Here is a 72089-nt window from a genome sequence, read left to right on the forward strand (position 1 = left end):
GGGAAGGTTTAATCTCGGGATTGGCCGGGCGTGCCAAAATGACTCGATATGGCAATCCCTGGATATAGCAATCCCATGAATCTTAGGGCCTGTTTGGCCAGGCAGATCCCATGGTATTAGGAGGGATGGGATCAATTTTAAGGTAATGATGGTGGTGTCAGAGGATTGTCTTAAGATCCATGGGATTGCTTATATCCCGGGACCTGTTCACTCAGTCTGATTGGCACTCCGTGCATATCCCGGGATTTTACTTTCCAATCCATCCAACCAAGGGATAGAATCAATTTTAAAGTAATGATGGTGATGTCAGTGGATTGCCTTAAGATCCATGGGATTGCTCATATGCCGGGACAAGTTCACCGGATCTGTTTGGCTCGCCATGCCTATCCCAGGATATTGCCGATCCCATCCCTCCTAATACCGTGGGATCTGCCTGGCCAACAGGTGGATTGGAAGGGATTGAATGGTATTAGGGTAGATGATATGGATTTCAAGGTAATGATGGTGTTGTCAGTGGATTGTCTTAAGATCTATGGGATTGCTTATATCCCGGGATTGCTATACCGGGTCTCTTTGGCATGCCCGGCCAATCCGGGATTAAACCTTCCCATCCCTTCCAATCCTTCAAACCAAACACGTCCCAGGCAAATATGAACGGATTAGGGTGGATTGGATGGGATTAAAAGGTAATGATGGTGTTGTCAATGGATTGTCTTAAGATCCACGGGATTGCTATCCCCGAGGTTCAGATCACCCAGTATGTTTGGCACGCCCGGTCAATCCCGGGATTTAACTTCCAACCCCACCAATACCATCCAATCCCTTCCAATCCGCCCGGCCAAACAGACAATCCACTGAAAAACCTTGAAATGCATGCCATCCACCCTAATACCATTCAATCCCTTCCAATAGGTGTTTGCTAAGAACAGACGCATTGACTGGCCTGCTCATCTACAACCCCTCTAAAGTGCCAATATAGCACATGCGTGCAAGATCCGAGCTTTCTATGAAGTTGGTCATGCTTTACACGCCACACATGTGCCAGCATGGCACAATAGGCCCGAGATATCATCAACCCATCAGAACTGCACCACTACACTGATGCCCTAGCCCAGGAATCAGGTTGATCCACTGTTCAGGTGGGCCACAGTTATCAACATAAATGTACGGCTATTTAAAAAAAAAAACGTGGCTGAAGTTTTCTAACCCATCCACCTATTTCCAGTATTGTGGCCCACATGATGAGTACTGGACCAGATTTATATTTTGGAAACCAAGGCCGGACCAACTTAGATGAATGGATTGGATCTCGCATCTATATGCCATGCTGGCACGTGTGGAATTTACATGAGCTTTGCAAAGCTCTGCGAAGTTCGAACAAATGCCCATTCTAAATCATCAGAGCCAGTATGGAGAGAAAACAAGGGAAATGATCATATAGGATTGGGACGTACTGTAATTTGCCATAAGCTTGATCCGGGTGGGTCCTCCGTAACATGTAAGTACCATCCAAACCGTCCAATAGATGTGTTCTGCCATGTTAGGCGTCAATCTCAAAATCCATCCTGATTCAGAACTCAGGTGGACCACACCAGAACAAGGATGAACTTAAAAAGATGGGCCACACCTTAAATCAGATGCATGAGTACATCTTCTTGGAAGATAATGTTTCAAACATCATTGTTGGATGAATGTATGACTAGATGTACAGGTATGACCAACCCAATGAGTGGATTAAAAGAAAAGATGAAAGATGGAAACTGATCAAGCAATACTCCATGTGAAAGCACTTGCATGGAAGAAAGCCTGTGCACCGTCGGTAGTCTGGGCCACGGTCTCTTCGATGATGTACGCTCGAACAAGACCCGTCGATGGCAAAGCACAACAAGCAACTGGGAGATTAATCACAACGTCGCATGAGGAAGGATTGAATAGAGGAAATCTCTCTGTGGTGAAGAAGAAATCGAAGTGGCCCATGTAGTCCGTTCTTGCTCGTGAGATCACCGTACCAGTAATGCCGCACTGTATCTCGACCGTCGCTTGATCGACACCGTACGATTGCATGGTAAGCTTCAAATTTTCGTTGTATGGGCAAGAGAGGGTCCCATTCAAGCTGACGGTTCTGATTTCGATGCCGTGTAGCGTCAGGCCGAGGATAGAAGGCACATGTGCGGCGAGGATGACGGCTAAGATGTAGAAGATCTTACAAAAATCCATGGCTAGCTCCTTTGTTGATCTCTCTCAGTAGGAAGATAGGAGCTCCAAGAGCTAGATATCTGTTACGCCCACATGTTTCTACACGTGTGCAACGTGTGGGATTAATATACAACCTCTTCAACAGATAGGGGCCCACCATATGGGTCTTAAACCAGTGGGTCAAATTAGCCGTGAGTGTGGCCCACTTGATGAATGGACCAATCTGATTTTCGGTCCAGTTCATCTACAGGAAGGGACCCATCTGTTGCACCGCTTGGATGATCAACACACATGTGAGATTGGCACGTGTGAACTCATTTGGATGCCTGTAGGCTAGTCAAACCTAATTATAATTTTCAAGGTTCAATGCATTAGCAGAATAAACTACAATTGGAGAATTGAATACAATAGACAGCTGTGGATCCTATAGATAGGTAGATGGAAAGATTCATCGCATGTTTGTGTAGTATTGTGACACCTGGATGATCCAATCGGTCAATCCAGACCGTTCATTAGGTACCAATGATATGTAATGGGCTATCATGAAAATATTACACCTATCAGACTATTCTAACCATCCAATCAATATCCAATAAAATGGAAGGTCAAGATCATTTGCATAATACTAGATCCAATCAACAATCCCAACCGTCTATTTGTTGGTCTCACATTGGATCTTATCGTTCTATTAAAAGAATGATGTGGACCGTCCAAATGTGCTGATTCTTTCTCATTAAAAAAATAAGGTTGAGTGATCATATTAATGAGATTGGAAAGCTGAAACTCATTGACTATTCTGATTAATTTGATAAATTAAGATTAAACTATCATTAACGAATTTTAGAGATTGCGTCTTCAGATATAAAAAATTGTTTTTTTCAAAAATGATTTTTTTTTTTTTTTTTTTAGTCGTTTGTACTGGGAGAGAAAACTTTTTATGCTCTCGCAGAGTGTGGTGGATGATACGCAGGCACTTAAACTATCGTGTAGATGTCTTATGAACGAAAATTTAAGCTTATTTGAATGTCTGATTATCTGATTCGTACAAATATATTGTACGGATAGAAACGCAATATATCTGACGGTCCTATTTCTGCAAACATGTGTCCACGAATCAGAGGTTAGGATTGTTCAATCAATCTGGTTTTGGGAATATGACTTAAAGACAGCAGTTTGTACAATCTAGTCGGTTTTTATTTTAGTTAGTATATGACAAGTGTACAATTTCTGAGCGCCTGTGTATCAGGCGTCATAAGCAGCTAGAGTATTGTATAACTCCTCATCTTAGAAATGAATATTTATTTAGTGATTTTGCAAGTCTAAACCAACGGGCCTTAAACACATCAGCTGATAAAACGCCTCTGGAGGCATGAGAGATGTCATGCCTCCAGATCATTTACTGTATACGTTGCATGTATTGATGTGATCTGGACCGTTCTTTCCTTGGCATCCTCTGTTGATTAGCCAATTACCAAAAACTGACTTTTAGGACTATCCTAGCCGTCTAAACGGTGGAACTTTTTCATGTTGAACGTGACCCATCGGGAGTAGTACTTATTTCTACACCATCTGATCTAATGGGTCATTGTCCTAACAGTATGATATTGTTTTTGGATTAATCACCGTAGATCCTATTCAATATGTGGTTCAGATGCACCCAATGCATGCCACGTGTATGAAAATTATGTTAAGTCACGGTGCATCCGTGTCTATAGAGGCATTGGATCAGATCTAATTTTTAAATGAGTTCATTGGAAATACATGCACGTGAGAGGAATAAAGATAAATGCTCCAGTGCTCTCAAAGCACCGTAAGTTCTGGTGCTCCTAGTGGCATCGGATCATATAGACGGTCAACTCAATTGATCTGAACCATTAAAAAAACCCGCCCGATCCATCCTTGATGTGGACTTCTTTTCTACAGCCATCCATTTTTCCAAGTCATGGATGGGATGGCTAAGATTGCCTAAAAATAAGTGACTCTTTAGAATCACGAGGAATCCACGATGGTCCCTAGCAAATGGATGGAAATAAAAGCTATTAATTGGACCTATTTCGGTGTAAAAAAAATAATAATAATCTTGACCGTCCATATGCAAGATCATTTGATCAAATGGTTTGATCAGATTGGTGGATGTTTGCTTGGTAGCCCATGAAATGTATGTTACACGTAACAAACAGCCTAGACCAATAGATTGGACGGTCTAAGCTTCCCAATGCAAGTAGGAGCACTGTACGCTATAGCTCTCTCAGAGCACTGTAGAATTTCTCGAGAATAAAATACCTCCATTAACTTATAAAATATATGCTCCGCACGAAGTTAGACTGCTCCAAGTTGCATCGGTTGACTTGGACAATTCATTCAATTGATCTGAACCGTCATTGAGTTCAAAACATATTCCACAGGCTACCGTGAAAAATAGCACTGATCGGATGATCTAATCCATCCTTAATTTGGCCTTTTGGTAGCCATCCTTTTTCCAAGTCATGGATTGGATGGTTAAGATTGCCTAAAAAATTGATTGTTTAGAATCATAACCATCCATGACGGCCCCTAACAAATATATGGATCAAATTGCTGAATGGGCCAATTTTTCTGCAAATTATTGTGACCGTAAATATTTAATGCCGTTGATCAAATGGTTAATATTTTTCAGACCAGTGTGATGTTTTCATGGTAACCCATGAATTATTCGTTGGACCTGATGGACAGTATAGATGAATTTCTCGGACTGTCTAAGTGTCCGGTTGCAACTAGGAGCACTATAACTTTAACGTGCTCCGAGAGCATCGGTGCATTTCTCGTAAAGCAAGGGCTCCAGCCCAATTCGTTGGACCACGATTTACGGTCCACACACTCAATAACTTCTAACCTGTTGACCACATGAAAAATCCAGACCATCCAATAGGTTGGCCCCAACATCGGGATCACTTAATTTTTTAAACCATTCCCATCTACAAATCAAGTGGACCACACCATTGAAAACTGTTTAGCCATCGATAAATAGCAAAATACAAGTTTGGTCCACACGATAAGTGGATGTGGCTGATTTTTGTACAAGGCAATCCTTCTGGGGGAGCCAAGCTATTGGATAGGTTGGATTTTGTGTTCACTTAACAATATCCTCATGGTGGGACCAAGTTATTGGATGGATTGGATGTTGCATGCACTTAACAGGTTTGGAACTTATCTAAGTAATGGTCCAATCGGTTGGACTTATACCTACTTAAACATAATTCTATACGTGCGGCACTCAATCGCAGTATTCTCATTCAAACGGCCTTGTGGGGCCCGCAAGCTTTCTTACCCTTTTGGGATTATTTGGATGTAAGTGAAGTTGTGTCCAAGACAAGCTGTATTTTAAAAGATGTGCATGATTTGAGCTTTCCATTAGGTGGGCCACACGTGCTATCTATGAATAGCACTAACTAGTCAACAAGTCTAGTGACTCGGTACTCTTGCAGAGTGCGGTAGTTCCTACTCGTGCCCTCAGAGATTGTACACGTCGCATACATGCAGCTCACTAGAGCCGATCAAATAGACCTTATCACGATATGGTTACCCAAACAAGCTTCTCATCTTTAGATTGTTGCAAGCAATGTTGTTGGGGAGAATTTAATTATTATTATTATATACTTTTTCTTTGGTTTTTTAAAAGATTCCTATCTACCTGTCCACCATAATTGTAAGTGGGCCCACAACTTAAATTTGCAACTTTAAAAAGTACAGAGAAAGCAATCAAACAACTAACCATGGAGTGTAAACTATCTCAAAGAAAGCAGTCTCATCTGTGCCTTGTCTTGGCAGAAAATCAAGCTCGACCTTGTTCTGCAGTGCGTTCCTTGCAACTCAGCAATGCAAGTGTAGTTGAGCCCTAGATCACTCACACACTACACTCTCTACCAGCTCATCTAACGAGAAGGAGAATGTTCTTCCATTTCCCAAATGCACTGTTCATAACAACATGCATTAAAAAATGATAACATCGGATGTCCCTATGGCGTGGGACCTATGTTCGGATAAGTGACCATCGCATATCGATAAATAGTATATCAAACCAATCACACTCATCTAATCGACAATTATCGTTTCGAATAATTTCCTTTCTTTTGCTTCTTTTTCCCATTTTTTTTACATAGTTATTTGAATCCAATCACTTGCATCTATCAATAACATGTTAAGTCTATGGAACAAAGAAAAGAGGGTGAGAATTCGCAAAGCTCACCTGCCTCCCATCAACACACCCCAAAAAACCTTGGCTTTGGTTTCTTCTTAAAATCCAACAAAAGAAATACCAAGCCAAGATTACAAGGCTTTACACTTTACTGCCTTTACTTTCCCACCCATCTTCTCAAAACATGGTTGCATTTTGTCACCATGATTCACTCGTAAGGGGCGAATAGGATGGACGAGTTGTGGCCACCGAATCCAAATGAATTAGACAGCGCCACCTTTATGTCCAGCCTCTCCTTCTTGGGGCCCACCAGAAGATTCACATCCTGGATCCACGTTGTCCACTTTAGAAGAATGTGGCATGGTATCGTATATAAAAGGGGGAGAAATCCAAAGGGTGGATGGAGGGGTAGTGTTTGGATTCCAATCCTACTCCTACCATTTGCCAATATGCAGGCCGGTCCAATCATCAGGTGGGCCACACGTGTAAAAAAAATGGATGGTTTGAGAAATGACAGTTCATGTCAACATACACGTCTATCACGCCACATGTACGGTTGAGGCCACCTCACAAATGGACCAATCTCACACACTTTGGCATGTGTGGCAAGAGTAGGACTAGGAATCCAACTCTTGTAAATAACATCAGCCAGGCTCTACAAAAGACAAGATGCAGTGGAGTGAGGGAAGAAAATAACACATACCACACTCTCCTCTGGGTCTTCCAGATTGATATTTGGATGAACCCAACCCGTACGGATCGCCTACATGCAACAGAAATTCTCTTGAGTAAAAATAAGAGAATTCAACATTCTATTTCATACACTGCCAGTTTGTCAACATAAAAATTCCAAAACAACCATCAGATACGTTACAATCATATCCACAGCAGTGATATAGCTGCAAAGTCATATTTATATTAGCGACCCACTTTAGTATGCATAAGGAATACATATAGGTACATAATGAGCATCCGTCCATGCATGCATGTAGATGTACCCAAAAAAAAAAAATTGATTGGGTTTTAAATAGCCTATTTGTGGAAAACAAAGGATGTGTTGGACAAACTATCAAATAGAATTACAATTGCTAGTCTAATAAAACAAAAGCAACCAAAATTCAATTTCTTTCCTCAGCATTCGTAGTGAAAAATCTGGATTCCAAACAATGTTGTCAAAATCATTATTGTATCACAAATCGTAATAAGGGTTGAATCATTTCGAATCGCAAATCGTACCGTAAATCGTAAGATTTTTTATGCTTTTCTTAAAATAAAATTGAAGAAAAACTGCAAAATATATAAAAATAATAATAATAAATCAGAAAAAATAAAAAACTTCACCAATTTCTCATGTATATGCACACCATTATACCTCCATATCATGATAGTGTTAGATGATTCTTGACTTTCCTTTTTTTTTTTCATTGAAGAAATTTACCTTAAAAAACATACAAGAATCCTTCAATATTTTATGTTTCTTTTACCATTCTTGAGTGTAGAAAAAGATTTCTTGATTTTTAACCATTGTTAACACAATATATATGGGTTAACATGATCACAACCTTGTATAAAAACATATCAGATGAGTCATACATCAATTTGGTGTTTCAACCAATTAAGAGGCAAGAAATTATAAGAAAATGTAAACCAATTTAACGTTGATAAGAATATCCCTCGTGCAATCTCTTATAAAGAAGATAACAAAATAATTGACCTCTACCAAATTTTATTAGTTGTCCTATATATTAGCTTGTTTGTTTAGATAACAAGATTTTATTGATTATATATGCAGTTATTTATCATAAAAAAGTTTATTTTTTCTAAACAAACAAGCTAATATATAGGACAACTACTCATTTAAAAGTCGTATTGTGTATCAAGCAATCTATTTGGGAGAGAGAAATCCGGCGTATCTTGTTAGCTTGAGTCATCGAAAATGACGTAGACCAATGAAACCCGACGGCATTGGAATTTCATGTGCTTTCAATATAGACGATCCACACTCAATTATAATAATTTACAAAAAACTTATATATTGATCGGGTTCGGGTTGGGTCGGGCAACCCGAGCCCCACCCAAGTTTTATCAGGTTGGTGTTTGTATGCCCAAGCCCGAGACCAAACCCGATACATCCTGCCTAAGCCCAACCCAATGTCGGGTCGGTTGGGTTGAACCCGCCCAACTTTCAGCCCTAACGTGCAGTCCCATGGTCCAGCATCCAGATTATTTGTGTAGGCCCAACTGTAGATGGGGATGGGGATTCCCCAAACATATCCAAGATTAGATGATCCTGACACTTCAATCAATTAGAGCCCATGAGGATCACGAAATCATGGGGTCCAATTTCAAGTGTGCCCATCACTTGCAGCTGGGGCCCTCCCTGTTGAAGTGATAAAAGTCCCTTGTTATACATTGATCCACCACACACTGACAGCTTAAGCTTTTGGAGTGAATGGTTGTTTGACATGGTATCAGAGCGGAAGGTCCTATGTTCGAATCTCGAGAGCAGCAAATATGCCTCGCTAATATATTATTCTCCCATGAGGGGTCAGGAAAATCAGGTCCGGCCCAGGGACCGGGAAATTAAGCCTGGCCTATTTATGGTGTGAGTGTCCCTCCACCTTCGTCAACATGGTTCTCTCATCAGGTGGGCCACTACATAAACACGGACAGTTAAAAAAGTTTGGCCGACGGTCCACATTCAGTGCACACGTGGCGCATTTCATTCATGGAATATTCTGGTTCTTGGGTCAGGGTGCTAGCACAAAAAGGCCCACCCACAACTAATCAGCAGCTTGGTTCTCACACGCATTTGCCATGTTGGCAATTGCACAGGCATGTAGGAAGTGTGGGATCTACAAGATTGTAGAATTAGCAAACTTCTATATTTAGGGAAAGCTAGAAACAAGTTACCTGTACAGTTGCAACAGCTTCAACGGCACCAGCCGCTCCTAATAGGTGACCGATCATCGATTTTGTGGAGTTTACTCTCAGCTGAAAAAGAAATTAGATATTTCGTTGATTTCTATCGAAGAGCACGGAATTCAATTGTAGCAAGATGAAAAGAAAGGATACAAGCAACATGATTTTCAAAGAGCAATGGAATTTACCTCCGGATTCTGGCCAAAACAACGACTGAGAGCTAGGTACTCTTTCAGGTCACCAGATGGGGTCGACGTTGCATGAGCATTCACGTAATTCACATCTTCTCTGGCTACCCCAGATTGAGATAAGGCCTTATTTATGCAAAGAACAACTCCAGTCCCTGATGTCCAAATGGGAGAAACAAATGGCCAAGCCGTGATTCACGGGCATGAACTTAAAATTTTGGAGAACTTACAAAATGGGGAACTATTTTCTAAAATGTTTACAAATAAGAGAATAAACGTACGAGGAAAAAGGTACTATGAGGTCCACCTCATGGGAGCCTCCCATAAGGTCGAACACTGGCCCCACTGTGCTTTGTGTCAGAATCCACCCCGTCCATCAGATGTTTCCCTCCCATGGTGAGCCATGGCCCCATAAATCAGGCCAATCCACCACTTGGGTGGACCATACCACAGGGAAGAGTTGAGAGTGGATGCCCACCCATTGAAACCTTATTGATTGTTTGTGGGGCCCACCAAGATGTGGTTTAGACATCCAACCCATCCATTGTGTCCCTCGCTTGGATGAGAGGTCACACCAAATTTCAAGCCATTCCAAAACTCAGGTGAGCCCCACCAAGTGATTTTTACATGTCTTAGGCATGATTTCACACAATTCCAAACTATGTGTCCCACCTGATTTCTGAAAATGGCTTATTTTTTGGAACATCCCATAAACTGCAGGGGACACCAAATGCACGGTTGACATGTCCAGCACACGTCACAGTGGTAAATGTTATAACTCCCATAGAAGTCAAAAAGGTAGGAGAAGAAGAAAAAGACATTGAAAATGCATATGAAGTATTATTTATTTTTTATTTTTTAAAAGCAAGAAAGAAAAAACTCCTAGAAACAAACATTTTCCTCCTATAGTTTCAAAAGAATATATGGTGAAAAAAAAAAAATAGAGAGCAGCCCCAGACTTATTTACTCTTGCTTATGCTTTTGTGTGAATTTTTTGAACCACTTTTTTTTGTCTTTTAAATTCCGGGCATGTATTCTATCAACAAATAAATAGGTTTAACTTTTATACCTCTGCCATACTTCCTAGAAAACCTTTGGCAAGTTAACTTTTTGATGAGAAATGCCCCAATGCCCTCATAGTACTACAAGTTATAGTGCTCCTAAATGCATTGGGACAGTTGGAATCCAATCCATTGATCGAGACCATTCAGTAGGTCCAATGTTCATTACATGTGCCACCAAGCAAACATCGCACCAATCTGACAAACATTAACCATCAGATCGATGGAGTTTAAAATGGACGGTCAAGATTGTTTACATAAAAATAGGTCTAGTCAACAATTTCATCCATCTATTTGTTAGGTACCATTATAGACTGCTTATGATTCTAAAGAATCACTTTTGTTAGGCAATCATAACCATCCCATCCATGGCTTGAAAATAGGATGGCTATAGAAAATAAGGCGATCAGGATGGATTGGATCATCCCATCAGTCGATTTTTGCATGGTTTCCCGAGAAATGTGTTTTTTTATTTAATGGACAGTGTGGACCAACCGATTAGACTCACCAAGTGGACTGATGCAACTAGTCCTCTAGAAGCACTGGAGCATTTCTCCTATTTAATATATTAAAAATCTAGGCACCAAAAATAAATCTAGTCATTATTTTTGTGCAGTTTCTTGCCAATAAACTAATGTATCCTTTCTTCTCTTTCTATAATTAATAAAAGAAAACGTCCTAAATGTTTTTGAGCTCTGTTAGAAGATTTTTTTTATTTTTTTTAACATTCTTCCCATACTTGAAAATATTTTTCACAAATCCCATGAATTTTACATTGAAAAGGTGAGCTTAGCTAAAGCACATAACCACCTCTACATACGGCTAATTGTGTAACCTGGCATGTATCAGACATCTGGGGTTGGCATCAAGTGGCTCTCCTGAGTGGACGAAGTGGCCCTTGAATCAGGAAAAATGAATCACAAGGTGGTCTAAGCATGTCAAGTTACCATGGGCTTCAAAAGAGTTGCCAACAACTGTCTACATTCAATGCGCACTTACAGCCCACGTTGAGTTCGGCCAGTCTGCTTTCTTGGGACATGTTTTCTATGTGATGGGCCCAACCTGATGCACAGCTAAGATGTTACACCCACTTGCCAGGTCCACATGAGTGGCTGCATGTAGAGGTGCGGATGGAGAAGTATCTGAGATAGCAGCAGCTACACATGGCGAGAACAAATAACTTGATTCTACTGGAATACCATCAGGATGAGGTTCTGTCATATGATAAGCATCACAACTGAAGCTTCCACCTAGAAATTCAGCATAGATATTTGCTCCCCGTTTCTGTAAATTCAAAATGACATATCAGAAAGAGCAGAACACAAGAACAACATGAGAAAGATTGTTCAAAAAACATTTGCTGTTATAGGGTCCTAATGCATCAGGAAATGAGTAATGTCCTGACATGCCAGTTCTTGCAAATGGGGGCCAATTTGGTGATCCGAGCTGCAAACGTGTATGCCCCAAAATTTTCCAAGGTCAGCAGATTCCTAACCCTTCGATCATAGGAATATAAGCAGATGGTAAATGAAAAAATACAACATCGGGACCATGGAAGAATTTTTCGGCAACCCCTCCATGTTGGGACCCATTATGTCAACGGTCTGGATCACTGAACCATGAGCCCCATTTTCAGAATTGATGCATTACGAAACTAGTCATGTCGATACATCAGCCCTATCATTTTCTTTTCATTATAGTAAACTAGGAGTATGGCATGTGCAACGCACGTGGAGGGGACAGAAAGGGAGAGATTCGGACGGCAGAGAGAGAAAAAAAAAAAACAGAGGCCAGGGACCAGAGTCCTCTACCACACTTGTTTTCCACAGTGTAAAACACCAAAGTCTGTGGGGCCTAGCTTGGTTTTAATGTAAAAGCCACTCTGTCCATCAGGTTCTATACTTGATGTGAGGTCCTAAGGGTCAAAATCAACTAGATCCAATGCTCAGATGGGCCAAATCACATGGAACAGTGGGAATGGGATACAACCATGGGTTTGTGTGTGGACCAACATGTGGTGTATCTTTCATCAAAGCCATTAATCAGGTCTAAAATGCACCAGGATAAAGAGAAGATACAAAAATCAGCTTGACAAAATAACACAAATGGGCCACACCATGTAAACTTAACAGTTTTGGGAGCAAATTTACATTGTTCCCATTGCTGTGGTCCATGTGAATTTTTAATTGGGGTTATCTTTTGCACAGTTCAAATAATGGTTCTCACCCACCGGCCGAAGTGGATTTTACATATACAACATGGGACCCCACAGAGCATCACACATGGTCTCCTCTTCATGCAGGCAAGATGCAAAGAAGAGTAGAAGTCTGTGCAGGGTGCATGCATTAAAGGGAGGAAGCAGGCTGAATCTAAGCCGTCCATTGTGCAGTAGAATCTCAAGTCTCAATCAGTCCTTGCTATGCAGAGACATTTTTATGACGAATTTACCCTCTTAACCAATGTTGTGAAGACTAATTGCAAGGGCAAAATGTTCAAAGATATTGGCATTGTGTATAGTAGAGATTATGAAACTGATGTGTATGGATGAACCTTAGCGTGATCTAGTTCTTCGAGAAGCAGGACACCAGCTCCTTCCCCCATGACGAATCCATCGCGATGCTATCAACCACAAAAACCCCAAATCATGTTAAGGGTAAACTACCATGCAAGCAGACAAAGCCACAAAATATCTAATGACAGCAGTTCTGATGGGTGTGAAATATGATCATGAAAACTTGTGTTTGGAAGAGAATTTATTTCTTAGAGAATGTAAAATTTGCCGAAGTGACATGTAGGTCCCATGGTTTGGTGACCCAATGCATTGATCATGTGAGTCCTGCTGTGGGTTTGAGACACCCCAAAAATCTCCAGATTGGAAGATGCTTAAGACTCCAACCATTGGCCTATTTCCATTGAATGAGGCCAGTTATTGTCTTTGTTTAGACCACACATCGAAGGGTTTGATCTTCTAAGAGTTTTGGGGTATTCCCCAGTCACTGTTGGGTTCAGATGTGTGGTCTGGATCCCTTCGCCACGAGTCCAAATTTGCAGAATAGTACAGCTCAGCATCCAATAATTCCAGGCTGCAGACTGCGAACTAATTCAATTTCTGAACAAGAGCTACTGAAATTGTTTTCGGTGGTCTAAAACAGATAGAGAGAGAGAGAGAGAGAGAGAGAGAGAGAGGTTAATCGATATATACAATATCCCATGGGCGGGAAGCTTTTGTCGGATCATTGTTCCTCTGTGAAAGTGCTCTGCATGCTACAAAACCGCCTAACCCTGCACCAACCATACCGAATAACCAAAATCATCAGACAAAAAAACGTAACCCCATCCTGTGGATAATGCCTTGAAACAAACAACAGATTCAGGAAGTTGAAAAGAGAAGGCGAAGCCTGATTTGGGGTGGGAAAAGGAAGGAACGGATACCGATAGGTATGATTGCTGCATCAGAGCCACCACAAAGCATCACATCCTGAAAGTGTTTCGCACATTACAAAGGGGGGAAATGTCAGGCAGTCCATGAGCTGCAGAAGTGAAACTGTAGACCACCAGTGGGGCCATGTTAACCAGTCCAAGGCACACTTCAACAGGTAGGCCCCATGCCAGCAGACCATGAAAGTTCCTTGTTCCTGTAGAAATGAACCTAGCCATTCGAAAACTAAAAATAGACTTGAACGTAAACTGTTGACCATTCCATGATTTTGAATGTCCATGAGTAGAGCTGCTAGGGTCGTCTGTAGCCGCACCCATATTTTGTTCAAACCTCTCCAATGGTTCTGATACCCACCCAAATGGCCCCAACCAGCAGACTATCAATTCACTTCAGTAGTTTATGACTACTAGACCAGGCCTTTTTCAAAAATAATAAATAATAACAACAAAATAAAAAGAGCTTTGCTAAGCGAACATGCACATGCAATAAAGCAAATGTACACGCCACACTTTCCAGCATGGCACATAGGTGCGAGATCCAATCCATCCATCATGTTGGTCTGACCTTCTACTTGTTTTCCCAAAAAACAAATCTGGTCCACTCAGAATGCGAGCCAAGTTTTTCATAGCCATACATTTGTTTTGCAAACTATTGCCCACCTGCCCAGTGGATCAACCTGTTTCTTGGGCTAGGGCATCATGTATTGTTGCCTTTTTATGGATGGATTGGATCTTGGACTAATCATGTCATGCTGGAAAATGTGTGGCATGCTCATGAACTGTATTGCACATGCGTGTGCATTTAGCAAAGCTAAAATAAAAATGAGGTCAAGGGAAAAACTATACTTTGTTTTTAACTGGCTAGCACCAGGGTAAAGTAACTTACAGCTTCTCCTCTTATAATATGGTTTGCGGCATTCAATATGCAAAAGTTGCTTGTCGCACAGGCAGTTGAAATAGAATAGTTTGGCCCCATCCATCCCTGCAGTCCACACATTCAACAATGGTACACGCACACGCACACACACGTAAGACATAACTGCAAGCTGCATATAGAATTTACGAAGCTCTCAATTACTAAAAGGGAGCTGATATTGACATCCTCTCCTTCTGATGCATTACTTGGATCTCAAAACCCACATGTCACATTGGCACATGGGTGGCACATAGATAGCTTAAGGTCCCGAGACTGACTCAGTCCAAATGCAAACATACTCATCGAGCCAGATCGACAGCTCGGCCAACTCGATATGACTCAGGGTGACTCAAATTTAGTCAAAAACCTGGTTTAGAGGTAAAATGCAAAACATCAACTGTGAGAATCAAACCCATGACCTCATCTCTAGAAGTGCAGGCCCTTTACCAGCAACCAACAAGTTTCAGTTGTGTTTTGATGTAGCTACTTAAATGTGTATCGTTATAATGATTCAAATTATACATTACCAACTCAAATATTCTTCTTTTATATATCAAATCAAATCAACTTAAGACTCGTCCAAGTTGACCCAACCCCACTGGACGCCACATCGAGTCAAGTTGTTGGGTTTTTGAACTATGATTGCAATACATGAAACAGTAAAGATCATGGGGGTGTGCATCAAAAAACATGGTGTAAATATCAGTTCCCTTTCAAAAGACAGTTAGCATACCAGATCCATTGCGAGCATTGCGGAGCCCATGTTAGTAGTTGCAAAGGGCACACAAAAGGGATTCATCTTCTTATATGAGACCCTTAAGGCTTCGATTGCATCATTGAAAACCTGTTCTCAAAGTATAACCAAGTGAGAAAGTGCTTGCATATGAAAGTGTCTGTAAACATCAAGCTATAACTGAAGTAGCCCAAGCTTCTGAATGCCAAAAGTTTCCTCATTGTCATCTGCTTACAGCATTAAACTTTCAACTTTAAATTTGTGAGGAAATTTACAACGATTGACCAAGCATTTTTCTTGGTCCCATAAACTACACATGTGGGACCTGACTTTTGGTGATTTATAGTTCATTTTTGTAGGCTACATGGTGAATAGGAACACCCCCCAAGATCTCAACATCAGATTGGAGACCTATTAAATGTGGATCGTGGATTGTAACTGTCCAATTTCAATGGACAATGAACAACCATGATCATCTGATAGGCATGGATTTAAGACTGAGTGACTCGGACCGAATTATTCAGTCCTAAGTCAAGTCAAGACTCAGCTGAGTCCCAGGTGGAGTTCTAATGAAGCCGAATCTGAATCGACTCGGTCGAGTCGTCAATCTGCTGATAGTGGAGATATTAGAGCATTGCTCATCACATGACTTGGCCCACCAGACTACCTTAATTGTGTTTGCCACCAGTATTGCAGATGGGCCAAATGAGAAATCACTGTTTCCTTCAATCGAGAACCATATAATACCACTCAACTTTATGGGAAAGCAAAGCTATACCTTCATTCCCCCCATTGCAGACCCAATCAAAACTCCACATTTTGCTTTGTCCAACTCATTCATGACGTCATCCGTAATTCCGCCATCGACCAACGCTTTCTTGCCAGCAGTCAGTAAGTAAAGCATGAACTTGTCCATCCGCTTGGAGAGCTTTGGTACAACCCATCCATCCGTTGAAAAGGATTTGATTTCCCCAGCAATTCGCTACAGAAAAATCCAGTATCAGAAACTGCAAGAGAGCAATTACAGGGTTTTAAGCATCAGGATGTAAAAGTGTCCCGATGTCGATTCTACACAGGTATGATATGTGATTCAACAATCTCGATTGTTGCTAATGGGCCCTGCAATAATTAACATGATTTTTTTACTTGGGGACTGGGACTAACTCCTTCAATCTTGAGTCGAGTCACGACTTGCCCAAGTCGGGAGTGACTCATCCAAGTTGGGCATATTTTGTGGGGCGACTCATGGTACCGAACTGGTTCGGATGAGAAAAGTGTCCGAATGAACACATCAAGATATGAAAAGTGTCCCAATGCATCTATTCTATACAAAGAATGGTATGTAATTCAATGATCCAAACTCCAAAATGTTGATCTAATGGGCCCCTGCAATAATTAGCATGGTTTCTTGGCTTGGCGACTGGGAAAAACTCTTTCGGTCTTAAGTAGTCGCAACTCGTCTGGCATATTTTGGGGGATGATTCATGGTAACAAACTGGTTCAGACTCGACCAAGTCCAAGTCAACTTGGACATGGTAATCAGACCAACTCTGCCAAATATCATCCAGACAGGACATTTTGGCTTTCCTCCAAAATATCGGCATATTCATTTTTTTCGTAACTCTTCAGTTGTAAATCTTTGGTCAAAGAGTTTGGATGTTCTATTCTGGAAGACTTTGGACCCTAACAGATAACTGGCGCAGTCCATCAGATCAACAGTCAAGATCACCAAACCTTGGGCCCACTTGTACAGAAAGGATGCGTCAGGACATCATTCATGTGCCACCAAAGCACCTAGATACAACCATTTTGTCTAAATCGAATGCGGAAGAAGTGAATTCTGAAGAGAACTTACAGTTGGAAATTGAGCACAATCAAATGTTTCAATTTCACTTATACCACTGACGCCCTCGAGGAGATTATTGTAGAACACATCTGGCTCGTGGCCTAATGGGGTCACCACGCCCAGCCCCGTCACAACAACCCTCCTCTTCTTTGTAAGAGGCCGCTTCTTTGTTGTGATTTCCTTTGCAGGTTGCACAGCTACATTCATGGGTTTTCCTACAATAGAAGTTACCAAATTAAGCAAACGCCGTGCAATCAGTAACATCCATAGGCCACACTTTCAGAAAGAGATTTGATTGGAGTAGAAAGATATCTCTTTTCGTCAAGACATGTCCACGACACATGAGCTATGAATTAGAACTGCGACTTGGGTTTGGGACCCAATCAGAGTTTGGGTTGGGTTGGGTCGGGTCGGGTTGGATTCAGGTTGGAAAACGCAAGCCCGATTTGAATTTGGGTCGGGTTCAGGTTGAGCAAATTTGGGTCCGGTTAGGTCAGGTTGGGAATAATCACATGTACTTGGATAGGGATGGTCGGATTGGGTCAAGTATAGAGGACTTCAGGTTGGGTTCGGGTCAAGCACCTCGGGTTGGAATTCGGATTGGGTAAGGTTGCAGATTGGGTCCACTTGAGGTCAGTTTTGGCTCGCGTTGACCCTCAACCTGACTCAACCCAATGGAGTTGCACCCCTACTATGAATTATGGCAGGATGACAATCAAACCAAGAACAAAAGGCTTCATAAATACCAGTGGTCAGACATCACAACACCACCAAACAAAATCAAAATACACGAAAGAAGAAAACTTGTGATTGGGTAAGATCAAGATTCCGATTTGAAAGCATCACTAAGGTTGTATTTAGCTTGGCCCACAAGAAAAATAATTCACAATTTTCAAGGAAGCTGAATTTCCAAAAACATGAAATGATACTCATGTGGATATGAAAGTGTTTTTTTCCCAATACAACACAATTCACAATTTTTGGAAATTCTACCACAAAGTAGAAATTCCAAAATCATAAATTACTTCTCTCCACTCCTAAAATGGCATTTGATGCAGATGAGTCTTGCATTGTGGTCTATACAGTACTGAAAGAAATTATGAAAAAAATTAAATAAGATAAACCTGGTCCTACTAGCATATGGAATTCGCACCAATTGAACTGAAAGAAACAGCAAAATTGAGTACTCATGCAAACACAGTGCGTCCTCGAAATCACAATATTTTTCAATTATATCTACCTGTCAAAGATTGGATACCTTCGAAACTGTTCATAGAAGAAGGGGTGGAACTCGGGCACGTTGGGTCGATTGAGGATCAACACAAGCCCAACCCAACCTCAGGACGACCAACCTGCAACCCGACCCGACCCAACTTCAACCCAAGGTGTCCAACACGAACACAGCCTGAAGTCCTCTATACTCGACCCAATCTGACTACGCCCAACCCGACCCAAATACATGTGACTATTCCAACCCAACCTAAATTTGCACAACCCATAACCAACCAGATTCAAATCGGGTGGGCAGTTTTCAACATGAACCGAACCCAGGGACCTTGAAAACCTGACCTGAACTCTGGTTGGGTCAGTCGGGTTTGGTGGGTTGACCCAAACCCGAGTTGCAACCCTAAGCTCAAGGACCTTGACAACCCAACCAGAACCGAACTCAGGGTTCAGGTACTAAATTAGACTAAGTTCCAAACAACCATTTAACCAATTGCCTATATGCATTAACCAAAAAGAAAAACAGATATAAGGTAAAACAAGAAATTAATAAACCATCACAAAACCACTCCAAATATACCAAAGCCACAGCAAATCAAATAGTAAAAAAACGGAAACCACAATTCTAAAAATAAATAAATAAATAATAGAGGAAATGAAATTGCATACCTGAGTACCCAAGCAAGCATAATAGAGCATGCCACCAAAATCACAATCTCGTCCATAAAATCACTAAATTACATAGATTACCTCGTGTTCAGTTATTAAACCTATTCATTATCCATACACACAAATTAAAAACAAAAAACAAAACAAAACAGATCAACAAAATGACAACCCAAAAAAAGTGAGGATACAAGAAAAGAACTTGAATAATCCCATTAATAAAAATTACATTTTTATAAAAACCAGAAACCACAGGCGTCAAAAATCAACACGCCCAACCCAATTCGTACATAAATTCAAATTCACAACATAGACAAAATCAATCGAATTTCAAACCTGGGTATTTTTAAGCATTAATAAAAGGTCTAAACACATATTATCTTCATTAAATCATCAAACAAATTGCCGAATACAAATATATAAAACAAAAAAATCAAATCAAATCTTTGAAACTACTTCAAAGAAAAAAAAAATTTATAATAATAATAATAATAATCCAATCTAATTCCTACCTAAATTTCAACTAATCAAAGTAGACTAATCAATCAATACAAAATTCCAACTATCTCTAAAAACATGATTAAAGCACCAAACAGCACCAGCTAAGCTTCATTCAATCATTAAGACCATCAGAAAATCTAGAAAACCAATATACCACACATTCAAACAAGCCCACTAATAAAAAATTCAAATGTTTTAAAATAGAAAAGTCCAAGTAATTTACCTGCCGCAGCGTCACGGTTCATCCGCCTCTGCCGGCGGGTGGGACCCACCTTCGACCCAAAGGACAGAAACACGTTCTCGCCGAAGAACGAACTGTAATACTCCTCGCACGGCTCGAAAGCAAGGCAAGAACTCATCAGCCCATGAATGCTCGATCCAGAGAGCGCCGAAGCCGGGCGTTCGGGGCAGTCCAGACCCTTCCTCCTCCTTGCCCCTCTGCTCAATCTCTTCGAAGACAAGAAAGCCGACGACGCTCTCATCGACGGCTTCTCCTTCTCGCATGCGACTGACATGCAAGCGGCAACGAGCCACGTGCAGAGAGGTGAAGCGAGCGAAGAGGCTACCATTGGAGAAGATAAAAAGGACCCACTTCTTGGAATGAAAAGCCCAGAAAAAGGGGTGTTTTTCTACTTTTTATGGATGGAGAAATGCAATTCTAACGGTAGAGAGACTCGAGTTCTTTTGAAGAGAAAAGATGGGTTTTTATGGGTTTCTCGAGAGGGAGAAGATCGGGTTCAAATGGAGAGAAACCCACGAAGTAAACGGAAGATTGCATCGATCTGGAGCGAAATGCAAGAGTCTGCAATCTGGAGAGAGAGAGAGTAGAATATACAAAAGAGAACTCTGGCCGAGCAGAGAAAATCAAAATAAGAAAACCAGTAAGCCAGAAATATACTAACTACAGCCGCCGGAGGAGGAATCATACAGTCCTGACGCACCACTATGTACAAATAGGGTCCACTTTTCAATCATCAAGACCGTTGATTTTATGCCATCTGCTGTGGATGTAGAATAAAATATATTATATCAATACTCACATGATTCGATGGTTAGTAAAATACATAAACGGTCTAGGACGAGGAAAATTTTCTCATGAATGGTTTCTGGGTCATTTCTCATTAGTGAGTTCCACAGGATCAACGGTCTTGATCAATGAACCATAGGCCCACTTGTGCGAAATGGGCGCATCAGGTTACAGTTAACCTCAGTTGCATCAGTACTCTACAATTCCTCCTCGCTCTGTGAATGTGCTTTGGACTCGCACGCGGAGCGACAAACACGTGTGGAAGATTCGGAACGTTGATGAGGTAATCTACACTGTTTAGATTCCAAGTCTCAAAAATCAGGGGATCTGATTTGCAGATTTTCCACAAGTGCAACGATCATACCTTCCTGGCTTCTGAGAATTTGCATCCGCACAGTAGGGTTCGCCTGATGAGTGGTCTTGATCTCCCACACGTATTACTAAATCTCACGTGTGCGGTCGAGTACACTTTCAATAGAGATTTAATAAAATACATCCCGATGTATTACAGTATGATACGTCGACACTATAGTCGTTGGATATGAGTTTCTTTCAATAACCCAAACCCTTTACTTGATACAGCAACACTTAGATGGGAGATACCCAAAAGAAATATCGGATTTAGATGTTTCAACCCTTTGATAATAGAAATGTTACATTGACCGTTCATGATCAAAGCAAAATAGAGAATTTATTGAAGGGTTGAAATCATTCATTTGAATCTTTTACTTTGAATTCCCACCGTACAAAGTCATACTTTTCATTTAAACGGTTCGGATTATTGGAATATATGCCAGATTCAAAGGTTAAGGTCCCGACGTATTATATTACAATACGTCTGGATGTATTAGAGAAAACCTCCTGTCAATATTCAATCATTACAAAAAGAAAAGCAGTGGCTACTCCATGACCTCAGTCATCCGTTACGTAATCGCACGGGTGTGGACTATCTCGTTTTACTTTCACGTCGCTCCATCTGAACCGTACACGTGGCATCATTCCTAACCGCCTGCTTATTGGGGCCGCCGCCGGCTCAACAATAGGATTTCCGACGAATATCCATCACTGTGCCAATCGATTCGGACGCGGATTGCCGACGAGAAAGCCTTGCCCAGTAACTTCCTCCGATGGGAAACTAGGTGGGCCCACCTTTATGTCTGTGGGAAATCCACCCCGTCCGTTCGGTTTTGCAGATGATGTTAGAACTCAAACTCGAGATGACACAAATCTAAAACTCAAGTTGGCCACACAATAGAGGATTTAACGTCCACCATGGAAACATCTGCCGACCTAAATGCAGGGCGTTTCTAATCCCTCTCTGAGGGGGTTTGCAATCAACGGTGAAAAAGCTTGGATTACACCTAAAATCATTTCAATAGTTGCAGTTGTAACATGTGTGTCACTATACACTATCATTCTATTGGGTACATGGCCCACTAATAATGACCAGCACCGTCCAAACATTGTCCGTGTAAATCAACAATTAAAAATCAGTGGCTAGTCACTCAAACATGATCTTGTACTTGTGGCCCATTCAAGACTTGGAATTTTATCATTTTCAAGCAAAGCATATATATACAGCTGACTTATCAAAATCATTGTATTAAAAATTACATATCTCACTAATTAAAGATATTAAAGTTGAATTAATAATTAAATTCAAATCCCTGTAAATATGCTACCAATAGGTACCTTTGGATTAAAGTTGATTTACACTCCAGGTGCCAAACACACTGGGAGGATTGCTAAACCAAGGGGTTTCTAATCCAAGGGATTCTGAATCCAGGGGGTTGCAAATCCATGCTCCCGATTGGGCATTCTAATGAATGGTAAAAGTGGTGTATAAACATCACGGTGACGTCACGAAGGTTTCAGTGGTAATCATTTAACTACCACGTTTTCCTCTCGTGTGGCTTACTTGAGTTTTGGATTTCCATCATTTTTAAGTCCATGTCATAATATGATTTGCCAAAATGGATGAACATGATAGATTTCCTGCAAACATTAGAGTGGCCCACCTAACTTTTGATCGAATGGAGGGCCCGGATAGACGGATTTTTTTATCACACATCCCGTGTACGCTCGCACACTCACACCACGACGGTGTTGTGGACCCATGACCTTGTGTTGAAACTCTTGTGAAAGCACAACATACACGTAAAAGATCTGAGCCATTCATCAGATTATACGGTAAGCATGCATTTAGGTTGGTGTACTGCTAGAGTACAAGTGTGTAGAATGTGGATCGTTGGCATATTTTTCTAGCCATCCGTTTGTTACATACAGGGATCCACTTCCTCATGGGTGGGCCATTATAATTTCCTGACCAGAGTATGTTTATAGTGCACTCATTTGATGAATGGCTAGATCTAGCATTTGCATGTGCATTTGATAGTTCATCTCACATGTTCCTCAGGCTGAGTTTTCTCCGCCTCAAATGTGTGGTAGAATTTGATTGGATGTGAAGCCGGTGCTAGAGATAGGTAGGGTAATTTTTTACTATAGACACGTCCTTCCATCCACTTTTTTTTTTGGACTCGAATAAAACCTATTTTATCAATCCAGACCTCTATTCGTATAGACGAACCAATAAAGGCGAAAATACTCCTACTTTTTCGATTGCTTTTACTTGAAAACCAATAGTATTTTTGTCCAAAACCCTCTTTCCGTACCTGAAAAATCTACTTTTGTAACATAAGTTTTCGACCGTTCACAAAAAAAAACACATAAAAAATAAGCGTATATGGTGCTAATTTTTTCAGATAAGTATATACTTTAAGGACCTAAATTTTTAACCATAGTTAACCGTCCAATCAAATCCTAATACATTAAAAGGTGAGCCGACACTTTCGTATATGCTTTATTTGGTCACTTCTGGTTTCAATTCTAACTAGTGAGGTTGAATCATATCATTAATAAGCCAGACTCAAGTCACATTTTATTGATATTCGTCTTTATTGTGCCCACATATAATTGGCCCATGGATTGAATATGGATAGAGATGGTAACAATAAATATCATAAAATCCTGATATCTTTACACTTCAATTTGTGGCCTACAAGCAAACAATTAATGAGAAAAAGTACAATAATAAACATTAGTCAAATATTTAATAAAAGCTAAGAGGAACTTCTGGCAATATTGGGTACCACCACATGGTGGTGGTGGATATGGTATTTTTTATTTTTGTAGACTTTGTAAAAAAACAAAAAGAAAAAGAAAAAGAAAACCTAGTTTATATTGAGAACTTACATTAGAGCACTTTCTTTTACATTTATTTAAGTCAACTCAAGTGGGTCCTACTTTGAAGTTGATGTGAAATCCACCGAAGATTAGGTGAGTCATCCTATAATGGGTCACACTAATCCTCCAAAATATATCCCTTAGTGTGGCCAAGGGGAATCATGAATTGGCCTAATTTTTGAGCTCCAAGTATAAATTTTAGTGTGACATCCAATGATTGCACTGGATTTCATATAATCACCATGGTAGGCTCTGTAAAATCAAGTATGGATGTCTCTCTCCCAACAATCTCCTTTGGTGTGGCCTACCTTAGATCACAGGACAACCTGATTTTTTATATATATACCTTAGGCCTAATATGAGATTATACATCTAATGGTTGGAATGAGTGTCACATACACATAACAGTAGGCCTCATAAAAAACAAGGCTGGCATTCCAAAATTTCCCTCTTTATTTAATATATCCACCAAAATGAGGGGCACTTGCCTTGATTTTCTATGTGGCCCATTGGGATGTGCAAGTGACTTCCGGTTTGGCCATTAGATGTATAATCTCATGATGCTATGTACAAGACAAAAAAATTATGTTTGGCCTATGATTTAGGTGAGTCATATCAAAGGAAAATAGTTAAAAGAGAGATACTCACCCTTGGATTTTTTTTTATAGGATCAACCTAATAATTATGTGGCGCCCACTCCAACCATTAGATCGTGAATCAAAATTTAGGCCTAGAGCTTAAAAAACAGACACATCCATGATTCAGTTAGGCCACAACAAATGAAACAATTTAGAGGGCGAGCATTGCCCGATACACTATTTCCAATCATGTAGTCTATATAAATCATGGATGGAACTAACAAAGGGTGACGTGCTTAGTCTAACAAAAGGTGACACGTCTAGTGATTGAGATGGATTTCACATAAACACTACGATGGGATCCATTCAAACTGCGAACCCCTTTAACAAACGGTGATGCACTTGATGATCAGGACAGATTTCACATAAACATCGTAGTGGTGCCCGCTCGACCTATAAACCCCTTTACTCACACAATTAACCCAAGACACAAAAGCACTCTAATGATAATTACTTAGATTAATGAGTCAACTGATTAAAAACCTTTTTGAAAACAGTAACAACCGTAAATTCTATATTAACTAGGTACAATTTTGTAATTTTTCATTTTTTTGTCATTACAAGTTCTTTAAAATTTTCTCACCATGACAAGTAATTTCATACTCAAATCATTAACTCCATCGAAATTTTTAAGTAGTGTGACATACTATAAATAGAACATTATCTAAACTTCAAAATCACTTAGCTGTCCCAACCTTTGATTAATAAGCATTTGACATGTTGAATTTCAGCCATTAACAATTTTCATTTTAAACATCCATTATTTATCCACCAATAAGTTAGTTATGATATCTAGACCATCTAATTTTCATTCAAATAGCTATTAATATCAACCCCGACAATTTATACTATCTAGTTTGAGCTCATTTTGTACTTCATGTATAATTTTTTAGTGCATAAATAAAATCCGGCACATGTAAGGATAAGTTAATTTTGAAGTCTTTCATAGACGGAGTAAAGTGGACCGTAGTGTTGGCCAATCGCTACGACATTTGGCCGACTAAATTAGTATTGATCATGACATACATGTGAAACATAATTCAATTGTTTTGTTTCCTTTCTTAATTGTTTACTTGCTGGTATCCAATTGAAGGGTCAGGATTTAATTTCCCAACCCTGATGGTTTGATGAATGAATTATTTAGAGTGAGGCCCACCATATCAAAGGTTTCAAAAACTAAATCATACACCCACTTGTACTTAAAAAAGACTTCAATGTAATACATCACTACTAGTAAAAGAATGAAGAAATTAAGTGCCAGGGCCTTAAAAGTCAGAAATGCATGACCAAACATGAATAAACATATATTCTAATAAAATATTAGTATTATTTTGATTTGGCAATCCAAACACGACCTTAAAGAAAATAAGTCCATGACAATTGAAAACATGTTAATATAGTTATTCCAACCCACAAACAAATTTCTTGCGAAATCATCATTTCTCCAATTCACACAAATTGCATTTTTCTGAAATTGAAAACAACGATTAAAATCGCAACCCCACATCCCATCCACCACTCATGGAGGGAGGACTTTGCGCAATTTCACACAAAAAGAGAAAAACAAGATACAACACGTACTACTACTTAAAGCTAAATAATAATAATCTTTTTCGTGATGACTCCTCTCATATATATATAATATCTAATCCGTACAGAAGGTGGGCCACACCATTATAATCATATGGAATTAAAATCAACCTGATCCATTCATTTGAAAGGCCACACCAGTACAATTAGCCATACAATCGGTTGTCTATTGATTTTAATGTTGCATCCCACTTATTAAGAGAACGGGCTGATTTTCATACAATGTGATCATCATGGTGGGCCATATTTTAAATGGATTGGATAAGGAAAAATAGGCCTATTATAACTAAATTGTAGCTGTTGTACCTAATTATTTCTCAACAAAAATCACAAGAAATAAATTATCCAATGAGAGAAACTCACTTGATGGTCTTGAATTACAAAAGCTACATGCTACACCATATTAAAGGCGACAAAAGAACGTATCATATATGGACCATACAAAAGACTAAATAAATAATATTTAAAAGTACATCTCTTTCTTTAAAAAGATGTAAGCGAGAGATAAAGAGCCTTACATGATGGTATTACATGATAGCTTATGACACCATTGAAGGGACCAACCCAAAAAGAAAGGAGCTATTTTGAGTGGTCCCCTTATTTCATATGGAGACTCCTATATTAGTTCACCACCATTTTATCTCATCATAGTGGCATTCATGTAAGGTTATCCAGACCACTTAAATTGTGGAGAAATTTGTGGGTGGAGCTTGTTTCTAAAAGCACAATAACCAAGCTATCCAAACCAAACTATTGATGGCCATCAAATGGATGGTTATAAGTAAACTAGTGAGGGTCCAATTCAAAGATAAAATCAGATGGTTATAGTAATCTTCTCCATGTAATTATTGGTTTTTGATTAATCTACAGTTTGGATTGTGATTCAAACGGTTTGGATTGCTGAAAAACAACTATATGCAGCCTGATGAATGCCACCCTTTTTTAAATGGTGGTAAACTATTATAGTAATCTAATCCTTTATTCTAAAGCACTGTAGATCTCTCTTAATATTTAAATATTAGCATTCTTATTTCTTTATTGAATTTTTAAAAAATATTTCCTTCCTTTGATTTAATTTTTTATGGAATTGTTTAGTGTATACTTAGCATTCCTCTCCCAAAGATCCTTCATCAGATGGGTGGATACCTCTGATGGTTTGCCACCATTTTAAAATCGATGACTCATCAATTATGGTCCAAACGTTGAGCTTGATTGTTTAGTGTATACCCAAAAGTCAAACTAGGTGGGTTACACTAGCCATCTGATTTTGACTGATGAGTTTGGACCATTCGCTAATTTACTTCTAGCCGTCCATTTAATAGTCAACAGTTTGTGGTTTTAGATTATTTGGGTGGTTTAGATGGTATTGCATGTGTCTGAGAAGGGGCGTTAACTGTTTCAAAAGCGGTGGTGAACTATCGCTGAAGTCTTGACTGATGAAATATGCTTTGATAACGGAATCTGATTCGGGGAACGTGGAGATCGGCCCTCGTTCTGTTCGCTCGCACTGGTCAGCGAAAGCCGGATGCTGATTGGGTACTACCCCACTTGTCCACAGCCTCTGAAGGGAACCGTGATTAATGGGTTTTATCCACCCCGTCCATTCATTTTTCCATATTATTTTAGGTATTAGAACAAAAAATTAGGCACATTTAAGGATGAAGTGGACTACACTGGGGATTAAACAACAACCGTTGAAAACTTATTTGGGGCCACAATTTTTGATGACGCTTAAAGTTTATATTTCCATTCATCTAGGTCTATTTGACCTTATGAGCAGGTTGGTTGGCAAATAAACATCAGGGTGGGTCCTTGGAAGGTTTCAAGGGTGGATGTCATAATCACGTCTAATTGAGCCTTTGATCTTGCTTATTTTTGGGCCTATACGCTAAAATGATTTGGAAAATTCATGGACAGTGTGGATAAAACACATACATCAAGGAGGCCCTCAGAGCTTCGAAATGGGACAGGCAGAGTAGCAACAGCCACGTCTTATCAGGCGACGGACGTAGATTGCGTGCATCTTTGGGTTTCACTGAGCCAAAACTCAGTGAGGCCAGCTGCAATGTCCGTGTGGCATCTATGTGGCATCTATTCTGTCCATCAATTCCTCCGATCATGTTAGTTGACGATTTAAAAAATGGAAAAAATTCAAAACTCAGGTGGGCCACACCAGGAGAAAAGGTATAAATTTTGCTTTCCCCTCATCACGTGTGGGAATCATCTTACGAAGATGTAAGTGCCATTTAAACATTACACTTACCTCAATAACGGTTAATGGCGAGCGTTATTTCCTCACCATTTCTTACGTGGACATAGTTTTAAATCTACTTCATTTTTGGGCCAGTGGACAGAGTGTGCTACTTGCTGCAACCTGGAACCATGAACCCACCTTGGTGTATGCATTGAATATCCACACCGTCCATCTATTTTGTAAAATCAGAACTGCTTGTTGAGTTTTCCGTACTTAGTAAACATTGTTGGGCCCATTATAAATGCATGTGGTTTATCCATGCCGTTCATTTATTTTTTTTAGTTTATTTTTAGGTTGAATATAAAATTAAAGTATATCCAAAGCTTCAGTGGACCACACTATAGGAAATAGTGGGAATAATGATTTCTACAGTTGAAACTTTATTAGGGCTTACATTGATGTTTATTTGGAATCCAACTTCTTTATAAGACTGCTTAAATATGAATGAAGGGAAAACATAAATATAAGCTTGAGCCAAAACTTATGTGAACTCAAGAAATTTTTAATGGAAGACTCTGAATTCACATTTTTCTGTGGTGTGATCTACTTGAACATGGTATATTCTACATTTTTGGATTCAAAGTCTAAAATTATCTAGTAAAATTGATGGACGGTGTGGATAAAATACATAAATCGTGGTGGACCAGATAGATAACTCAGTACACTTAGCATGGAGATATCACACGTGAGTACGAGCTCTCTCAAAGCCAATTATTCATTGCCACTTGTCAAAGTTAATGGAATAAGGGAAAACCTTCATCGGAAGAGCGTGACCATACATTAGCATGCATGCAAACACGACCCACAAACTGCTCAAAAAGTGGGGCCTACGTCCACATAATTACAATCCGTTCAAACAGTAGAACCCGCATCCGTATCACAAACTGTTCAGAGAGGGGGGCCCACATCCAAATCACAAGAAGCTATGACTTTGAGATTCGGACGCTCCAAAACCATCCATCTCTAGAGAACTGGATAATGTACATGTAGGAAGTGAAAGCGAAATCACATAAGAAAAGGAGGATACGGAGGAAGGTGAAATGCTTAGATTGACTCACTCTAACTCGTCTCGGACACAAGCGACTCGTTCAAATCCGTACTGGTCGGTACTGGTCGATGTTCTGTGAGGCCCACCATGATCTATGTGTTTTATCTGCATTATCCTTTTCTTTTCTATTTTTCAGCTCATTTTAAGGCATATGCCAAAAAATGAGGTATATCCAAAGCTAAGTGGACCACACCATAGGAAAAATAATTGGTGGTTGAATGCCTACCATTGAAAACGTGTTGGAAGCCACAGAAATTTTGGATTAGGCTGATATTTGTGTTTCCATTAGATCAGGTCTGTGTGATCTTCTGAGCAAGTTGGATGGAAAATAAACATCATGGTGGGACCTAGGGAGGTAATTTCAACTGTGAGAGTCTTTATACCGGCGGCTTGCTGTGGTGTGGTCACTTGAGCTTTAGATCTGCTGGATATAACACATACGTCATGGTGGGCTCAGAGAATTTTTGGAGCACTGACCGGTAACCAGCTTGGTATTAGAGGGGTCACTACGTAATCCAAGTCAAGTCCACTCCATCATGCTGCAGAACTGACCCGGTATCTACTTGACTCAGGTCATACCTCTTAAGTCCGCTGTATAAGATTTTTCAAAGCATGGGCTAAAATTTGTTGGTCAAAACGAAGGATGGTATTCAGCATGTATATGTGGCCCACATTCTCGAAAAATAAGATTGTCACGTGTAGGGATATACTTTATTTGTGACAGTCAAAAGTACTATTTAGCTTTGTTTTTACTATAAGTTCTTATTTGAGTATAACTTTTGATCTTTTACGGATTTCATGATAAGTATGAAAATGGCTTAGAAAATTTAGAGGAATGATACAAATTGGACACTTACTATTTTTAGCCGTAGTCTATAAATAATAAGTTTACTATTTATCGAAGTCACCTTTTTAAGGTGTTCGAGTTAGAGTTTATTTTAGGTTTGAGTTCCTTATTTAAAGAGTTATAATTTCATTTTTATTTTTATTTTATCAATCAAGTTATTTTAAATTTATTAGAAATTATTCATGCTTTTATCTCTCGTGGTTTTGAGAAAGCTCTCTGAAGAGTTCAGATAGAGCTTTGTGGATTTGTAGTTATTTCCTGCGGAATACGGTAATTGACCTCATCACGTCCCTCCTTGCGCCTCAGTGTGCTAGAGAATGACAAAATGGTATGCGTGGATGGTGACCAGTTTGTATCCAAGAAAAATGGAAAGTGGATTGTTAATGTGCATGTATGTCACATGTATGGTGGATAAGCACCCATAGCCGAATGTTTCTTCTGTTAGCAGGGAAGCGGATCAGGTGAGACATTAGCCCCACCCAAGATGGTGCGGCTCTTAACGTGGGGCCCACCTTGATATATGTATTATGTATTCGGGTCGTCCATACAAATTTCTAGGCCATTACATGGTATTATCACAAAAATGAAGTAGATCTAATTATCAGGTGGACCATACATGGGAAACGATGGTGATTGACTATTAATGGGTCATAAAAGTTTTGGATTAAGTTTGTATTTGTTTTTTCCCCTTCATTTAGACGCATGTGACCTCAAGAACAAATTGGATAATAAGTAAACATGATTGGAAACATTAAGGCATTCAATCACCATTGATTGCATATTCCAAATGATGATTGGATCTACTTCGTTTTTTATATAATGCCATAAAATAATTTGTATAAATAGATGGATAGCATGGATACATAATATATATATCAAGGTCAGGCCCACGTTAAGGGTTGCATCGTCTCATCGTCTTCGGTGAAGTTGAACGTTGATTTACAGCTAAAGGCTTTATGGGAGATCCTACATTAGGATGCTAGGTGGGGTATATTGTGATGTTTGTGAGAAATCCATCTTATTCATCCATTTTGAGAGCTAATGTTAGAAAATGTAATAAAATATGAGTCGGTTCCAAAATTCAAGTGAGCTACAAGAGAGGAAACAGGGGAAATCTAGCTACCACTGTTAAAATATTCATATGACCACAAAAGTTTCTTATCATGTTATTAGTGTTTTCGCTTCATTCAAGTGAGAATTACCTTATAAACAATTTAGATGGCATATACACATCAATGTCGAGCTTAAAAAGATCTCAACAGTAACCAATTCTTTCTTAATTTTTTCTCTTATTTAGTTGCTTGAGTTTTGAATCTACTTGATTTTTTTTTGGTCTAATTTTTAAAATAACCTAACAAAAAGACAAGCGGGTCGGCTTTTCATGAACATCATCGTCCCCAACACGTGGTTTCTTACGTGGCTGGTTTTGATAGGGCCTAACACTGCTGTCAGATCATGGCATCCGCTGAGAATGGAGCGGAGTGGTATTACCCGATAAAGCTAACGTGGCAGTGTATCATTAGCGGAGACGTCTTCGGCAGGTGAAGGATGATTGCCCGACTGGCAATATCTGTCCGCCAATGATATGTTGCCACCTTAGGTAACACATGATCTAATCAAGTCTCCAGCATTTAGAAAATTTCCCCAATCCTTATCTTCTCATGTGTCCAAAGGGAACTCAGATCTGTGGATCGCAGTGCATGAATTTTAAGGCATGAGCTCAAAGTTTAAGTAGAACCAAATATTAAGTGGACCATAACATATAAAAAAAGGAGTGGTGATTAAATACTCAACATTAAAAACTTCCAAAGGCTATGAAAGTTTTGGATTAAAATGAATTTTTAATGGTAGATATTCAATTACAACTGCTTCCTCTGGTTTGGTCCACTTGAGATTTGGATCTGCTTTATTTTTGCCCTTATGTTCTGAAATGATTTTAATAATAATAATAATAATAAAACAAATGCAACAAAGTGAGCCCCACAGTTATCTGAGTTCGTCACTCTGATGCAGCACAATTCATCTCAGATGTAAGCCCATCCATCGTTCTATGCCCACCTCTGATTGATGGCTACAGAGAGTCTTATTTGGATTGCTATGGCTGCCCGCTCGCAACCATCAGATAATGGGCTTGAATATGGGTTGTGGCACCGTCAAAGAACCATAGCAGACACAAGGATGGCATTTTAGGTAATCAGATGTACGGTCATGATTCATTAATGCCTAAACACATGCCAAAGATCCAGACCATTCACCAGATAGGGATACCGTTAACAAGATCAGGGCACCGGCCTGATCAGCCGACCATTTTTTTATTTTTTTTGTGGGCCAATAAAATGTTTATAATCTATCATAGTTGATGAATGGCCTAGATTGGACACGTGGGTCCATATGCTGCATCCCCTGTATCTGACACATGTTTTGCCTCCCACATGAGATGTAGCCATGCTAAAATACATTCCGAGACATTATGTTATGTTCATTGATCTAAACCGTTCAGGAGCCTCAGATGTGTGTACCCAGCAAGGAAACACTTCATTTGAAATATTTTAACAATTTGATATTTGTTGCTATTCAATCAAACCATTAATGTAAATTTATTTTTTTCCTTATGAATGTGAACCGTCTCCTTGATGATTATCTCGTGGACCACCTTCCTCGTTCTTTAAATCTTGATTTTTTATTTTTTGTTTTTTATTATTTTTTTTACGACAGCCATCTTCATCCACGTATCTCATCAACCGTTTGGATCACTGAATAAGGCTAAGATCTAACGTATATAACCACACGCGCCTAGTTTTAATGTTAGGTGGCACACATATAAGATACCTTGTGGTGAGCTTGGATCTTGACTTAGAGAAGCATTGCATAAATTCAATGTGGTTGCAAAATCCTAGCGGTTGATTTGTCAGGGCCGATGGTGACCGTACATTAGCCTAGAAAACAAGGGGGTTGGTTCATTGAATGGTCCACAAGTGAAAAGTGACTGTTAAAGGATGACTATCTGCATTCTTAGAGGGACTACCTAAAGAACGAACCAGATCTCTCAAACATGTGGCTTTTATTTTACACGTGCAGATGCTCAATTGCAAATACCATACCTTGGTGGTTGTAACTTACAACCCCCGGGCAATCGTGGCGATCAAGGGGCCCACCTCAGCTTACCCACCAAAGAAAATACCAGTAGCAACAAATAGTGGTTGATCTACCCACTTCCTGACTCTGCCGACAATGTTCGCATTGAAAATGAGTGTTGCTAACAATAGAAACAGGAATGCTTGTAAACAAGGCACGCGTGTTTAAGATCTGGGCCGTCTATTAAGAGGGCCCACTAGATAGACAAATAGAGAGGCTCCATAGGGTCATCTTGTTGTATGAGTGAAATCCACTCCATTCATCATGTGGCTCCCTCTACATTACGCCTTGACTTATAAAATTAGCCCAACCCGTAACTCAGGTGGGCCACACCACATGGAAACATGGGAGGAATCTCAACCATAGATTTGTGTGTGGGTCAACCAAGGTGTGTATATTCCATCCAACCCGCTAATCAGCTACGAATCACCGTTCAGAACATATACAAAAATAAAAAATAAAAAATGACCCGATCCAAACTCAGTCGGGTAACAACATGTGAAGTTATACTTCGCAGGCATGATTTTTACATTGTGGAATGGTTGGATGGCATGAAAACATCACGGTGGCCTACGAGGAATTCAACGGCAGGCATCTTATGCTCACCGTTTTCAGTGATGTGGCCCACTTGAGTTTGGAATCTGCCTGAAAATTGGGCTCATGTCCTTAAAATGAAATGGTGCAGCTGATGTATGGAATGGATCTCACACAAGTATCGCGCAAGACCACACATATTTTTGTTGCTAGCTTTCCGACCACTTGTCGGAAATTCGCATCCAATATCATCCGTACTCTAAGTGGTCCACCGAATTCAATGGTAAAATATCACGAGTTGCTTGGATGTCAATGCACCTACTGAGATTCGCTCTTCTTAATTACGTGTAAATACATATCTTTGTGGGGACACGAAATGAATGGTGATTGGAAGTAATGGCGACTAGAGGTCAACGGAATCGTGCCCACCAACTTCTATTTAAGGAGCTTGTTTTCCGTTCATCTCGACTCACGACAAACAGCATGAGTTGCTGGGTGGGGCTCACATGAATAAATATCTATATGATCAGAACCGTCCATTTTGTCGGACCTATACTTAATTGACTGTGTTCCAGAGATCAGTATGAGCGTTTGTCACTTTCCATTGATTTATAGCATTCAAATGGACGGTCAAAAAAAGTTCCAACAGTTCTAGTGGCAAGAATTAATATCCTAGAACCACCTTCTTTTGGTGCAACTTCCGGACAATGGCCTGTCCACAGCGGTTTGTACGAGATCGTACCCATGATTCAATGACCGTACAAGTCGACACACCATGATCGTCCATGAACCAAAAATCCCTAAATTGGAAGATCCCAGCCGTAGATTTGGCATTTTACTGGTTGAATGGGATTCATAGCCGAGTTTTTTCTCATCTCAACCGTTGCTTTATTGGCCACCTCCTGAAAGGTTTAGGATTTTTTTTTCTCATCATGGGGATTTTTAGTGCATGATTAATGACGGTGGGCCCATACTAACTACCAGCTGAGATGGTTGAAGGATGAGATCACCTACTCTTACAAGCCTAACTGAGAGTTTGGGCGTGGGTATTAGATGGGATTAGATGGGATAGAGTTGCATTTGTTCGGTGCAACTCCATTCAATGTTCGAAGAGAATGGGAAAGGTTTGGATCAGGCGGGATGGAATTGCATCTTACTCTCATGGAATTGCATTTGGTCCCACTAAGGATTTTAGTGAATTTTGAAATCCACTGCACATGTGGGCTCTACATTGATGTATGTGTTTATCCATGTCATCTATTCGTATATATTGTTTACAAGTGACATTGTAGTTATATGTGTATAAGTGAACGACATCCCTTGTGAATTTGGTTCATTGGTTATATTTCCATGGTCCACCAAATATAATTTTGCTTAATTTAGTGTTTTACCCGTAGCAAAAATTACATCCCAAACATGAGATTGAATGACTTCCACATCATGACATTTCTAGACATGTAATCATGATGCAATAATAATGTTAATCCCATCTAACACAATTCAATACCATTCAATTCCATGGACCCAACTCAACGCATTATACAATCTCCCTTCTCATTATTCATGCATAGTGAGTCATTATCTCTATCATCTACAACGTGAGTGGCTCTGGTCATTATTTCTCATATGTAACTATTTTCTCAGGAGGGATGAATTTTGAGGTTTAAAAAAACATTGAAAATATTTTTTAATATAAAAGCGATATTTAAATAATTAAATGTTTTTGCTTGGTTAATAATAATATTTTTTGGATTTTACTAGCTCAGTCTCATAAATAATGAAAATTGAAATTAATTTTTTTAATTATTAATATTACAGGTGCATGCATGGATAAAAGAAAGAAAAAAAAAACACTTTAAATTTATAAGGAGAGATATTTAATAAATTGAGAGAAAAACTAATTTATTAATTAAAAAGTTTGAATAAGGTCATTTTACAAAAAAATTTCGAAAAAGTTATGAATCCTAGATCATAGTTTCATGAATTTTCCAAGATAGTAAAGGTTATTTTTTTATTAATAAATTAATTAAAAATAATAAGTTACTATCTAAACTGGTTCAAAGTCTTTCTCATTACTTGAACAAGAGATAGCTTTCAAACAATACATAATACATAAAAAATAGATAATTGGTTTTGAAATTATGGCTATCAATGGCCGCTAAACTCTAGGATTAAACTTTCTAGCCCTCTCTCTTCCAATCCTAGCCATTTATGTGATTGTTTTTTTATTTTGGCCAACATCACTTATACAAGTACTCCTCACTTGCACAGCTACTTGTGGCATTTAACTTTATTCTTTATGCGTAGTTCACACCTTATCTCATTGTGTGTAATTATACCTCACACCTCTATCTCTCTCTCCATCTTGCAAACTGCTATTTACACCACATTATTGAAAATTTATGTTCTAATAAGCCAACATGCGGCAAGGTTTTAACCATTTCTCGAGAGGGACCTACAATGGATGATCTGTGGTTCAAAAACCACAATGATCGAAGGACCGTGACCATCTGATCAAGGCCAAAGAAATGGACAATAACATGGAGGGATAAGGTCAGTTGATCAACTGGCATTGGGATGGGTTTGGGTTGACCCTCAAGACCCCAAGTTTAGGCCAACTGATTAATTGGGCCAAGCTTGGGCTAGTATTTGCCTAAAGTAGCTGATGATTTTGCACTATTGGGCTTTGCTATTGGATGGTGGGCTATTCCCAGCCCAGCCCATTTGCCACCCTACCCCAAATGGACGGTTGTGATAGTTTGAGTATTTTTATTTTTTAGATAGGGAAATTCTACCAAATGTCTACCTAGATGATGAACAGTTTGGATCAAATCCACTCGTGCGAAGTATCTATTTCTATCATTTACCAAATGATCAGATGATCTCCCACGCATGATAGAGTTTTGTGCTTCAGTTTGTATCAGAGGTCATATTTCTACGATCCAGACCGTCTCTACGGTGGGACTCACATTGGGATAGAGGAATGGTCAATGATCAAAAGGTTAAGATATTTCTATGTGCGAGTTTTTTTTTTTCCTTATATGCAATTGATAACTTTCAAATTGTAGCGTGGGTAGGGAATCCAACCGATCCAATATGTTGGCCCCATGAAAAAATCAGCTCCATCCACTAAGTGGACCACATCATATATAAACATAATGTCTAGCTACTACACCTAATGAGTTATTGCTCACCCAGCAGAGAACTTCCAATTTATTGCGTGCGGAGACATCCACCCCTTCCAATAGGTTGGCCCACCTTTTGGAAAAGTCAATCATATCAATTCATTAGGTGAACTATCTTGGGCAAAAATCAGCCCCATGAAAGATGTACGTTATCCACTTGGTGGGCACCAACTTATGGTTCCAACGGGTGGACATGAGACCTTCTCAAGGTCTACAAGCCACCTTGAGAAATATGTATGACATCTTAGCCGATCCAAATATGACTTATCATGGACTATTACAAGTCTGGTCCACTTAATGAGTTATCGTCCCCCCAGTAGAGAACTTTCAACTTATCACGTGCCGTAACATCCACACCTTATAACTAGTGGGCCCTATTGTGTGGATCACCTTGTAGAAAAGTGTTGTTAGATGTCTTCAATTTGATTGAAATATGGTATGTCAATGTCATCGATATATCACTTGAACATCAATCGATAACATCGACAAAGAACATCATTCAATGACATCGACAAATATGTATGATTTTATCGAGAAAATCTTGATTTATTATAATTGCTTGTTGGATTGTTTTTGGGTGCTACTCAATACCATCAAGGAAGACTTCATCCCATTAAAGAGCCTTTGATGGTTGTCGATCCTATCGACGGAAGTGCATGATTTTATAGAATTGCGGGAATTGTTTCTAATATCGGGTGTGACACTATGTATGGGTGTAATTATGGGATTAAGGTAATCCTAAGCTAAATTATAGAGGGCTAAATGTTTTTGGGGACTTAGGAAGGTGAAAATAGAGCTAGGCATCGAGTCGAGTTGAACCGATTTAGGGTTGACCCGACTTGATCCAGTTTTGAAATAGGCTCGACCCAAACTCAACTTGACTTGTTACCGAGTCTAGCATGCCTGAACCGATCTGAGTCCAGGTCTAGTCAATCTAGACCGAGTCCGACCAGGTCAAAAGTACCGAGTTGGTTCGAGCTGGCACCGATTCAGAGAGAGAGAGAGAGAGAGAGAGAGAGAGAGAGAGAGGTGATGATGGTAGGTGGTTGCTGAGTTTGGAAGAGGGAGGGAGTGGAGGGGAGAGAGCGAGAAGGGTGGTGATGGTGGTGGGTAGTTGCCGGGCTTGGAAGAGGAGGAGGATGAAGGAGGGACGGAGAGTTTGGGATCGGGTCGAGGTCGGGGTCGTGGTCGGGTGGTGATGGTGGTGGGTGGTTGTCGGGCTTGGAAGAGGAGGAGGATGAAGGAGGGAGGAAGAGTTTGGGATCGGGTCGGGGTCGGGTGCGACGTATATGGTTAAAGATACTTAAAAACTAGGATTTTTTATTTTATATATACCTGAATACGAGTTGAGTCGGTTTCGGATCCAGTCGAGTCTGACTGGATCGAGTTTCGGGTCGAGTTATTGGGTAACTCGAACTCGACTCAGTTTGAGTTTGGATTGACTTACCCATTCGGTTCAGTTCGAGTCGGGTCTAAATAAGTCAGATGAGTCAAGTCATCCTGTGCTCAACTCTAAGTGAAAATGAAAGTTTTCGAGCATTATAAGTGATTCCATCTCTTATACTTTTGCTTTCATAGTGATTTGTTGTCGCTTTGTGTCGTAGTAAACCACAACTTGGGTAAGGTGCGGAAAGAGACTTATAACTTAAGTTCATGATATTTTCCTACGGGCATTCGCATGCTCTAAGTGCTCGACTTACAAGCCCAAGTTGAAGGATCCTAAAAATGATTGCGACTTAACGTTCGCAATGGATGCCAACCCCAATAAAACGGACGTCTTTCTACAGTTTCGGGTTTAGCAAACCACAAGTGAGTGGTCTATATCTTATTCAGGTAATCGGGGCAATTCTGAAATACGTTTAGCTATGAGATTTCTCCTATATGATGATTAATACTTAAATTAACTAGGTTCATGACACCACCTATTCGCGATTAGTGGAAACAGGCATTTAATATCAAGCTCCTTAAATTCGCTAATTCTAGGATGATTAAGAAATTTTGTCAGGCCAATACGATCTTCTAGCAGTACTACTCCTGGAGGTACTCTGGTTTAGCATGAAATTTTATGGGAGATTACATAATTTCTCATCATGGAAGCATTATGTGGTCAAATATAGATTATTTAAGAATTTTATTGAAATTCATTTGTTTTTTCAAAAAGTTAAATTGAGTGAAAAAAATTTACCTTTGATGTGACGCTCTAACGATAGATTCAGCGACAAAAACATTTTCCATAATCTAAGGATTTGTGACGAAAGGAAAAGTATTTTTGAAAACTTCTCTTTAGCAATTTGCCTCTCACTTATGTCACATTTTTTCTCTTCCTTACATTTTTCAACCTCAAGGCGTAATCCAAACGGGTCATAAATGAAAGTTCTTTTCCATCTAAATTTGTCATTTAAAATGTTATAATAGTGGCAAGCTCTTTACACTAATGACAAACTTGTTTTCTTTATTCAACTTTAAAAAAAGAAAAGATGATACTTTTTTTTTTTTTTACATAGTCACACAAACTTATAACTCTAATACTGAAACACAAAATATCTACCATTGAGCTATGTATCAAGATCCTTTGCATCTACTATTGCACCATGCATCAAGACCCGAGATAGTACTCTTTAGTTGATGAATGAAAAGTAAAGGCAAACATTAGACTCCAATATCAATTGCATGAACAGATGTTAAAATTGCTAATTGATTGCATTTCTTAATTTGTATTATGTTTAAACAGTCCTTAGACAGGCTTTAAATTGGCCGTTTAAGCCATTTACAGGATTTCGAAAAAAAGAAAATAAATAAATCTGTCCTTGGTTTCAAAATTTTGGCTATCCAACGGATGAATAGACCATTTGCTGTCTAAATGTGTGGGCCCGGGCTCTGATCCAACCTCATACACACATGACAAATAGATCTGCCTTTGGTTTCAAAATTTTAGCTATCCAACAGATAAATAGAACTAAATGTGTGGGCCATGTGATACACGGATCCAATGTTATACACACATGCCAATTTGGCAAACATGGGTGTGAGGCTAAGGGGTCGTTTGGCACTGTGGTTTCGAGGGGGTTTCAAATCCCTTAGTCGTTTGGCAGCGTGAAGTAACCAGGGTTTCAAATCCATGGGAAAAGCTTATATTACACCTAGAATCATTTCAATAGTTGCAGTTATAACATGTGTGTCACTAACTATCATTCTATTGGACACATGGCCCACTAATGATAATCAACACCGTCCAAAAATTAATATGTAAATCATCAGCACCATCCAAACATTGTCCAGCACATCCAAACATTATTCATGTAAATCAATCTTATGCTTGTGGTCCATCCAAGACTTGGAATTCATCATTTCTAGGCAAAGCATATATTTTAGTGGGCGTATCACAACCATTGTCTCAAAAATTACATATCTTACTAATTAAAGATATTAAAGTTGATTTAATAATTAAATTCAAACCCCAATAAATATATCAAGCATAACTACTTTTGGATTAAAGTTGATTCACAATCCAGGGTGCCAAACACACGGGCAGGATTTCAAATCCTGGGTGCTCCCAAAGAACATCAACTTGTTGGAAACGGATTGGCTACTCCCCCTGCCACCGGGCCCTTGGATGATGGTCGGTGCTCCGTGGGCCCAACCATGATGTATGTGTTTCATCCATTTTTATAGACCATTTTAGTGCTTGATCCCAAAAATGAGAGGGATATAAATCTTAGGTGGATCACACCACAGGAAAACAATAGTGATTGGATATCCACCATTAAAATCCTCCCAAGGCCCACTACTGTTTATTTGACATCCAATATGTTGATTAGGTCATACAGACCTAGATGAAGGGAAAAAACAAAGATCAGATTGATCCAAAACTTCTATGGGCCCCAATAATCGTCTACGTTTCCTGTAATATGGTCCACTTAAGATTGGGATATACCTCATTTAGTCTCGTACCATAGAATGATCTAAAAAAATAGTTGGACGGCATGGATGAAACACATACATCATGGTGGGGCCCACAGAGCACCGACCATCAGCCACTGGCTGGTGGCAGGGGGAGTAGCCAATCCGTTTCGCAACTGGTTGTGGAGGATGCTAACCGTACTAGCTGCCTTGCACTTCTAAATACACTGGCCTCACACGTGGAGGTGATGAGCATGTGCGAGGCTGGAGGCTCACCAGGGATCCTCATGTCTAAAAAAATGTGGCCGATCAGATTATCAGGTGGGCCACACATGTAAAAAAAAGTGGTCTGTTGGTCAGTTTCTCTTAACATTCATTTGTTTGTAATGTGTGGCCTACCTGATGATTCCATCAATCTAATTTTATCATACGTGGCATTCACCAAGTGGGAAGCCTGATGAACGGCTCCGATCTTGCACATGCATTCGTGGATGACACGTGTAAGGCGAGTGCAGTTGGTATTCCCCTTTCCACTGTACATAATATTGCGAAAATCAAGGGTCATATTTAATAGTTGTATCCACGCTCTCTAACGGTCGTATTTTTGAATTCTTGAACTCGAAGCCCTAAACCCAAAAACCTCTCTCCCAAATCCTCAAACATAAAAAAGAAAAACAAAAGCACTCTAGTTGCATAAAAAAAATCCAGAATCTGTCAAAGAAGAAGAATCTCAAAATAGATCTTAGAAAAGGAAAGCTCCACCATTTTTCGTGCGATCTTATGGCGATTTGTGACCGTGAAGCGATGGAAGAAGAACTGGATTTGAGAGGAGAAGGGGATTTTGTTGTTGTCATAGATTCGGAGACCGACGAATATGATTCCGATGATTCGGAGGACGACCCGTCTTACGACGTGCTGGAAGAGACCCGTTCAGGCCGTTCTAAACTCTCAGAAAAGAAACCGAAGTCCCGGTGAGTTCTTGGCTTTTCAGATCCTTTCTTTGAAATGGTTTTTGGTTTTCAATTGAAGGATTTTTATTTTATTTTATTATTTTTTTTAATTTTAGTTATTGCATTGATTTGGGTTTTCTGTTAAGTGCGGTTAGGGTTTCGAAAGACGTTCTTGAAGAGACCCGTTCCAGCCTTTCGAAGCTCTCATTGAAGAAATCCAAGTCCTGGTAAGATCTCCGCTCTTCAGCTTTTCTCTTTGAAATGGGTTTCTTCAATTGAAGGATTTGTTTGTAGTCATTACATTGATTTGGGTTTTCTTTTAAATGGGAGTAGGGTTTCAAAAGAGGTCGATTTGGGGGATGAGGAGGCGACCGAGTCTTTTGATGTGAAAGTTCCGGAACTCAACGAGAAGGATGAGAAATGTTTCGAGATAGTTGAGGAGATTATTCGAGGTTAGTTGGATTATTATTATTATTATTTTAAAATTTTTTATTTTAAGATTAAAAAAAAAATCAAATGAATTTGTTTCTCCTATTCTTGATATTGACTAAAACTGAAATGTAGTATTCCAATACCAGAAGCAGAGAAGAGGGTGTATGTATTAAACTAGTACCTGCAAGTGTCAGTTTTCGAATCCATAACAATGTTACTTAGATTGAGAAGAAACTACACAATGGAGAAAGCAGAAATGAAGCTTGATGATCGGCAAGAAATCTTACTTTATTTATCCATGCCGAAGCATTTTGTGAAATTAAAGAAACCCAACATTTAAAATCATTCTCTCAGATGCTTGAGAGTGGTATTTCTGGAATACGCTTACAAATTTGACTAGAGGCAGAACATGGAACAGCTGACGTTTTGTGTTTTGATGTTTTGAGAAATTTCAAAATTTGGGTGTTTGATGTAACATTTGATTAATGGGAGGGGGGAATTTTGAGTTTATCGATTACATATTTGAAACTCTTCGTCTAGAAAATTGGCAAAGTTTAAAATCTCTTGTTTATGAGGTTTGCTAGTGCCCCATGCATTCTTCTCCACATGATGAAAACGTGCCAACACGGTATGTGTGTGAGATGTTGCTCTTTTCATAAGGTGGGCCTATCTGGATCAAAAACTCAGGCCAGTCCACTCATTTGGGGGGACACGAGTGTAAGTTGGACATGAGCACTTTGCAAGTTGTTTCAAACTATCCATTGTTCTTGCACAGGAGTGGCCATACAGAGTCAATTCACCTGAAATTTTGGTGCTTCTTTGTTTTCATGGTGATACTACCATATGCATGGATCAGATGTCCCACGTGTGTGGGGTACAAGCAAACTTACTTCCATGGAGACATGTACTGATACGATTTCACACACTTCGACAAAAACAGCTGGGCAGTTGGGAAAACTGAAAATGGACCAATGCAAGATTTATCTGAGGAAGTTCGGTTTGAGATTAACCGGCAAGAAGGAAGTTCTTATGGAGCGTATTACAGAGCATTTAGAGTATGTATTATTTTCCTTTTGACATTAACTAGTTGTTTCTAAAATTAGTAATTGTCCAACATGTAATCTACACAACCAAACTAAGTGCATGATGATCCCTACTAACCAAAAATGGCAATAACTCATTGATCTAGTCTGTGGAATGAGATGGGTCACATTCCATGAATCCCATCAGTTCAATTCAAACAGTAAAAAAGGTTATAGACAATGATCTGTGCAACATCCAAGAGGTGAACCATTATCAGTCGGACAGGCTTGATTGTTTCATTTCTTTGTTCTTCGTTCTTTTTTTTTTTTTTGTTTGGGAGTATCAATCAGGTTTGATTGTCATGAATGATGGCCATTGAATAAGTTTGATTATGGAACAATGACCCATCAATCCAACAGTCAAGACTATGGGGTCGCATCACATGGACAGTAAAGATAATCAAAATAATGAATTTCATTCTACATTAGTAAACATGTGTCATAGCCCTTTCCACATGGACAGCACCTATCATCCAAGAGGTGACTCATCATCATTCGGACAGTCAGGCTTGAATGTTCATGATGGCCATTGAATAAGTTTGGTTATTGAACAATGACCCATCTATGCAACAGTCCGTATTGATGGGGTGGCATTGCATGGACAGTAGAGAATCAAAATAAAGAATTTTATTCCACAGTAAAAATGGGTTGTAGCCCCTTTCACGTAGACAGTTACTATCATCCAAGAGGCGACTCATCATCAATCTGATACTCAGGCTTGAATGGTCATGATGGCCATTGAAGAAGTTTGATTATTGAACACTGACCCATTGATTGAAAATTCCAGATAGATGGTGTGGAGCATTGCATTGATGGTATCTATCAAAATAAAGAATTTTATTGTCCAGTTAATAAACATGGGTTGTAGTCCTTTTCACATATAAAATATTATTTTCTGCATGATTCACCTTACATTCCTCAAATAACATGTCTCAGGGTCATAGATGGGGGTGGTGAGAAGAAGTACCCCATATCTAGCTTTGTCCTAAATTGCAAAGGTATGAATTCTAAATTGAAAAACTGATCATGAAAATAGTATTCGAGTCGATTTTGTGAAAATGTCGATCCACTAATAAGAGTTTGTTGTTCTTTCTCATGTATTTTTATTGATGGATGAATGAGGTTACAATGTTATATGCAGGTGATGCATGTACTGGAGATGTGGTGATGTTTGAACAAAACGTTTACGAATTGTAACCTTCTTTCTGATTCCATCTTTAAAAGCCATAGCCGGATGGTTTTCAACCAGAACTGATGTTATGCACTGCATACTTGGTTTTTCAGTTAGTACCAGTGGGTCCCAATAGACCATTGGTCTGTTGGGTGCCACCATTGGCTGATTGACCATGCCCCAAAATCTTCTAAAAATGGATGCCGAGTTTGCCGGGACCCTTCAGCTTTTGTTCTATGCAAATTGATGGCTAGTAAGAGATGCAGCTACAGCTGGTATTCAACTGAAAAAGGCTCATGATTAGCGGTCAGGATCTTCTGATGTGGGAGGTTTTCAGGGCATTCTCCATCCACTAGGCCTACAATGCTATAGATCACTGACTCATGAGTCCCTCTAATACAAATGCAAACTGGAAACTTGAATATACTGTCCATGCCCTTGGCTCAAAGATAGTACAGTTCCCCACAGTAGCTGCCCCTTGTTATTTTCTTATTCTGTTTATCTGTTTCTCCTTTTATTGTGTTGCATTTTCTCAGGTATAGCATAGTATCTAGGAGTGCTACAGGCCCGCCGTGTGGGACCAGGATCGTAGCCGGTCGTATTGTGAAAGAGAGCTATGGTGCTGCCAAGCAGCAGCATACATTTACTGTGAGCTTCCTTTTAACCGCCCTCTTAAAAATGGGAAGAGCTGTACTGGTTTTTAACATAGTTTAACAACTGAAAAATCGACTGGACTCAATGTCCATTCAGGTTGGGTCGACTCAAGACTCAACTGGACACGATGGTTGATAACTACAAACTAAAATAGCAGGAATTGTAAGAAATATTTAAATTAGTTATTTTTGGTATAGGAATGGTGCATAATAGCTTGTTGGTTGAGTACTGCATCTCTAAAAAGTTTGCCAGTATGAATCCTGCCCATGTTAATTTTACTTTTTAATTAAAAGAGGCCTGACAGGGTGAGTTACTCAGTCCAAGTCAGAGCAAGTCATGTTGAGTGGACCCAGTTAGTGAGTCGACTCAATGAGTCTCAATATGACTTTCCAAGTCACTCTCATATTCGAGTTTCCAAGTGATTCAGATAAAAAACTCGCAGAGTTGACTTGGCCAAATTTCGAGTCAAGTCAGCAAGTTTTAGAATTATGGTTTTTAACTTGGGGGCTGTTTGGTGGACGTCTAAAATTATGAGTTTATGTCATCTTTTACTTAATCATCATTATGCATTGGAGATTATATTTGTGTTTGTTAAAGATTCAAAATAACCATGATAACCAACAATCAGGATCTCCAATACATAATTATGATTAACTAAAATGAGATGTACTCATTTTTGAGGCATCTACCAAATAGGCCCTAAATAGATTCATTGAAACACGATAACACTAACAAGAGGAATACAATCTAGAAATATAAAAAATGAAATTTCTTTTTAAATTCAAGTCATCAAGAATGTTATTTTTGTTAGAGAGTATTTTCATGCTCGCAATTGGAAAGAAGAATTAGGGTTGTGTGGAAAACCATAGCGTTGATACCATGTTGTAGAGAGGGATTTTGTGAAAATGGCATGTTAAGGAGAGAATGGCCTACCTTAGCTCTTTTATTAATAATTGAATATACAAAAGATATGATGTATAAGAAGGAAGCATCGATATACATTAGAAGATACTCTTTCTGACAATTTTATCTTATCAATGGGCCTATTTCAAGATTGCAATTACCGGAAGTAAGGAACGATGCCATTTCCAGACATCCATCTTCAAGTGCAAAACATAAATGTTCCCACACAAGTTGGGGCACATGTGTGCAAGACCTAGGTCATTCCTCCTTAGCTGAAAAAATCTGGCTAGTCCATTCATGATCCAAAATCACACTTGTACAAAGCATTGGAAGGTTAGAAACATGACAATCAGTGGTCTACATACGTACATGTGTCACCCACACCCAGATCCATAGCTCAACTGGCAGACAGTGGAGATACCTAGTTTCAACACTTGAGGTCTTGGTATCGATCCCTAGCGGGGGTGGCTAACATGGAGTGTGTGTACTGACATGGGTGTGTACTAACAAGCTAACCCAAAAAAAAAAAAAAACGTATGTGTCACCTACCAGATGAGTGCACTGGCCTCCTTTTTTTTTTTTTTGGGGTAGGGCACAAATTCATTTATGGAGCTGTCTGATGAGCATCCCCAATCTTTCACATATGAGCCATGTCAGCAAATATGGCGTGTTAGGGTTCTGTTTCCTGAAATAGCATCTCATTGAATCTTATTTGACAAAATTTCCCCTAAAATGCTACACTTTCCATTAATATGATTAGATTGAAGTGCTCTGGAGCAAAGGAGAGAAACCACTGCCTCCTCTTCATCCCCTCCTCATTAAGGGAAGAAACCTTTACAGGCTCAAGACAATGCGGCAGGTTAGTTTTGCAAAATCAGCTTTTTCTTGGGTTTTACTGTCTATGTGATTAGTGCAACCATTTATATTGTGATTCCTTATTCCTTTTGTCAATTCTAGAGATGGGCTGATGAAGAGGAAAGGAGGAAGGTTTTGGTTGAGAAGCATTCAAGAGGCTCTCATGCTAGATGTTCTAGAGAAACAAGAATACAACATAAGGAAATGAGGAAGATGCTTGGTGGCAGCATAAGGTAGGTGAACTTTGCTTTCCTACGATATTATTACTTTCTTTGATAATCATCAAACCATTGCACCTTGAACGAGATGAGATGCATCCGTGGGCAAGCACAAATGCATACATGCGATAAGTTTTCAAGCATTGGATATTAATTTTCTATTTAGGGTACTAATGTTAGCGATAGTCTATTACATTTATGGTTGTTGTCTTGAAGCAGACTTTAATGAGAAAAAATGCTCCAAGCTTTATTTTGAAGTACCTATTGTGTGGTCCAATCGCTGATCTCAAAACATACCAGTGGTCCAATGGTCCAAAATAACAGTTAGATATTGGATGGTAGGCCTCATTTTACGGGGATAGGGATCTGTGGGCTACTATAAATGATCAGCAAGAAACCATATCAACGGTCCATACAACAATTATATATTGGATGGATACAATCATACAATCTGGAAAATGTTTTGGGTCCACTCTGGGCTAGTCCCATTGCAGTATAGGTTGAAGAAATATGGGTCCCACACCCCACTGGTGGTAGATCAGGACACATAATTCCTCCTTTTTAAATTGTCCATTGTTTTTTGCTGTGTGGCCCCACACCTGATGAGTTGAATGCAGAGTTGGGCCCGCCTCTCATGCATGAGTTTGAGCGTCCTGCTAAACTTAGCAGAATTCCCCTCATGTCCTGTTCATGGAATCCCAACCTAGTTTAACTGATATTTAACTGTAGTTAATGCACGCTTGAGCAGCCGGTGATTAACTGATCTTTTCATGAATCTCCACTTTATGATTCTTTGCAAGTCTATAACTGCCATCTTGATGATTATCTCAGGATAAAGGAAAAGGAGAACATCAGCACCCACGAACGAAGAAATCATCAGCAACAAAACCCAATTCAACAGAAGGAGATTCGACAACCAAACCCAATTCAACAACAACAACATCCAAACATATGGACTGGAAGTCATGAACAACAAATCCCAATTCACAGCAATGGGATTCGACAGCCAATCCCAATTCAACAACAACAATCTCATCCAAACATATGGACTGGAAATCATGAACAACAAAACCGAATTCATCGCAACGAGAATCAACAGCCAAACATTCAACAACATCCAAACAAATGGACTCACAGTTCTGAACCACAAAAACCAGTTCACAGCAACGAGAATCGACAGACAAACATTCAACAACAGCATCCAAACATATGGAAGGGTAGCTATGGTTCTGCTAATCGGAGTGATCAAAACCCGTTAGTGGGCGGGAATTGCGTTAATACCATGTGGGGCCTTCGGGCAAGCTCGACACAACGGCAGCTGTGCCCTTTCTACCCACGGGGAAGGTGTTGGTATGGAGATGCCTGCAAGTACCTGCATGAGTAAAGACAGGAGAGAGCAGTCGGCATTTTTGTGGCAGGGGTATTTTGGTCATTTTACTTATCCGGCAGTTTTGTTGGTTTGGGGAGATGGCTTGCATGGCATTGGGGGCATTTTTGTCATTTCATGGCTTGGTAAATTTTCTTGGCAGTTTTGCTATGTTTGGGATGGTTTGAAATTTTAGAAGATGGGATGGTTTGAAATTTTAGAAGATTTTCAGCCTAAGCTGAGAAGATGTGATTAATCATATTTGAAATATGTACGTATTTTGTCTATCATTTCCCCCTAAACTTTCATTGCAACAATCAATCATCAAAAGGCCACCAGTTTCCTGATGTATTTTGGTAATCTGCGGAGTGGGGCCCACCATTTGGTAATCCTACCTGTCCATCTCTGATGGGTCCTACGAGATGCTCCGAAAGTCTCAAATGGTGCAAGTGGGGCCCATCAGAGTGCCAATGTTAGCTGTTGTGGCGATTGGTGCAAGTGGGGCCCATCAGATTGCAATTGGGTGGACCCACTTTCGGATAATCCAAGCTGTCAAGCTCCCATGAGTGTCCCATCATGGTCTCCAATGGTGCAAGTGTGTGGGGCCAATCAGAGTGAATGGTAGTTGCGCGGTTGTTGTCGCCAATTCAATCAAACTGGATCACTCATGTAATTGATGACCTATATTGGGTTTTCGTATGGTTAAAATGAGCGGACGTGTCAGAGTCTACTCGACTAAGTTTGATTGAATTGTTGGTGTCCACTGCGTTGAGTTGAAGAGATTGAAGACTGGTATCAAAGATTGGAGACTGGTATCAAAGATCTAGGGTCCTCTCAACCATTAATATTTGCGCTCCCGTTTAGGTGATTTATAAAACAATAAGGGTTAGTCCTTCCAAATGAGTTTTGTTTACCTTGTGATAATATATGTGCACTTGAGAACTTGTTCTCTCACCAATGCTCTCAGTTTGATATTTCTCAAAGGAGCAAGGATACACATGTAAATAAACGAAGACAAAATGTTACCGATTTTATTAATATTTGAAAATAATGTTCATTACAATCTACGAGTTATGAGATAACCAAATGATTAAATATAAAGAAAAAGATAAATACTTATGTGTCTATTGGAACAGACAATCAAGTTAGTTGTGATTAGGTAAATCAGAATTTAAATGATCAGGGTCCTACAACTTAAGGTTACAAGAAAATTACTTCTACTCCTAAAGTACTCTAAGGTACTGTAGCAGGATCCACTAGGTAGTAGCTATATAAATGGATTGTTTGCAATACATACATCAAGGTGGGCCCCATGGTAAGGGTGACACCATCTTAGGTGAGTCAGGGGTCTCATTAAATCCATTCCCCTTCAATAGTGTTTACAATTTAGACTGGGCTACGTTGGATGTAAATTACTTGTAATTTCTGGTTTCAGAAATTTCGTATAACCTTATGGGCCAAAGAAACAAATATAAGGTATGTGTACAAACATGTTATCTACCGTGAGAGTAAATGGGAGAATTTGGAATGCATTGGAATTTTTACATATATTCACAAGAACATATGTGATGTCCCGAATTAGCTTTAATATCTCAAGTTAGTATACATATATGATATTTAATAAATTGATTATAATAAGTTCATTGAAATATATATTTTAACCAAAAATTATAAATCTTGAGTCCCAGGTGGGCTATAAACATAAGAATCACAAACAAATTACTTGCCAACCACTTTTTAACCATCCATTTGGATGGCTAACCTTTAAAAGGTTTGGATCATTTTATTGGTATAATTTTAAGTTTGAAGCATTACTCTCTGGGGAGGATTTCATTTACAAGTTCATTGACTTCCATTTCAATTCATTTGCACGCATTTACTTCTATCCAAACACACTTTAAATATTATTTACCTTTATTTACTTCCATTTCCCTTTGTTCGTTTAGCTCCATTTACTTCCACCCACGGCCTCCACGTGAAATTGTTTTTTTTTGCTCTTTTCACTTTAGGATCCATATCAAACTTTTGCACTAGGCATTTTTTTCATTAGGCCATGTTACAGTTATAGGAGACATAATCCTTAATTATAGAGAATTAAGAGTCATGGTTGTTTTGTTAGACTTGAACAAGTCTATTTGTCAGAGCTGAAATGTACACATTGGACTGAAATATATATATATATATATATATATATCCCTCAAAACCCTTCATCATTTTACTCTGTTTCTTTAGACATGAACTACTTTTTGTAACCATTGCTGTGGCCCACTTATAGGATCCTCCACTGTTGGAGATTTGGTTATATGGGCACACATAAAATGACCTGCATCAATGGCCCCAAAAACCCAAAAAAGAAAAGAAAAGGAAGAAGGAATCTTCAAGGTGGGAAGATTAAAATCCCATCATTGAACGGTTCAGATCACTGAAAGAATGAGCCTACGCACACACTAAAAACAGTAAAAAAATGTGGCTGCTGGGATTCGAGCCCAGGTCTCCACGGCCACAACGTGGAATTCTTACCACTAAACTACAGCCACTGAGATGTACTTCGTTGCTCCTATCTTAATAATATACTAAAATATCTCTCCTTTTCTTCTTATTCTTCCCCTCTTCCAAAATCTAAAATCACGTCAACTGGCCCACCTAAATTTTGGAGTGCGTTGCATTTCGAGATGCCCGCTCATCGTACACCCTCTGAATGGTTCGGATGTCATAATGAAACACGGTGGTGGGCACCACACAATCCAGAAGGTTTTTAATGGATGGCGTTGCCAGCCTAACCTTTTTTTTTAAAAAAACATGGTGTGGCCTACCTGACTCATGAAATGGCTTTATTTTTGTTTTCCCAGTAGAATATTAACGGGAACACATGATGAACGGATTTGATGTTAACAAAACAATCAAAGTGGGCCCCACGTGTCGATTTGTAGGTTAAGCTTATTCTGGATCCGCCTCATTCAGATTGTGGAGTGAGGCATCACTGCCCTTTACCGTAGTGTGAAGACTCTGTGGGGCCTATTGTGATGTATCTGTTTTATCCTCACCGGTCATCTATTTTTTAAGGTCATTTTAGGGAATGAGACCAAAATCGAAGTATATCCAAAGCTCAACGGGATCACACCACAGGAAACAGTGAGAATTGAAAATGTACAGTTGGAATTTTTTTGTGGGCCAGGGAGTTTTTGTGACCTTATGAACAGTTTGGATGAGAAATAAACATCACTGTAGGACTGTAAAAAGTTTCAATGGTGGATGTCATTATCCCCACGGTTTATGTGATGTGGTCCACTTGAGCTTAGGATATACATTTTTTAAAGCTTTGAATATACTTTAATTTTGGTCTCATGCCATAAAAATGAGCTGAAAAAACAGATGGACAGCGTTGATAAAACACATACATTGGGGTGGGCCCCACAGAGTCCTCACACCACAGTAAAGAGTAGTAAGTGCCTCACTACACAATCCGCATCCTTCAGTTTTCAAATTGTACATGTGGGCTGTGGATCAACTTGGCCACACTTACCATTCTATCATGTATGCTTGCATCATGTCCGTTCAACTGTGGCCACTGCATCACATGTCATAACATGTGTGTGACATCATATCCATGCATAAGGTATGTCACATCTTAGGGATGCTTTAGTGCAAAGATGATGTAGACTGGGCCGTAGGCCTATTCATAGTATATGTATGGAATGAAAGAAACCTGAATTGAAGTGGACACAGCTCATGTGATCCAGGCCGAGTCCTATGTAAGGTATGATGTAAATGGACTCCAAGGATGTTCAGATTGAAGAAATTCATTAGGATTGAGAAAATATTTCATTGGAAGTGTGAACTGCAAGATGGCTGTAACTTCTGATTTTAGATGAGTCATGAGATGCATAACTTATGAATTTTGATCGAAGGGGGCAATTTGAGGTGAGCTAGTCTCTAGAAGTTGCTAACATCACTCCATTTCATGAGAAAACAAATCATTTCTATTCAAAATTACATTTTTTTAAAATCTTATTTATTTATAACAAGTTTTAGATTGGACATATCTTTTTCATCTTATAATTTTGATATGTACTGATTTTTTTTTAAGATTTACTTCTTATAATGCCATGAATAATCCTGTATAATTAGATTATATTTTTATTTTTTTATTTTTAGTCAGCTTTACTATTATTAAAAAGTTTCAATTTATTCTATTATGACTGTTAATTAGAATTGTGTTTTATTAGCTAAAATATTATAATCTTATATAGTAAGGCCCACATGATCAATGGCCAGGATCCATACGATGTCTCTAATAGGCATGACTGCCGACAATAAAAACCTCAATCGAGGGAGGCCCATGAGCTGAGCTGGAAGGTGCGATCCATGCACCAAATGATTTTTTAGTGAGGATAGTTGTAAACACGTTCCCTATTTTATGACAATTGTAAATATCCCCTCTTTTATTATCATTGCAAGTTCCTCCCCTCCCTCTATTAAGGACAACACTGCCCTCCAGGGCTGTCATTTAGCTAGGCTGGCTTGCTAGGCTTTCAGGGTTGGTCTACCTTGGGCCGGGTTGGTCTTGGGCTGAGATAAAAGGCCCAAGTTTCTGGATCAATTTTGTGCATGCATAATCATTACAGGCTGGGCTTGAACCTATTTGTTAAGGCCTATCATAGACCACGGCTGGGACGGGCTTGGACAGTTGGCCCAGCCCGACTAGGTTGTTGACAACCCTACCACTCTCACAGTAGGTGAATCTAATAATTACGTGGGCCACAACATAGAAAACAATGGACAACCATCCAAAAACATCTAAATTCACAAGGCGGGCCCTCTAAGGGTTAGATCAGCCAGCTGATTTCTACACTGTCCAATATTCAGGGTGGGTGACCATGCTCAACAGGTTGGGCCACATACACACATTCCGGTAGGCCTACACGTCTACAGCTAGTTGCTTACGAGACGGGTAAAACGGTCAGTTATTCAAAGATAACAGCAGTAGTGGACGATTTGGAAGAATCTCCAACGAATCTCTATAACAGGGGAGGTTACTATAAAATTCAAAATATAGGGAGGCATTTACAATTCTTATAAAATAAGGGGGAGATGATTACGATTAGAGACGTTATATGATGCTCAGGCTGCGTATGACGCTTGATACGCAGGCATTCAGAAATTGTACACGTGGCATATATCAACTAAAAAAACGCTACACAGTGTCTCCAAGTTAAGATTTTTAACAATCCTCACCTCTGATTATAGACATTTGTTTGTGGAAATGGACCATCGGATGTTTTCATTTATAACCGTCCAATAAATGTCCACCAATCCAAAAGTCAACTAATCAAATCATGATATATATACACTTGGTACTATAGTTTGGACGGTTATGCCACGTGTGCAATTTCAAAGTAATTTCTATACGCATGCGTATCATCCATCCTTTTGCCCAAGTATGAAAGTCTTTCTTTTGTAATCATTCCTTTTGAGAAGTTTTCCTATTGCAGTGGCCACTTGATGAGTTGGACGGTTGAGAGGGAGAGATGGTTAAATGCGGTGTGATACATTCATCAGTACACATCCAGCTGGTGTAGTGCGCTGTGACTCAGGATCACCATTTTAACAATCGTTTCGCCCATTCGCGACTCAGGATCACCAAAATGCATCGCTCCGTGGGGCCCACATGAAGAGATGTTCGGATAATCAGAACCGTCCATCCTTTGTGCTGTATTTTGATTCACTGGCATGTAACCCCGTTATCATCGTGAAAGGGTATAATCCTAACAACGATTTGTTGATTCTAATGTGGGCCGTTGAAGTTTTCTCTTTAACGGTCCACATCCAGCTATAAATAATCATCTGATCGGAGAAGATCTCTTGCCGTGATCCATCTAGGACATCACCAGGAACATGTACGGTTCTGACGATCAGAACATATCTACATGTGGGCCCCAGTGGGGTGACATGGGCCAAGCGAACTTTAGTCGTTTGAATGCGGGTGGATACATCGTCCCATTAACTAGCATTTCTATGCAACGATAAGAAAAGCCACACGCACTGACACACGTGCGCAGATGGAGTCAGCTCCCAATGGAAACTGAAAAAAGGAAGACAATCATGGCCGTTGAATAAAAAAGGCAAACACACAACACGGCAGCACAAACAATATTCATAGGCTAAAGTAAATTCAGGCAGGCCAGATCTCATTCTGGTCAACGATCTCATCTACCGTACACGTGGCAGCCTGACCTTCTCAACCATTAAATGCATTGTACATGCATACAAATCCGAGTGGTGGGGTCCACTTGGTGGTTTGTGGGTGGGATGCACCTGAAGAACGGGTTGGATGACACGCAACCCTCGGTGGGCCCCACACTGAATATGGGGTTATGCGATGTGATGCACGCTTAGATGTTATACACATATCAGGTGGGATCCGTTTTCAGCCGTTACCTACGTCACCATTGTGGTTAAAATTAAAGTGAATTTTACAAAAAAATACCTTCGTAATATGGAATTCTCATTGTGGTACCTATTTTTTAAAATAATTTTCGTTAAGCAACCCATTAATTTAAGTAATTATTATTGGAGTAGCTTACCATCAGGCTTCTTAATGGAAATTAGGATGGGCTGTGTAAGTAGGGTGGACAGCTTGGATGGTCTTCATCACGATGTTTATGTAAAATCCACTTCTCTCTTGGTGCTTCATCCCTTGTTAGACTCGGAATTAAAAAATCAGCTCCATCTATGATTTAGTTGGATCATACAATCAAAACTAGTGTACATGCATAACACTTATCCTTCAAACTATTTCAATTGGAGTGGCCCACATGAATCATGAATAAACCTTATTTTAAGCCCAAGTCTTAAATTTGGATTTGTCATCTAATGATTAGAGTGAATTTTATATAATCATTTTATTGGACCTTGTAGAAAACAAGGATAGATGTGGCCCTCCCAATTGTTTCCTTTTATGATAGGGGACATATTTCATATGCATATATCACCCTAAGCCCTTAGAAAATCAAGGTGAGCATCCTTTTCCTTCTCCCACCTGTTCTCACATTATTAAGGAAATTTTACGAGAACAAGGACTTTTGATTTTTTGAGGGGCCCATCATGACATGTTTATGTGAGATCCACTTCGACCATTAGATGTGTAATTCCATGTTAGACCTGGGGACAAAAAATCATTTAGAAATATGATTTAGGTAGGTCACACCAAAAGATATAGTTTGGAGAGACGCCCACCTTGATGTTTACAGTGGACAGGTCTATTGTGATGACTATATAAAATCGACTCCAACCATTGGATGTCACATCAATATTTAAGTACGGGTCCTAAAAATAGGCCTATCCATGATTCAAGTGGCCCACACCAAAGAAAACAATTAGGAGGGTGAGCGTAGCCCTATACACTATTTCCAAGCGTGTAGTCCACCTAAATCTTGGGTAAGGTTGATTTTTGATCCCTCACCAAACATCGGGTGACACTCTCGGTGGTTTAGTTGGATTTCGTATAAGCATCACGGGAGGCCCCACCTCGGCCGCCCTTACTGTTTCTCCAACGCCACCTTCCCCAACTTCCTATAATCAAGACAGAAGAATGATAATTGCTTAAATTAATCAGGTAGCTTATTAAAAATCTTTCTCATAAAAGCACTGGAATGTAAATCCTATATTAAGTAGGTATTTTTTGGAAAAATTCCCAAAATTAAATGGCTCCGAAATTAACATTCAAAATCAAATAATTAAAATTGTCAAATTAGCACAAGATCAACCGGTGCTCAATGGGTGGTCCAAACGGGCTTAAAATATGATAATTTGGTCCTGGGCCCAATCACGGCCCAGCTTGATGAGTAGATCTGGGCCACTAATCAAGCAAGAAGCTTTGTAATTGCCAAGGAAATACTACACAGCTTAAAGAAATACTCGTTTTTCTCCGTTAGTGGTGAGACATTGCCCGGCACCTCCGTAAACCCTTCCTCGCACGTGTCGGAATCCGTCATCGCCCCCGACACGAGATCGTTCACTGCACCGTACGATCTCTGGCCCAGTGCTTCTGCTGACTGGCGAAGATTTTCGACGGCGTCTGCATATTCATCCAGGCAGTCGTTCAAGCACCCAGCCATGAATGTGTCATGATCCAAGGTTTTCACGTGACCTTTCAGGTCGGTCACGTGCGTGATCATCTCAGTAGCATAGGCCATGGTTAGATTAATCGAGATCGCAGCCAGCCCTTCAAGATCAGCCGTTTGGCTGAGTGGATTGGACCGCAACGAAGACATGCACACGTCGAAGTAGAGGGTTTGCTTACATGTCGTGGAGATTAAATCTTGGCCGTTGGTTGTGGCATGTAGCCCAGCGAAAACGGCCCATTGGGCCATGGAAGAGATGATGAGGAAAGCCAGTAGGTGATGGGCCTTTGTTGAAGCCATCTCTCTCCTTCTCTATCTTTCTACGCAGTTTTGAAGCAGAAATGAGATATATATAGAGGACTGCTGCACTGGGAACTGTATGTCTTTTTGTAGAGGGATGTTTAAGGACTTTAATGGTCCACCCAGCGGATAACTTACAACCGTTCGTGTGCGCGTGACATCCAAGCCGTCGAAAAAATCGGACGTGGATTGCACCACGAAGGTTAGTGTGGGACCACCGTGATATATGTGTTTTATCCACGCCGTCCATCCGTTTTTCCAGCTCATTTTAGCTCATTACACCTAAAATGAAGTATATTCAAAGCTCAAGTGGACCACACCATAGGAAAGAGTGGAGATAATGATATCCACCGTTTAAAGCTTTATAGGGCCTACAGTCATGTTTATTTGTCATCCAACCTCTTGATAAGATCACACAGACCTGGTTGAAAGGAAAACACAAATATCAGATATATCCAAAACCAAAACTTCTCTGGCCCTCAGAAAGTTTTCAACGATGGGCGTTCAATCTCCTCTGTTTCCTGGGTGTGGTCGACTTAAAGGTTTGGATATACTTCAATTTTGGGCTTGTGGCCTAAAATGAGATTAAAAAAAAGGCTGGACGACGTGGATAAAATAATTACATCACTGTAGGCCCCACAGAGTCCTGCAGCGTCATCAGGCAATCCCAGTCCGCAAAAATCAGCTACATCCAACCATCAAGTGGGCCACCAGACATTGTTTTCCACGTGTGGTCTACTTGATAACTTGTTGGCTAATTTTTGGATAAGGTGGTCCTGATGGTGGGGCTAACCTGATGGACGGATTGGATGTGGGACGCACACAAATGGTTGGAAGTTGTTGGCTAGGTGTGTCGTAAATCATGGTACAAACGTTTGGACCTGAGACTCCTCATTCGCTTGTAGGTTCTGTATTTCTATGAAAATACCAAACGCTAGTTTTCACCATGTGAAACCAAAAATTCTAATAGAAGTTAGAGAGAAAGGGACGGAAATCGCAAACAGGACAGTCAGATACAAGGATATGAGTTCCCTCGTCGCCGATTCGCTGTCCTCTCCTCTCACAATGGACAAGATGAATCTCTGTGGTGTCACGATTTATTTGTGACATCCAATCCGTCCATCAACTGAGAAAGCACATTTTAATCCATAAGATTTAAAATTACGCTGATCCAAAACTCAAGGGGGCCACACTATAGAAAAATGTGGGATTAGAGATGTCCATCCTTTAAATCTTTCAAGGGCCCACTGTGATGTTTATATTATATCCAACCCGTTCATGTGGTGAGCACGTGAAGGATGAAAGGAAAAAATCAAATGTCTTTTTCATCCAAGATAGGTGGGTCCCAGGAAAGTTTCAATGGTGGGCGTCATGTCCTGCTGTTTCCTGTGGAGTGGCCCATTTGGATATTGGGTATAGCTGATTTTCGGGTCTATCACCTAAAATGGGCCGTTTCTCTGATGGGCAGATTGGATTTTACATATACATCATGGTGGCCGCCACGGATATTTATGTTGTCCTGCCGGGAGGAGAGGGCACGTGTCTCTATAATAGCGAGAGAATAGAGTCTTTGAAAGTTATCCTTGTCATTTGGTGACCGGCACTTTTTCGTTTTTTGGGTTAGCTTGTTAGTACAGACCCATGTCATTACACACACTCCACTTATGATCTTTGTTTCCACCGACTTTCTTCACGTGGGCCATTAAGACCAAGTCTAGGGTTTTCTCACCGTGCGATTTCGATCAATTGGCCATTGATTTGCTCGATCTAAACCGTTGATCAGTGATGGCCCACTAAATCAGAAAACCCCAACAAACACTTGCTAAATTAAAAACATGTATATCCATGGTAAAGGAGTCAAGAGTGTTTGTTCTGCCATCACAGGCCCAAGCCAGGCTCAGGCCCATTTTCTACTTTTCCGGCCGTGCTTGGACAAACCTCGGCCGGGCCTATTGGCAGCCTTAGCTCAGTGTCTACTTTCACGTCCTTTTCTCCTTCTCTTTCACATTGAACCTGGAGTTATTTAATACTCATGCTGGACATGACCCATGATACACATGCCCTTAGAATTTTTACACATGGCTTACACTAATTCAAATTAAACCGAGTAAATCGGTAGAAAGTTATATTCACAAATTAAATTAGTTGAACAATCCAAAGCTCTCATTTGTGTACGCTTATTTGTTGAAATAGGGCCATCAGAAAATTTTCATTTTTGACCTTCCGATAAATGTCCTCCATTTTGATAAGCAAATAATCAAATTAGAGTAATTTTTACTCTACTAGGGATAAAACCAACGAATGAGATGAAACTAAATACCAACACAAGAATCAAACCTGATACTAATGTCCTCTCTCAAATTGCCACGTCTCTTTGGGTGGGGCTCACCTAAGTGTTGGACCAACAAAAAAGATAGAATGCTGCATAAGATTATTCTATTTCATGACCGCGTAACATTGAAGAGTTGCGCGGCCACGCAGTGAGTAAAAGAGGCTTCTTGGTGACTTGCATGGTACTATTTACCACCTTTGAATAGAAGCCCAACAGAAATAAGATGCATGGCCATGTAATGGTAAGTTATTTTGATTTAGTAGTTCACACGTGAGGAGACCTATAAATACCCTCTCATCTATCAAATATGTATCAAGCAAGTGATACAGAAAAATTAGAGGAGTATTTGAGAGTCAAGAGCTAAGATTTGTGGCATTCAAGTATCCTACGATGCAGCACAGAAGAATAAAAGAGAACGAAGATGATGCAAGTAGCAGCATAGAATACCACCCTATTGCACGAACACCCAACAGGAGTCCCCAATTGACTCAATGATCATGCATCTTTGCAAATTAGTCCGGAATTTGATGTCACATTCTAGATTAGTCCTGTATTCGATCTCCTATGCACAAAATTTAAGTGTACATATTGGCATAAAGTAAGGGTTTTGAACCCGCACAACTCGTTTATAATTACGAAGAATGCCATACAAGCCGAGATGCTGCCAAACTTATCGCTAGACTATTTTTCATTACATTAATTAAATATACTTTATTTTATAATCAATGACAATGCAAGGTATGTGTTAAGAATTCATATTAATGAAATATAATGATGATAATTGTTCACTAAAATTTTCTTTTATTATTATTATAAGTGGATATTCTAATATCCTGTACTTGTTTATGGTCAAAACACTTAAGTATATTCAGATTTTATATCTCTTGGAGGCCCATTGTTTCAAAATGGAAACCAAAATGACAACAACTCGCACTTGAAGTGAAACCCTAGAGATGCAAGTGGATCATTTCCATGGATGTCACTCGTCCCAGTTGGATCTCACTAGTTTAAGTCAACTCAGGCATGGGTGTTACCCTTACTGTAGATCCCATATTGATCATATTTTGTATATCCACTCCGTCCATCCATTTTTACAGTCCATTTTAGGACATGGTCCCAAAAATTAATCATATACAAATCTCAGGTGAACCACACCACAACAAAGAGTTATGATTGAACGCTCACTATAAGCAGATCCATAATGTTTATTTTCCATCCAATCAGTTGATAACGCCAACCAATACTGGTTGAAGGGAAAATACAAATATTAGCTTGATTCAAAACTTTTGTGACCTATGAAAAGCTTTTAATGGTCATTTACCACCTTTTCCAGTGGTGTGGTCCAACGGAGATTTGGATCTATTTAATTTTTAAAAAAATGCTCTTAAATGATCTGAAAAAACAGATGGACGGCATGGATAAGAAGAAAATCATCAAAATGGGCCCCCACGGTAAGGATAACACCCACCAGGCTTTTACACTGGTTGGAGCTAATCCGCTCCCCTTCGGTAGACTTTGGAGGCTGGACCACATGTGTGCATTTACTCTTCCACGCCAGTCGCCCTCACCTTCCAATCGTCCCTTGAATGGATGGATCTTTGGGCCCACCATCGCTACGTGGAAAGATAAGCTCACCTATGATGGACCACTTGCATGCGGCCCCTATTGATGATGCTCGGGGACGCGGATTGCCTGCCACTCCGGACTGTGGTAATTAAGCTAGGTGGGGCCCACCGTGATATTTGTGAGAAATCCATCCGTCCATCCGTTTCGACAGCTCATGTCACGAAGGAGACCAAAAATGAGGTGTATCCAAAACTTAAATGGGCAGCAGAACATGAAAAGGCGGGGAGTAAAATGCCCATCATTGAAACCTTCCCTGATGTCCACCTTTATATATATATGGAAAAGGTACTATGCGCTCGACCTCACGAGGCTGTCCCATGAGGTCGAGCTGTGTGGCCCCACCGTGATGCGTTTCGAACATCTATCCCATCAGTCAGATGCAACATTCCATCATGGGCCTAGGTCTCAAAAATCAAGTCAATCCGTGACTTTTTTGGGCCACACCACATACAGAAGTAGGGAGGGGCCGTGCACCATTAAAACATTCATAATCTTTTTTGGGCCCACTGAGATGTGTTTTGCAAATCTAACCCATCCATTATGTGTTTCCCACTTGGATGAGGGTTCAGACCAAGTTTCAGTAGCATTAAAAAGTCAGGTGGGCCCCACAAAGTGCTTTTATATGTTTTAACGGTGTCTTCACATAATTTTAGATGTTATGACCCATCTGAGTTCAGTATACGGTTGATTTTTGGGATATTCCATAATTTAGAGGGGACCCATCAAATGCACGGTGTTGATGGTCGACAAGCATCACGGTGGGGCCCACACAGCTCGACCTCAAGGTTGCTTATCGTGAGGTCGAGCGCATAGTACCTTTTCATATATATATATATATATATATATATATAGGTGCCATCCAAACCGTTCATAAGGTCATTCCCACTTGGATGAACTGAAAACACAAAAACAACAGTATCATACAGAACTTCTGTGGCCCGCGAATGTTTCAGTGTTCAATTGCTTCTGTTTCCTGTTGTGTGGCCCACTTAAGTCTTGGATCCGACTCATTTTTGGTCTCATGTCTTAACATGAGCTGGAAAAACGGATGGACCGGGGTGGATTTCTAACAAACATCACGGTGAGCCCCACCTAGGGTCGCAGGCAATCCGCGTGGGATGCTTGGGGCTGATTGTTCGAGACAACTACCCTATAATATGGGCCCCGTGGGTCCTGCAGTTGAGGGTCGAGTTTTCGTCCTTAGAATAACAAAACGACGGCCCATCCGTACTATCCCAAACATCAACGGCTATAGATGTGGGACTTACGGGCCGTACGAAAGTCAACGGTGGAGAACAACTTGACGTCGGTGATGCATTCGTCACTCGTCAGGGTACTAAACAATCCATTTTCAGAACGGTGGTGATCCACTGACCCGGATTCTGGGGATCTATCTATGGGGGCCACCATAATGTCTGTATTCTATATCCACGCCGTCCATCCGTTTTTTAATATCTTTTTAGTGTGTAAGTCCAAAAGTAAAGCACATTAAAATCTCAGGTGGACCACACCACAGGAAAAAGTGGTGATTGAATGTCCACCACTAAAGTTTTCGATCCAGCTTATATTTTTGTATTCCACTCATCGAGATCTGCGTGAACTTATCAACACCTTGGATGGCAAATAAACATTAGAGTGGGCCTTAAGAAGTTTTTAACGGTTGACGTCCAATCACCACTGTTTCCTGTGGGACAGTCCACCTGATATTCAGATCTGCTTCAATTCTGGGCTCGTGCTATAAAATGAGCTGAAAAAACGGATGGACGGCGGGGATACAGAACATATATATGACGGTAGGCCCCACAATACAGTCACGGATCCACCGACGTTGATATCAAAAGTGATCATTTTGAAAATTTTCTTAGTGGGCAATCTACTTCTTGGCGACCATCAACGGCTCACATTCAACTCTAAATATCAAAGGTGAGGATTATATCTGAAAAATTATAATAGGAAAATAACTTATATGTGGTCGAAAGAAATCGTATATGGCAAAATGAAATCTTGTAGGAATGAATGTAATTACTTACACCAATAAGAAAAACCCACGAACAACACACTCGTTCTCTCTTTTATCTATCTATGATCTCCCACGTGCCGCACGCGACACATCCCAACCGTCCAATATCCAATCACAACGAAGCCCCGTACAGCACCCCTGTCTCCGGCAACCACTCACTTCCCTGGATGAACGAATTCACAGTAAATCTCAATGCCTGATTCTCAGTAACCGCCGGATTATACCCGGGCCACGTCACCCGATTGGCCACGTTGGATCCGGGCCCAGTGTTCTCATACTCGGCATAGAATATCGTCTTCGGCGGCACGGTGTTGCTGATCCACGACAACCATCCGGCGGGATGTACTATGTTCGATATACCTGACTGCATGATGATCGTCGTTGAATATGGCCTCCATGGTCTGCCGAGATAAGTGGGCGCCGTTAAATTGTCGAATGCAGTTATCTGGCACTGTTGGATTGATATGCCCGTGTTTTGATTTGGGTCGTTCTTTCCTTGTGCGGTGATCGTGTTCAGCTGGTTTGTATCTGGTTGGCGGGGTCGGATGGTGCAGTCCTGGAAGATGGCAGCTGCATTGCCGAAGATGAAATCGATGGTGCCAGTGATATCGCAGTTTCGGTAGAATTGTCTGTTAGAGTGCGCGTAGAGAGTGTCTTGGAAGGCGTCGAAGGAGCATTGGAAGAAGACGGACCGATCAGAGCCGGCACGCAGCGCGACTGCTTGGTGCTTCTTTGGACCAGCTGTGTTCTTGAAGCTCATGTCTTTTGCTATGAAGTTCCTTCCAACAGCAGCTGTAGCACAAGTGACAGAGATGTCATTAGATGAGGAAGGAGCGTGGGTATTTTTGGTAATTTGAGGCTTGTCTAATGTAAGAAAGAGGATATTTTGGTATTTTGAGTGCTGTGTGGGTGTGACACTAAGGGTATTTTTGTAATTTGAGTGCTTATGTGGTGCGACAGTGTGGGATCTTGGGAAGGAAATCAGGAAAAAAGGATGGTATTTTGTAACTTCGAGTGCCTATCTGGTGGGAGAATAAGGTATTTTAGTAAACTGGGTGTTGTGGGTGAGGGTAAGGGAGATCATTCCAGTAATTTGAATTCTTGTGTGGTTTGAGACAGGGTATTTTCGTAATTTTCGGTGCTCGTGTAGGCGTAGCTTGAGACGGGATATTTTGGGAATTAGGGTGGTGTGGGGGGAGAGAGGGGAGGGTATTTTGGTAGTTTTGGGTCAGCTGCTTATTTCAAGTCTGAAAAGTTGACTCTTGTGGGAGAAATCTCATGAAGACGGGTCAATGGTTTGCGGAAACTGGACCCATACGTTCCAAGCCGTTGGATTAATTTGTGATAGGGGCCGAAGGATTTGAGCTCAATGCGTACGTTAGTGGCACGCTAGAGAACATTCTAGCCTACACTTGCGTTGCCATAGTAAGAATTTTTAAGGTCCCTATGCATCATAACGCGATGAGCGCCTTGATGCTCCAGTTTGTGCAATTGGGGCCCCATGGTTAGGTGATCCAAACCGATGATCAGATGGGTCCGGTCGCGAATGGAGGGTTCTCCAAAAAGTTCCCATGTCAGAATATTCCACACGTTTGATCAGTGGCCTACGACGGTCAAGAAAGAAACACTGGCTAAAGTCCATAGAAAAGAGCTAGCACATTGGTTGATAGATCTTCTATTCTTTAGCCTCTGAAGGGTATCTCCATCCATCATTGGGCCAATCAATTCGGTGGGTCTAACCAAAAGGAAGCTACGTGGGGCTTACAGCGATTTCCCTGGGAAATCCACTCGTCCATCAGCTTCACAAAATCTAAATAGAAAAGTGTTCCGAAAATGAGTCCGATCCAAAACTCAAGTGGGGCACACGACAGGAAAAAGTGGGTATGGAAACGCTCACCGTTGAAACCTTTCCAGAGCCATCGTGATGTCTATATGTCATCCTAACCGTTCATAAGGTTATTCTCTCTTGAGTATTAGTTTGATCAATTCTCAATGTTTCGTGTCGTGTGGCTTACCTACGGATCAGTCTCATTTTTTGAGCTCTGTCCTGTGACGAGCTTGCGTAACTGATAGAAAGAGTGGATTTCTAACCCATGTCGCGGTGGGCCACACATAGATATGTGTCTTGAGGGTATTTTGGTCATTCTTTCAGAACCCATGAACATCGGAAAATTGGATCATTTCCCGACAAAGTATGGATTCCTTTCTTTAGCGTGTGCTTTAATCTTTTCGGTACCAGTGGTGGGGCCCACAGGCTAACTTCAGTTTTACGCATGGAAAACCACTTCTTGAATCCAAACCGTATAATGGCTGGGGTCCACTTTGAAGGGTCCGAGGCACAGCTCAAAAGTAATGCTGCACAGAAAATCGGGTAAACGCGGTAACCTAGTGCACTCCACGACGTAGAGTCATCGTATCCATTGATTTTCGAGATGGGGGAGTACTACATTAGTATTGATGGAAGATGCATCATCTCTCCACGTAGCTGGTCATTATCTCTCCCCCTAGCTTATCCTTATTTCTTTTTTATTAAAATTTCTTATTTTAATTTAGAACATTATTTAATTTTTTTATTTCTCTCCTCATTTCAAATATCAACAATTATGGCTCACCTAACGAACAATCATTTAACGGTTTGAATTAATCCATTTTTACCCGTATCTTATCCTTATTTGTTAGTTTATCATATTCGGCTAATTCTCTCGATAAAATTAGGAGAAAAAAAAAAAAGTCGAAACCTAAATATCTTCGGAGAAATTCACGTGGGCAGAAATTGCCAAAAACGGCGTTCCTTGCCATCCATGTGACATATGTGGGGTTTGTGCATCACACAACTCGATACAACCGACATGCATGAGCATGAGTCGAGAATCACGTTGTACATATCATATTATAATTAGTTCAAGGGATCTTTCAGTCACCCACAACGTTTAATGGTACCACCCGTCACGGTGGGCCCCACACGCGCATGCTGTGTGGGTAGTTGGTACCTAAGATCCCACCTGTCGGATGATCATAACCTTTGATTAATGGACATTTGGACGGTTGACGGCATACATCTCAGTAGACCAACCACTTATATTTTATAAGATAGGGATCATCTAGAGTGGGCCGGATGTTTGAGCGGAAAATACAGCCACCTTGAGAAAACTGACGTCTATCGGATAAATGATATAGTCACTTACAAGTGGGCCCCACAGGTGGTGGTCAGCGTTTCAGCCAGCTGTTTTGGTTCTACACATTGGTTTGGACCACAGATACTGATCACGTTGATAATGAAGGCTAATCCGGTCTTGCCACGTGTCATAACGGATGGCCTGCAGCTATCAAGAGGAATCGTTCTCTACACTCGCTAACCTAAGAAAAGATATTTCGTTATACTCAGCGAACAGTTGGTTTTTCCACCGTCGCGACTCTCGACTACTAGGTCAACATGCTCAGAGTTCCAATGATCAGAACCGTCCAATGTTGTCGAATCTGTGCCATACGAGATATCACATGAAAAGTACCCTGACTGTATGATTGTGATCATCGCGATTAGTAGATCTATTTAGAACAGTGAAAAGAAAATATCCTACAGACCGCATTCAATTCTAAAAATCAAAGGTCGGAATCAGGTTATTAGGGAAATAGCTTATTTATGTTAGTAGGTAGAATATGGATGGCTCAAATCAACGGACTATCCCAGCAAGTGGGCTCCACTGGGTGGCGATATACGCTGAATCCTGCGTCGCGATACAGGCAAAACGAATTTGATATAAATGTGTACAGTTATGATAGCCCTCCTCTCTACGCGTGGCAAGGAGGACGGTGGATCGATACCGTCTGGCAAATATTCTCCGCCATGGACGGCCATGATGCTAAAAAAATCAAAATAAAAAATCCTACACAACACTTTTCAACACTAAATGTCAACCGTTAACCTACTCCGTTGGTAACTGTATCAAAGTCCACCAATTAGATGTTTATGACGATCCATTTCCGTAGCCGTTGACCGTCTAAGATAGGATACACTATCTGAACGGTTCTGATCCACCGTCACTCCCACCGCGGGAGGATCTCTGTCCTATTGTGGTCGGCCCATACGCATCATCACTCCCTGTGAAGATGTTTGTCGTCTCCCTCTATAAAAATATTTATATTCCGGAGGAATTATTCGATACTCTAGCAGAACATGACACTTGATACGCACGACTCAGAACACGTGGAACACTTTAACTAAAAAAAAACCGACTGAATTACTTATTGCCACGTATGCAATATCTAAGTGCCCGTGTATCATTCATCTACTCTGTCAGAGTATTAAAGTTTTTCTGCTTGTTCTTCCCATCATCGAAATCAAAAGTACCTAACTCATCATGGCAGTAAGAGGGACCACACATAGATCACGTAAACGTTAAAAACAGCGGACCACATCTACATGGTGGGCCACCAGCAACCGTATATGACGATAATTAAGGTCTTAAAAAAGTATATCATATTATAAAAATTCATAATCAAACGGTGGGGAAGAACTTACCGACAGTAGCGGTGGAGAATGTCGGTGTCCCGTCGACGACGTTCTTGCTGCCGGACACGATCGTCTTATCCTGACCGTCCCCGTACATCATCACGTTCCACTTCGACTTATCGATGATCACGTTCTCCACATAGACGCCTTCTTTGACGTAGATCACGTACCGTTTCTCGTTCTTCTTCGGCACTGAAGCGACCGCCTCGGCGATCGTCTTGAATTGGCCGGTGCCGTCCTTGGCAACGGTCACATCCGGCGTCGGCTTCGCTTCTTGAAGCAACTTCCGATCCTTGGACGACACCCATCCTGGGAATCCGACGGACAACAGCTTCCGATGGATCGGGACGTTGAGCTTCTCGAGAATGGTCATGATCTTCGTTGCAATTGCCAGGGAATTGCTCGTGAATTGTGTCGAATTCCGGATTTCCTTCTCCATCTGGATTCGTAATTCCTGAGAAAATTCGGCCAATCCGTCCAGGCACGTGTCCTGATCGGTGGCCGCGGTGCTGATCCACGTCCGGATGTCAGCGAGCTTCGCATCGGACAGCAGCTTCTCTCCCTTGCCCGGAAGCATCGACGACAAAGAGGTATTCAGCTCATCGATGGCATCTTCGAACATGGTTTTGCAATCGGCTAGAGCTAGTTTCAGCCGTTGATCGGTCGTGCCGGCCGCGAGTCGATCAGGCAATGTGGAGATCTTAGACAGCTCATCAATGGCCACTTTCAACGACAGCTTGAAGAGCTCTTCCGGGTCCGCCTTATCCGAGCTGCTCTCGATGGAGGCGATGCTAGTGAGGCACGAATCCGGGTACTGCGTGACGCTGCAGACGGCTTTCAAGGAGTCAACTGGGGCCGATGTCGACGGCTTGGATCCGTCGGAGCTGCTGTTCTTCTTGTGGATAACGGATCCGACGGCTGCCCCGACGATGATCATGACCAAGATGATCACAGAAACGACGATGATCGTGAGACGGCGTCGGGTCTTCTTTCGGAAGGCCTGCTCCTCCGCCTCCTTCACCTTCCCGTAGCCTTTGAAGGAGTTGATAGAATCCATCTCTCTCTGAGTTGGGTGGGTGTTCTGTGGAGCTTTTATAGAAGAAGCAGATAGCTCTTTTTTTCCAAATAGAAACACTTTGATACTCTGACAGACTGTGGTGGATGATACGCAGGCATTAGATATTACTGAGAAGTTGCATATTTTCTTACAAGTAAATAAAAATAAACCATCCAAATTAAGGGTAACATTACAGATGTAGAATGAAAAAAAATATTACTCTTACATGATTATTAAACTATTAGATTGCGGTATATTTGTTGGACGGTTAAAAATGAAAAATACCCAATGGTATTAATACAGAAAACAGGTGTCCACAAATCAGAGGTTGGGATTGTTTGAACAATCTGATTTTTTAGAATGTAACTTAAATGCATGAGTTCCATAATTTATACGGTTTAATTTGAATTCGTATATGCCTGTGTATCAAATAACATAGGCAGCCAGAGTAACAACTAAGTCTCCTTTTTTTAATGCTCGTTTATTAGCTGTGACTAAGCTAAGATCCAGGAGAATGGATATTTCCAGCCCCGGAAAGCTGATCGAAAGGACCTGCTTCGGTAGTTTTGTCCGAATGGGGACATTGTAACTAACATGAGGGGAGTGATTTGATACTCCGGCAGAATATGTAGCTTGATACGCGGGTACTTAGCAATCCTACCATTGGCATTTGTTTCCTCCAATTAGACCGACTACATTGCGGTAACCATTTTTTCTTAGGTCACAACCCGAAAACTAGATTGGCTGGAGTACTGTTAACCTTTGATTTGTGGACGCTTGTTTTATTTACATAAGATTGTTGTATATTTTTCATTTTCAACCGCCCAATAAATGTCCACCAATCAAGGGTAACCAAAATAAGCTTAATTTTTTTTATTTATGATGCATTTAAGATGGACCCCTAATTCCAACAGTTTAATTGAATTACTTCCATGCCATCTGTGCAATTATATTTTTTTTAAAGTGCCTGCGTATCATTCTCTGAGCCAGAGTATCAAAGTTTTTCTCCGACAAGATATTATCTCTGGGGTGGTACTATCAATTGTTGGGGGTGGAAATAGCATTGCCCTGTAAATTATCATGAATCATGATATTTAACAAATGACAAAAATACCCTCCCCGGAAAACCTCGCAACAAAATGACTGAAATGCCCTTTGACTTACTATCTTGGGAGCGCGTGTTGACTTGTGTCCAACGAGTATGCCGCGTCCGTCAGCTGTCGGGTACCACAGCTCCCACGGAAGCATCAACCGAGTTCGGGTCTCGCCGTCATTTTAGGGCATGAGCCTGAAAATGACGCAGATCCAATTCTCAAGTGGACCACACCACCGCGTGATGGTATTGACGTCCACTGTTTTTCGGTGGATTTGGGAATTCAATTGGAAACTTCTAAAGTGCCATTTTGGTCACTTTAAAATGGAGCCGAGGCTTGTCGATCCAGACCATTCATTTACATGATCCCATTCAAAATGCCGTAGATGATTGGATTGCTACTGTCCATACAAACACGAGTCCAGATTTCAACAAGTAGCCGAATGAATAGGATCTCTAGTCAGCTTCTTTTACTTTCCATGGTTGCCATCCCCGGTAGGGTCCGCTAGATTAACGGCTTTGATCAGAACATCGTGAGCCAGATGGCGGCAGGGTAGCTATCGATCCACTAAAGGGTACTTCTGTAAATTCAGAGCGAAGTATGAGAATTTCACTTCTTCTGCCGGCCCGTTAGAAAACGACAAAAGATGCAAGGACAGAGAGTGCTGGCGAAACGGCGCGTCCAGAAGCTCCCAGTTGTCTAGAGCGATGTAACAGTACAGCTTCCTACGGACCGGAATCCTCGCCGTGCGTAAGCGGACGCGGGTTGTCAGGAGTTCCTCCGACGGGAAGCTAGGTGGGGCCCACCGTGACATTTCTGAGAAATCCATCGTGTTTTTGAGAAATCTATCCGGTCCATTCACTTTGCCATATCATTTCAGGACATGGGATAAAAATCAAGATAGATACAAACTAAAGTGGGTTACAGTACAGGAAACAGTGGGGAGGGAAATTCCTACCGTTGAAACTTTCCTGGTCCACCGTGATGTTCATATGTCATCCATACCGTTCATAAGGTCATTCTTACCGGGATAGTCTGAAAGCACAACTATTAGCCTGATCCAAAACTTCCGTAGCACTACGAATTTTCAACCGTGTATGTTCAATCTTGAATGTTTCTTTGCTGTAGGGTTCACTTGAGTTTTGTATCTACCTAATATTAGTAAATCGTATTGGGTATTGGGTAACTCAATACTCTAAACTCTGTTGGGCCACCATGAATGTACGTAGTTTATTTGTGCCATTCATATATTTTTGGGCAATGGATGTACGTGGTTTATGTATGCTAGGTTCTTACTCTTGCTCCAGTGGTAGATGGTAAAGGGGTCACTACCCATAGGTGGTGAAGATTCTGCTATAGTATGAGTGTGTGGGCGTATGGGTGTGTTAAAAAAATAAATGTGATTTATGTATGCCGTTCATACATTTTTGGGCATTGAATGTATGTGGTTTATTTTTGTCATTTATACATTTTTGGGATTGAGCCCAAAATTAAAGCCTATCTAAAGCTCAAGTTGTACATATCAAAGGAAACAAGGGAATGCCAAAATTGAAGCGAAAATGATGTTTATTTGCCATCAAACTTGTCCATAAGATGACACAGACATACGAACGTGAAACACAAATGTTAGATTAATCTAAAGCTTATGTGGCTCTTAAGATTTTCGTTCAATTAACATTGTTTTATGTGATGTGGTCAACTTGAAGTTTTTGTATTCTTTAATTTTGAGTTCAGGCCTTAAAATTATCTCGTAAAATGAATGAACGGAAAGGATAAAATATATAGTTCACATGGGGCTGACAGAGTTTACTCCGTATGCAATCGGCTTCCTATTTTTAGACATTTTTTGTCCCATCTACAAAAATATCTAGCAAAACGGCTGGGCCAGTTGGATTTGTCACAAGCATCACCGCGGGCCTACCTAGCTTCCAGTCGTAGAACTTAAACTACTGTGTCCTGCATGCGTAAACCACCCAGGACTCATATGGGCCACACCGCATGGAAAATGTGGGATGCGATGCCGGCATGCCGCTCATAGGTTTATGTGTGTAGTGACACCGTTCGAACTTACAACCCACACGCAGACCCATACCTCAACTGGCAGACTGAGTGGTGATACCTCGTTTCAAC

General features: G+C 40.4%; 5 protein-coding genes and 1 non-coding gene across 6 annotated transcripts; 1 reads left to right on the forward strand and 5 right to left on the reverse strand.

Annotated features, from left to right (window-relative positions):
- Positions 1-1764: 1764 nt before the first annotated feature.
- Positions 1765-2253, reverse strand: LOC131250724 (uncharacterized). The gene has a single exon (XM_058251003.1). The coding sequence runs from the start codon at positions 2215-2217 to the stop codon at positions 1765-1767; it is 453 nt and encodes a 150-aa protein (XP_058106986.1). The 5' UTR covers positions 2218-2253.
- A 4006-nt stretch (positions 2254-6259) lies between these two features.
- LOC131251802 (3-oxoacyl-[acyl-carrier-protein] synthase II, chloroplastic-like) lies at positions 6260-20717 on the reverse strand. Its single transcript, XM_058252763.1, has 13 exons — positions 20089-20717; positions 17484-17689; positions 16407-16610; positions 15629-15739; positions 14866-14961; positions 13974-14019; positions 13744-13823; positions 13092-13160; positions 11741-11825; positions 9481-9635; positions 9284-9364; positions 7074-7133; positions 6260-6695 (listed from the first exon to the last, which is right to left on the reverse strand). Exons 1-13 carry the CDS (start codon positions 20432-20434, stop codon positions 6579-6581), a joined length of 1656 nt encoding a protein of 551 aa, XP_058108746.1. The 5' UTR covers positions 20435-20717; the 3' UTR covers positions 6260-6578.
- A 20963-nt stretch (positions 20718-41680) lies between these two features.
- Positions 41681-48915, forward strand: LOC131250725 (zinc finger CCCH domain-containing protein 62-like). Its single transcript, XM_058251005.1, has 10 exons — positions 41681-42237; positions 42363-42443; positions 42550-42668; positions 43589-43703; positions 44667-44728; positions 44872-44923; positions 45438-45549; positions 47219-47317; positions 47416-47546; positions 48363-48915. Exons 1-10 carry the CDS (start codon positions 42047-42049, stop codon positions 48913-48915), a joined length of 1515 nt encoding a protein of 504 aa, XP_058106988.1. The 5' UTR covers positions 41681-42046.
- A 2447-nt stretch (positions 48916-51362) lies between these two features.
- TRNAH-GUG (transfer RNA histidin (anticodon GUG)) lies at positions 51363-51434 on the reverse strand. The gene has a single exon. It is a non-coding gene; the product is annotated as a tRNA-His (tRNA).
- A 5118-nt stretch (positions 51435-56552) lies between these two features.
- Positions 56553-57388, reverse strand: LOC131252186 (putative invertase inhibitor). The gene has a single exon (XM_058253052.1). The coding sequence runs from the start codon at positions 57318-57320 to the stop codon at positions 56760-56762; it is 561 nt and encodes a 186-aa protein (XP_058109035.1). The 5' UTR covers positions 57321-57388; the 3' UTR covers positions 56553-56759.
- Positions 57389-63181: 5793 nt separating this feature from the next.
- Positions 63182-68891, reverse strand: LOC131251803 (pectinesterase 3-like). Its single transcript, XM_058252764.1, has 2 exons — positions 67818-68891; positions 63182-64090 (listed from the first exon to the last, which is right to left on the reverse strand). The coding sequence occupies exons 1-2, from the start codon at positions 68863-68865 to the stop codon at positions 63411-63413; spliced, it is 1728 nt and encodes a 575-aa protein (XP_058108747.1). The 5' UTR covers positions 68866-68891; the 3' UTR covers positions 63182-63410.
- Positions 68892-72089: the final 3198 nt, after the last annotated feature.

The sequence above is a fragment of the Magnolia sinica genome, chromosome 7 (assembly GCF_029962835.1).
Source record: "Magnolia sinica isolate HGM2019 chromosome 7, MsV1, whole genome shotgun sequence".
NCBI lineage: Eukaryota > Viridiplantae > Streptophyta > Magnoliopsida > Magnoliales > Magnoliaceae > Magnolia > Magnolia sinica.

What these genes read in the sequence shown, in the direction of transcription:
- LOC131250724 (XM_058251003.1), bottom strand. Translation starts at nt 2,217, where the DNA reads ATGGATTTTTGTAAGATCTTCTACATCTTAGCCGTCATCCTCGCCGCA.
- LOC131251802 (XM_058252763.1), bottom strand. Translation starts at nt 20,434, where the DNA reads ATGGTAGCCTCTTCGCTCGCTTCACCTCTCTGCACGTGGCTCGTTGCC. An exon ending in ATATTATAAGAGGAGAAGCT is followed by an intron (nt 14,020 to 14,865) that starts GTAAGTTACTTT and finishes AAACACTTTCAG; the next exon opens with GATGTGATGCTTTGTGGTGG. An exon ending in TGCAGCAATCATACCTATCG is followed by an intron (nt 13,824 to 13,973) that starts GTATCCGTTCCT and finishes TGGTTGGTGCAG; the next exon opens with GGTTAGGCGGTTTTGTAGCA.
- LOC131250725 (XM_058251005.1), top strand. Translation starts at nt 42,047, where the DNA reads ATGGCGATTTGTGACCGTGAAGCGATGGAAGAAGAACTGGATTTGAGA. An exon ending in GAAAAGAAACCGAAGTCCCG is followed by an intron (nt 42,238 to 42,362) that starts GTGAGTTCTTGG and finishes TTTTCTGTTAAG; the next exon opens with TGCGGTTAGGGTTTCGAAAG. An exon ending in ATGCTTGGTGGCAGCATAAG is followed by an intron (nt 47,547 to 48,362) that starts GTAGGTGAACTT and finishes TGATTATCTCAG; the next exon opens with GATAAAGGAAAAGGAGAACA.
- LOC131252186 (XM_058253052.1), bottom strand. Translation starts at nt 57,320, where the DNA reads ATGGCTTCAACAAAGGCCCATCACCTACTGGCTTTCCTCATCATCTCT.
- LOC131251803 (XM_058252764.1), bottom strand. Translation starts at nt 68,865, where the DNA reads ATGGATTCTATCAACTCCTTCAAAGGCTACGGGAAGGTGAAGGAGGCG. An exon ending in ATTCTCCACCGCTACTGTCG is followed by an intron (nt 64,091 to 67,817) that starts GTAAGTTCTTCC and finishes CTTGTGCTACAG; the next exon opens with CTGCTGTTGGAAGGAACTTC.